This window comes from Prosopis cineraria, unplaced genomic scaffold, assembly GCF_029017545.1.
Source record: "Prosopis cineraria cultivar Desert tree isolate PC_DT_omini unplaced genomic scaffold, ASM2901754v1 PC15, whole genome shotgun sequence".
Taxonomy (NCBI): domain Eukaryota; kingdom Viridiplantae; phylum Streptophyta; class Magnoliopsida; order Fabales; family Fabaceae; genus Prosopis; species Prosopis cineraria.
In genome coordinates, this window is record NW_026555346.1 from 1,596,610 (window position 1) to 1,668,171 (window position 71,562).

Consider the following 71,562-nt stretch of genomic DNA (forward strand, 5'->3'; position numbering starts at 1 on the left):
AAGTTGAGAATTTATTTTATATTACCTGATAGGATAAGTTACCTAGTACTTTTAAAAAAAATAGTTAGTAGCCAAACTTGCCACTTTACCCATTTATTAGTAAAATTATTATTAATGAAAATGTGTTTTTTATGCCTTTTTCTCTAATTTTGCAGAATAAAAAATTAACAAAACATCTAAAAGATATTATATTTTTAGTTTCCCAGAATAATTTTTATTTTTTTTTGTTTTTCACTTTTTATAATAAATAATAGAAAACACATTTTGAAATGAGATTTTCATTTGTGTGTTTTCAAAATTAAAAAATATTTTGAAACCCAAAAGGCCGCTAAAACACGAAGGCTGTTGCTTGTTTGATTCAGATTCAGTAACCTTCTTGTAAAACATACGAGTTAATGGTATATTACAAGCACGTGCATTGCACGGGGATGCTAAAACGCAAGCACATAACTGTTGAGAGGGCAATTAAAAGAATGGTAATAGTAAATATTGAACGCATGGGAAGGTTTGCCGTCGTTTAATTTTCAGAGTTGAATCACTGTGGAGAATCAATTTTGGAACGGGGGAGTGAATAGAGTTGAAAATATGAGTGAATTTAGTTTTTATGAGCTTGACTCTTAAGGACTTAAATCCTAAAACTCGATTTCCAATTTTAAATATTATTTTTTAAGCCCGACTCTTATATGAAGGGCTTAGGGTCGGGCCTGCAAGTCTTTTTTTAAAAAAAATAAAAAAATAAAAATAAAATTAAACATTATAAATTAATTAAAATATTTTAAATTTTTTAAAAAATAAAATCTTTATAATTTTTTAAAAATTAAATAACACACATTTAGAAGTTTAATAATAAAATTTAAATCTTAATTAAAAATAATTTATTTTTTATAAATACACAAACATAATAATTATAGAAAAATAAAAAATATCAAGAATTTTATACCATACACTGATATTTATTAAATTAATTTTAAAATAAATTAAAATTAATAATAATATAATGCGTGTAGGATCAGGTGAGCAGGTCATTGGCTTCAAATATGTATTCCACCAAAGAAAATAATAATAATAATAATAATATAACAGGGCTTGAAGGGCTGCCCGAACCCGAACTTTTTTTTACAGGATTTATCAGGATCAAGCCCTCAAGCTCGATTACTTTAAAAAAATTTATTTTTAAAACCCGAACTTTTATTTAAACAGGACCTTCAAACTCAATTCTTCAAACTCCACTCTTATTTTTGGCTCCAGAAATGAAAGGCATTTTGACTTTTCCAATGAGTTCAATTTACACCCGCTGTCTCGGTATTTTATATGCCGGGACTTATTTCAATTATAAATGTGAACGTGTAGTATATCCCTCAGGCTAGACCCCTCTAACAATCCACCCCCCGCCCCACTCCTCACGCCCTTTCATCTTTTTATTTCTATTTTGTGTTCTTTTCTTCTTTACAACAACTTTGTCTTCTTTCCACGCAGCCCCGTCTCTTTTTATATATTTATTCTTTTATTGGAATATCTAATGTGCCAATGTTCAATCGAATCCGATCCATTTGAGATCAGAATATGATGTCATAATTTTTTTTATTTTTTTTAAAAAGGCCGGACATTGGAGGGGTGGGTGTGCAGGACGGATAAGACCAAAAAAAGGCGGACCCTCCCCCATTGTCCACATCAAAGCAAAGAAGCGGTTGGATGTTGACTCCTCAATCCCTATTTTCCTTAAGAGCACTATTTATAAATTTACGTTTCTTTCTTTTTTTTTTGATGAAATATAAATTTATGTTTTCTGACTCGACAACAAATTTATAATAGCCCCCGCAATCCCTAATCCATATAGATCTGGGCTTTTCATCCAGAAGAACAAAACAGTCCCTTGAGCACGCACTCTTCGGCGGCTTCGTATAATCACTGTCTTATTATGTCCAATTGGTTTCCACTGGTGTTACATTAAATGGGATCAGATCATATGTTCACGAGTGATCAATTTGAAAAATAAAGTCGATGTCACAAAATTTTTTGATCCAATCGAGCAATTTTGGAGGAGACAAGTAATCAGGGAGTCAACAAAGTGGAGCAATTATAGTGGGCAATGAAAAGGGGCATGCGGTGGATTGAGAAGATCTTTGTCTGCTCTCTTTTCAAAGGGAGACAAGGACATCCGATAAGTAGGGCCCACTGCAGCCTACAAGCACTTAAAACCGGACAAAGCGTTTCCTTACATTATTATTCAGGGAAATCACAATGAAAAACCCCTAGAGCATGTTATTTACAGAAAAGGATCAAATAATTTTAAATTTATTCTGCTGGATCAAGAGACTAAAATATAATTAAATTTTAACATAAAAGAATAAAATTATTTCTCATTTTTTTATAAAAAAATTCTCCTCACTATCACTAAATTAATTTTTTTAAGGTGATGAAGGAGAAGTTTGAACTCACATCTTTTTAGTAACCAAAAAAATAATTAGCCATCGGGCTAGCAATTTTTTTAATTATATAAAGTAAATCTTTATATATATATATTACTTTATTTTCACTCTCCATACACATCTTTGTTAGAAACTTAATGGTTACTTGTAATTTTATAAGTGGTTACTTATTAAATTAGTAATGAGACTTGTTACAAAATTTAATATGTACTGATTTTTATAAATATTTACTTGCTTTTATTGCCAAAAAGCTTACATGTTAAAAGTTTATGTAAACTTATTATTTTGTTAAAATTTACTTGTCAGGTTATCAAAAGAATTTTTTAAAGCTAATAATGAGATTTGTTATTTCACAAATGATTACTTATTAAATTATCAATGAGAATTTGTTAAATAAATTTAATATGAAATAATTTTTATAAATGTTTACTTATTTTTATTACTAAAATTCTACATGTCAAAATCTTATGTGAATTTGTTATTTTGTTAAAATTTACTTATCAAATTATCGAGAGAACTTTTCAAAGGTAGTAACTATATTTGTCATTTCACAAATAGTTATTTGTTAAATTATCAATAGAAAATTATTAAAAAAATTTAATATGGAGTAATTTTTATAAATGTTTAATTATTTTTATTACCAAAAGCTTACATGTTAAAAATTTATATGAACTTGTTATATTACTAAAATTTACTTATCAAATTATTAGGAGAAATTTTCAAAGCCAGCAATGGGACTTATTATTTCATAAATAATTATTTGTTAAATTATCAATAGTAACTTGTTTGTTAAATTATCAAGAGAAATTTTTAAAGTTTATAACGAGACTTATCATTTCACAAATGATTACCTATTAAATTACTAATGAGGATTTATCATTCTTGATAATTAAAACAAGTAAACATTTATAAAAATTAATGCATATTAAATTTTTTAACAAGTTCTATTAGTAATTTAATAAGTAGCCATTTATATAATAATAAGTAATCGTTAAGTTTTTGATAAGTATTAACATGAAAAAGTGAAAATAGAGTTAAATAAATATATATATATATATATATATTTGTATTATATAATTGAGAGAAATTATTAGTCTAATAATTAATTATCTTTTTGGTGAATGGAGGATGTGAGATCAAAATTCGCTCACCACCTTAAAAAAAAAAAATTAATTTGTTTGACCCACGTCGAAGCTGTGGTAGCTAATATAGCAAGATGGTTTGGTTGCTGAGAGTGAGGAGTTTTTTTTTTTTTTTTCAAAAATGAAAGATAATTTTATTTTTTTACACTAAAATTTAATTATATTTTGATCTATTTATCGTGCAATCATTTACTCCTTTTTGCAAATAACATGATCTAGAGATCCTTCTTTATGATTTTTCCTATCATTTATAGCTCGTGCATAATTACTTGATATATATTTAAAGATCTTATATTGACATGCTGCCCAGGACACTGACCCCTGGGCAAGATCAGCGTTCGATATGGATGAATTCCTACCCAAATAACGCAACCCCCACAAAAAAAATTGCAGCATTAGTGTACGGCCTTTGCCCCAAGTCACGTGTCCACTTTATCATATGACTTATTTTAGGGGCGCTTTGTTCTAGTTTTTGTTTGTGTGTCAGTAAGACATGTTCCACGTTGCTCACACAAGAAGAGTTCCAGGAAGATAAATATCAAAAACTGGAAGTTAGAATTAAGGACGATGTCCTTGAACATGACTCGAGAGATATTTTCTATATGATTTTCCAATACGCTTGACCATTCTATGAGATACTTCAAGGGACAATGGCACTAAACAATGTTACAGGTGGGAGGACGTTTTCATTGTAGTTTGGCCGTAGTTGTTGAACCCCACTACTATATTCAGTCTCAAACCCCAGTGACGTTTAAATAAGGGGACTCCTTGCAAAATTTTGATTTTGCTTCCCTCACTTTTCGCTGCCCTGTTCAATCACGCTCCCTTTATTTTTTATGCTATCAATGATAATTATATTCTCTCCCATAAACTATCCTAAACCGTAACACTACGCACTTTGTACTTGACACGAACAGCCAAAAATAGCAGTTAGCAGCTCCACGAGTTTAACTTTTTAGCCCCAAACAAAAGAATAATGGAAGTTAATAATCAGTGGCACCGTCTAATCTTTCTTCACTTCTGCTTATACATTCCCCGTACCGGCCAAGTCTTGCAAGCTAACGCCACATTATCCTTTGACGTCACCGAACCCATAACGGTGATGCAATCTGAGAGGGGAAAGCAAGGGCACGAAAATGCGAGGGTGCTTCTTGATGTAATAGTGTGCAGCTGCCAAGCGCACCATTGCATGCCATTTGTGCCATTAATATCTAGGGCACATTATACGAGAGTATAAAGATTATATTTTCAGTAGAGTTTAAAATGTAGTATGTAACATGATGAAGAGAAAAAGAGAGCGACTGCACAAAGGGGCTTAAAAGAGGAATGCAATTGCACCACGTTCCACTAACCGACCACCGTGCAGTGTGCTTGTTACCAAACCTTTCATTTTCCATTCACAACACAAAAATCTATCATTCATGATCATGGCTCACCCCGGCTCAGCTTTTTGGTCCACTCGACACGAAACAACCCCATCCGCCGTCCCCACACCGAATTAACATACAGGGACACACCTCTTGGTCACTGTATGTTATATATATATCTCGTTTCCATACCTCTTGACGCAATTCCCTCCGCTCTCTCTTCTCACCCTGTTTCTCTGCGTCCTCTGTAGCCATCTCCCAACTCATCTTCTCCATCTCCTTCAGTTGCTTCACTTCAAATCAAAATGGGTAATTGCCTTGCCCTTTGCGACCCCTGCTCTGGCTCTGCTTTGGCCCAGCAGGGTACAATCGTCAGGGTAACCAAACCCGACGGAAAGATACTTGAATTCAGAACTCCCGTTGTTGTGAGGCAGATCCTGGAAGATTTTCCTGCTCTGATCCTTTGTGTGTCGAAGGAAGCCTCGGATCCTCTCTCCCCGGATCACGAATTGAAGGCTGGAAGGTTGTATTACTTGCTTCCAAATCTTTCTTCTCCTGGAAACACGAACGCAGGTAGTGGGATGAAAAGGGTCAAAATCGTTATCACGAAGCAGCAGCTCGAGCAGTTGGTCGCAAAACAGATTTCCTTAGAGGACGTACTGTCCGACGTCCAAAGCAGGACTCTTGATTTACCATGCAGTTGGAGACCACAACTGGATTCCATACCTGAAGGAAATGAGTAACATAAATATATCAAAACAAATCAAATACTTTTTTGTTCTTGGTTTCCTTTTTTGGCTGTTCGGTATTGAACCTTTTCTTCTGCTCCTTCCTTTCTTTGTTTCTGTTTGTGACGGTTAATGTAATACTTTGGGTTGTTTAGTGGCATTGACGAAGAAGGGAGGAAGGGAAAGGAAAACATGGAACCTTGTGTATGTATGTGTGAATCAAACATGGAGCCATGCTTTCGACCGCCCTGCAGCTGTTAGGTTTGTGATTCATAACTAACAGATGTATAAATGAAGGGCACAAGATTACAAATTCACAACTCTTCAACCTATGGAATTAATCTTTTTTTTTTTTCTTATCATAATAATCGTACAAGTCCCTCCTATCATCAGTAATGATCCAACACCTAGAATTTGTCCATTCACGAGCCTGAATGAATCACTTGGATTATTTTCTCAAGGAAAGCATTTTTCCCCCTGACTCGGGTAAGCTTTTGGGGGAGGGTTTGGGCTGACTTGTCCCGGATTATTATTTCCATTTCTGTTTCTGGGCGTTTTGATTGAAAACTCGAGTTTTGGAGGGAGGCAGTTATTCAATTTAACTAACAGCAGAACAAAAATTCATGCAGCCACAGGACTACAGGAGTCAGGAGATGATAATAACAAGTAATTACAAACATAAAACCGAGCAGTATGCATCCAAAGGGAATAACTTGTGACGGAAGAAAACAATAAAAACCTACTGTTTTTCGTTACTATTTACCTGAATTAATGCCAAACTTGGTTGCGAATGCGAAGTAAGTCTATCGTCTTGTTCCTCAGAAACAATTAGGAATAAAAAGTGCAGATTGTTGGTGGGGCGACGGTGGAATGGGTGACAATGACAACTACTACACTGTTATTTTATTGCTGTCTCAGGGAGAGCCATTATTGCAGTATTTTTTGAAGGAGTATGACAAAAGATCCGTGCGTCACTTTAATTATGTGAAAAAATTACAAATTTCAATTGCTGGCAAAGTATAAGTTTTCGAACACTCACCATGAAACTTGGAGAACAGTCCAAGCTGCTCTGCTGACCTTTTTTTCTAGCGTGAATAGTGGAAATGGAGAAATTGTGAAATAATGGCATGGGTACAAGAGTTTAACATAGATGTTATTTCCTGACTTTGTCAGTGCATAGAATGAATATTTGACATGGAAAGTTGTCGACGCTTTGGACAATTAATCATCCCTGCGACTGTGACATACCAAAGATCATTTGGGCTTCAAGCTTGGCAATGCCCTGCCTTCGGAGATAAACTTGCGTGGTTGCACGATACAAGTATTTTCGCGTGGAGCGGAAATATGAGAATGAGGTAGCGGTTTCGGGGCGCTATTAAATTTGATTGGGATAAAAATGATTTCGCGTAATCAATTAAGGTATTCGTTTAATAATCATATCGAAGGAGGTTGTAATTGACTCTTGACTCACCATGCATGCAAATGTGTGAGCGAGTGGCATAATGGCATTAACAACGCCATTCTTAATGCTTTTGGCGGTTATGCGCTCTCTATCAGCCATGATCATGTCACGCATTATATATCATCATTAAATGTTTAACACTCGACGCATATGCAAATGCAAACTGGTCCGTGGTCCCAACAAACTACCCTTTTTTTTTAATTAAAAAAAAAAAACACCTACTTGACGGTCCAGCTTTTATCTTTACGGCCCAGCTCCCATGCTCGGGGAAGGGAACAGGTTATAATCTCCCACGGATTATGATGATATAAAAGTAAGTTTAGAATTTAACATAAATCGCCTAAAAATCCCAGGTAACCAGCGGACTTCTAGCTAGTTATTAGTATTACATTATAATAAGTAGGGATCAATCATGCACGGATCGTTACCCTTATGATCTGTCTATTCCTTCATCTCTTTGATTGGTGGAAGTCGGCATTTGGCACTTCGTGCAAGATTAACGTTCTCTAATGGCGTGATTGGCTTGTCAGGCGAATCATGATTATCACTTCAATTAACTGATTAATTTTGGCGCTGGTTCAGCAGTACGCACATGTGTGGAATTTTCTATACTGTATAACTAGAGTCACCACAATTTATTCTTATGCCGAAAGTGACGTTTAGTCCTCCCCCCCCCCCCTTCAAAAGGAAGTGTCCTGATGAGAAGAAGGGTGTTACTGGGCGTATCCTTGCCTAGAGTTTAACGTCAATTATTTTTCTCAAGTAGTTATCTGGTTAAGTTGATTTTTTAAAACACTTTAATGGCCGCATATAATTATTCTCGACTAAACACTACTTTCTAGAATTGTTTTAAAAATTAATCAAAACCACGTGTTTGAATTTTATTATTGTACCTGGTTGAACGTCTAGTTCGATAACAAGAGCCTCAGGAATTTGATTTTTCATGCATAATGGACGAATAGCTATTACTGGTTAGTATTAGTATATATAAAAATTCGAATATTTTCCAATAAGTTGATCATAAATCATCTTTCAAGCAATACAATACAAACAGTAAAATGATTGCATCAGCAACCAGTGGACTTAGTTGGATTAGTGCCCCGTCACCTATAAAAGCGTTAATTTGTAGAAGCTGAAGGCACTTGCAATCCACACACACAGTTCTGCTGTCTTTCCAATTCCCATCAAAGCAGTGACGACCAAAGTGGATAAAAGAGAAGGACACTTCATTCAAACTTGAACGACATAAACATGCTGGCGTCTTTGAGAAGCATATATATCGTCAGCCATTGTTTTCCATGGTCATTTTCTTTAAGGTTGCATGTTCAGTAATTTAGATTAATTTCATTCAGTTTATATATCGGTGTATTATGTTATACTTAAGAAAAATATAAAGATTCGACCATGCGGGGCAGCCATATCGTTGCAAAGCTCACGAGTGCAGTTAAAGTGAGGGCGCATACAGTTGAAAATCTGTGAAGAGACAGTAGGATGATATATATGTCAGATTAATAATGTAGCAACCATTTTAGGCTATGGCGGGTTGTAATATTCATACTTGTCTTTCTAGTTGTCATCTTTGCCTCTGAGATTGTCACACTAATGCGCAGCATGAATACTGAAGCCACGACAGAATTTTCCTTAAAGCAAGTCAGAATCATTAAAAATTTCGGTCCTGGCAGCCAAGCATGTAGTCATCTAAAAAGGACGAGAGATATAGCTAAAGACAAACAGACGACAGAATCCAACGAAGTTTGACTGGTTCACTTTCCCACATTCCCTTGTAAGTTGTAAGAGAGTTTGCTTCCCCCATATGAATCCTATTTCAAGTGATTTGCTCAAATAAATTAAATTCTTTGACAATAATCTCATGCCCAGTAGCGCACCAGCACCGGCATTGCAGTTAGATCGATCCTCTCATTTGTGAACTCTTGGCTCAAAATCCCCTCTAGCTTTATATTTGGACTTGGGAGAGCTGAGAAAGCAAGCAGCAGATACTAATTAAAGAAGCCAAAGCTCTAAAATCCTCTTGGTGTTTTCTTTATTGTGGGGGTTGCAGCTTTTGGCAGTATCGAGGGTATTCCCTCTTTATGCTGCCCTCCAAGTGCCTGACCTGACGCCCAACTACATTACCATGCCCCACAAACCACCAAAACAGGAACCATTATTTTTCTGCACACCCCTTAACCTTTTGTGCCTACGTAATTCAGAGCTGTTCCCAAAATGCATGGACTAGCTATGTATCTTTATCCCTCGCTTCCGGAATTCAGACCAGCATGATTTTATTTACAATGACAACACGGCCATGAATGTTACCCCCTCCCCATTTATTTCTCCGTGCATGTTGCATTTACAGATACCACCTACTCACATACAATACTTCCATTCCCAAGATAACTTGACATGCTGCAACATAATTTTTTTTCACTGCTATTGATAGATAGACGCTTTGGTGTGGTGCATATTTTCTTTTTCATGGGGAAGGCAGCAGGAGGCTCATGGCTGGCTACTGTGACAAGGGCATTCAGGTCTCCTACCAAAGAAAAGGACAAGAGAAGCAGGAGGGCAAGAGAAGAGCATGAACAAGAGGACGACAAAAAGGTACCCTCTCAAACACATACTTCATTTAATTTTGAACTTAATTTCTACTTTACAATATGAGTTCACTGTTTTTATTGAACTGAAGGGATAAAAGAAACTATTGAGATGTGCAAACAAAGCATTAATTTTTTTTTTTTGATACTGTGCAGAAGAGGGGAAAACGAAGATGGATCTTCAGAAACCCCTTCGGCCAAGAGACAACAGCCCAACATTGCGAAGAAAGAACCATAACGAGTATAGCTGATGTGATCGCAGCAAGTTGTAATGCAGAGCATATGCATGCAATTGCAGTGGCCATGGCAACCACAGCAGCTGCTGAGGCAGCATTAGCAGCTGCTCAAGCAGCTGTGGAGGTCGTTCGCCTTTCTAAGCCTTCCTTCTTTGTCAGAGAACACCACGCAGCCATTGTAATCCAAACAGTTTTCAGAGGCTACCTGGTAATTAGACAAGAAAATCGCTTGCTACTATCTGAATGAACGCGCATTATATTTGACTAACATCCATGTAATTGCGGTCATGAATAATTAGGCCAGGAGAGCTCTTGGGGCACTTAAAGGATTAGTGAAGCTGCAAGCATTAGTAAGAGGTCATAATGTACGAAAGCGAGCTAAACTAACCCTGAAGTGCATGCAAGCTCTCGTTCGAGTTCAAACTCGTGCATGCCAACAGCGAGCCAAGCGGCTCTCACAACTTGAAAGAGACGCAGATTCCACAGACGAGAGCGGGACAGAGGAAGTGCGGATGCGCTGGGATGACCACCCACGAACAGTGGATAATATTCGAGCTGTGTTACAGCGAGCAAAGGAAGTTTCCTTGAGACGTGAAATGTCCCTGGCTGATGCCTTCTCTCATCAGGTTCGATTCTAGTTCTAGTTTTCATTTCTTGATTTCTATTTTCAGAATTCTCATATGCTCCACGCTAACCACATTTCTGCCATGAATTTTACTTGCAGATATGGACAACTAGTAAAGAAGCATGGGCCAGCGAGGGAGAGGTGGAAGACAGCGACGGGTCCAGGTGGAGGAGAAGGTATAGAGAGAACAGAGGCAGAGCTTCGTGTGATCAAAGAGACCCCATCAAAATAGTTGAAATGGATACATACAGTCCTCACTCTAACACTGTTCCCACTGATAAAGAGAGATCATATTGTGGGTATAAACCACCGAAACTTTCAATGTCTTCGCCTGGGTATAATAAAGCCCACCACGAGATCTCAATGGCCATGACACCACCACCAGTGAAGATGAAGGATGTTGATCAGGTGCATTCAGCTAGTACTTCTCCTCGTGCAAAGTCCAATCTTTTGATGCCAAACTATATGACAGCCACTGCATCTGCTAAGGCTCGGTCTCGCTCACAAAGCGCCCTCAGACACTGGAATTCAACCCCCGAGAAGGAGAAAATGGGATCCATCAAGAAATGCCTTTCATTCCCAGTTCCTTATTCCTGCGATGGTGCTCACACTTGACAATGGAGGCACTTCTTATGCAGGAGTGTCCCATTCCAAATTCCCCAGAATGTACATGCTTATAAAGGTATCCTAGTTTGTTCACAAATCTGAAGAAATGTTGTGTTATTGAGTTCCATTGAACACTAGGCCTACATTTCCTGGGCATATCTTGGTATTAGAATCAAAGCATCTCTAAATCCAAAGCCTAGCAAATTTCAATATTTTTCACGAATATGTACGCATCTGTCTCCTGTTTTGCAAGCTTTCTCTTCAAGCCATGTGTAAGCGCAATCACCAAAGAAAAACTTGATTTACTCAAACGATATCTATCTAGTTTCCTGTGTCCACCGTCCCAGAGCTCAGATCTGTAGAGACATAATGAAATATCATTTTTTTCTACTGCGTGCTCCCACTTATCTCATTTATAACTTATATTTTAAAAAATTTATTTGATCTCATTTATAAGTTATGATATAATTTTTTAAATAATAATTAAAAATTATTTTTAAATTACTCTTATAAAAAAATAATATAACATTACTTTTGAATTTATTATGTACAGACATATTTAAAATTTTATACATTTTTATTCTTTATATTTTTTTTATATTAATATTGATGAGATTAGTAAAAATAACTTATAAAGAATATCAAAAGAGTATTTAACTAGAAACCCCACCCAAAAAAAAAAAAAAAACAAAACAAAAGAACACACATGCTCACAGTTCCTATATAAACATGCCATGCATCCATCGAAACACTTCAAAGCAAGGAACAAGAATCGAATTGGCTATTGCTATTTAAAATCAATCCAGGTGAGATTAAGTGGTACGAATAGGATTATGATTTATGGGGTTCATTTTTTTAAATCCTGCAAAGCACATGACTCAGATTTAATTTTAGATACAATCACATTTATAAATATGAAAATTATATTAAATCTTTAAAAGTACCAAGATATTTGTTTTTTAACGGGACAGAATGAGATTACACTAATAAAGAAATACTCCCTTCAATTTTATTTATAATTTATTTCTATCAATTTTATCAATTGCAAAACAATAAAAGTATAAGAAATAAAAGTAAGTAAAATTTTTAATATAATCCTTATATAAAAAGCAAAAAGTAAATAAATAATATATTATTTTTTTTGTTTTTTACTTTTCAAGAGTAATTTAAAAAATTTAATTTAAAACAAAACAATCTCATTAATTTATAACTTTTAAAATGAATTAAATTATATTTATAAAAAATAATTAATGTATAAGATCGGAGGAGTATGTGCCAATTAAAGATGGATGAAATTTAAAATTTCGTGAGGGGCTACCTTTCATGTTCCCGTTCACATTCTTCTCTTGCAGCCTTTTAGCATATTGCATGGCTAACCTTATATTTGGATTGGTGATCCTGAACAAGTTGTTCATACAATTTTCTACTTGTCTTGAGAAAGATGCTATGAAAAATTTGACATTCACTCTGCCTTTTCCACCTTTTTCCCATTGAAAATGAGCATTCAGTAGATATTAAATGGACGCGACAGTTTGGTAATAATAATATCCAGTCACAGATCAAAAGCAACGTACTAATACCCAATCTTGTTTGATAAAAAAGTTAAGGAGGCGGAAATAAATAGCATTCCGGAAAACGTAAACGCCAGTGGATATAAACAGACGGGCACCCAGAAGCTGCTGAGAATTCATAAAATTACGCTTTAGCAAGCTGATTGCTCTTTTTGATCAAAAAATAAAAAAGAAATTGGGGGCCGGGGAGCGAACGGATAGTCGGCATTGGCTAAGGTCAGGATATAGTATGTCAACGACACGGGACGGCCTTACTCCAACAAGAGAGAGAAAATGTTGCAGAAAATATTCTATTCGCCCAGAAACACAGTCCAAAACCCAAATCCTTTGTGGGGAATATGATATAATGAACAAGGCAATTCGGTGTGACTAAATTTAAAACAAGCAAGGCCACTTCTGATGGAGATGACGCCATCGTTCCCACAGGGCTCTCAAACCTTGCTGGGCCTCAACACTTCCGCAAGTGGGCCCCCAGGTGTTGAGCCTGCCGCCCAGGTTGCAGGGGAATCCATATGGCCCAAGCCCACACGAACAGAACCCGTGCCTTCCTCCACACCCACACTACCCACCGGCAGATCAAGCGAAGAGAGCGATAGCCTATCGTTTGATGCAACAGAGCTCCCTTTGCTGCCATTGATTTGCGCGCTCGACCAAGCATCAATGAAAGCCCTTGGTTTTACCCGCCGAGGATTCTCCAGAGGCACTCCAACAGGGCTGAGGTACAGAGGGGAGCGCTTCTTGTGTTGCTCTACTTCACAGCTGAAAACACCGTTAGGATTCATGTACAGAGGGCCCTTGGAATGAGTACTTGAAATTGAGGCGTCCTTGTTGCAGCAACTTCCCCTATTCGATCCCCGTTTGTTCTGCATCGGCGGATGCCATTGTGGATCCATGGGATTAGGGTCTCCTTTCAGCATCCAGTCCAATCCTCTTCGTCATGCACATTTTCAGGGACACCAGATTAGAAATACAAGGGTCAAATCAATTGGAACTGAACAGAAATCAAACGCAGCTTTTGACGTGACCGTCTTCATACCCCAAAAACAAAAAAGAAAAACCAAAGGAGCATAGACACCAGAACATCAACATGTGCAGTGGCAAAAGAAAACTGCCTCTTAACCAAAAAGATGGATTCAAAACATTGCGTTTATCGCAGATTCGCAGTCATCATAAAAACCTGAGGCTTCTGATTTAAGTTATTTTTGGGTCCGACCAATCAAACAGAAGTATTGTTGCGAAACCTTCTGGGGAGAGAAGTATTAAGAAGCCAACAATAAAGACAGACACTACTTTTAAGTCCAAAATTCTAGTCACCTCGGAACAGAAGCAAGGGAATCAAAATTTGCAGCTTTGACGCCAAGCTTATCTAGAGAAAGGGAAGATCCATAGTGTGGCTGACTGGTGGTGGCAGACGCAAGAAACGGAGGTGAACACCCACCTTTACGGATTGTGGAGTGAGAGATGGCCATGGTAGGAGGAGATAAAGAAGAATAATCATGGCTAGTTCCGTTGATTTGCTGATTATTGTCGGCGGTGGCTTGAATTTCCACAAGCTTTCTTGAACGGGGGCGACCCCTGTGCATATGTCGCTCGCAATACTTGTGGTTAGGGGCCACGTCTTTTGAGCATCTCCATTTTTTCCCATCTGTTCTTCTGCATCTCCCTGGTTCTGCATCACTACTGCTTGAAAACCTTAGATTGAAGCCAGCATCCACTGCTAGCAAGAACAAGCCACAGATATTACATTACGAATTTCAAGAAAAGGGTGAACAGAGAAACCCACATCATCTGCTTCAAGAAAGAAAGCAACATATCATGAAAAACAGTTCAGAGTGTTCCAGACACTGATAGTCTGATACGTGACTATGGGAGACACCGTATATGCAAAAAGAGTGGGATTTTGGCATGGGAAATGGCACAGATTGAAATTTAAAAAAAGGCATGAAAGGCAATGGGTTGATATGTTCCATCTGGCTCTGTGTGAGATTGAAGTGGATAACCATAAGATCAGCTACGAGAGACGAAAGAGGGAGACATACAGGGAGAGCGAGAAGCAGGCACGGGGATGAGCAGATGAGGAGGAACAGGAATAGAAGCCATCATGTACTTGTATATCATAGCTTGTCTTTCAAGCTCCTTCCATTGTGCTTTTGTGAAAGGAAATCCCAGCGAGGCCGCCATCATCCCTCCTGCTATGAACACAACCATTTATCACCCAAATATTTTATTCAGTGTCTTTTTTCTATCTCTCTCTCTCTCTTCTGACCCTCTCTTCTTTTATTATTCTACAATTAACGGCGCAATATCCAGTATATGTTCGCAAGAAACCCCAAATCATAAGCTTTGCAGAGCATTGACTCGAAAGAAAAAACAAAAAACACAAACCTGAGGATTTGAAGGCGGTTGCGGCAGAAACGTGAAAAGGCTGCAAGGGTCTAGCAAGTGCAGCACCAGAAGCAGAAGCGGCATTAAGATAATGGTTTGCATAATTAGTCAGGGACTCACAAGTTTTAGGACCATCACCGTCTCCACCAGAAACAAAGGAGGGACCATATAGTGGAGGATCGTCAACCCTCATTATCATGGTCTTACTAGGGAACGCTTCGAGGTTCTGCTTCTGCGCCGTCACACCCGGCCCAACAACACCATAGCTGCTATTCTTTGCAGCTTCCTTGTCCGAAACGCCAAATTCACCCATATCTCATAGAAGGCACAAAAAAAAAAAAAAAGGAAGAAGAAGAAGGAAATACAGAAAAGACTAATGAAACCACTTTGCCATCCGAAAGAATCTCTTACTTCCACGCCCACTCAGCTCTTAGCTAAACCCAGCTTTTCAGGTGAGCAAGACGCACCTTGCCTTCGGAATTGGATGTCTATCTAACAGTACGTTGCTATGGGAGTATTACCACCCCCCCCCCTGTGTGTGTGTGTGTGTCTATATCCTAGCAGCACTTGTTACTGCATAATGGAGAGAGGCGGGGTGAGGATGCTGCGGGATTTTATGATTGAGTAATGGGTTGCCGCCATTCTCGGCCTTTGATTTGCTTCCATACTTCCAACATTCGCACCACACGCTAGCAGACAAATTAGTAAAAAGTTGCCCCCTTCTCTCTCATCATCATTGTGGTATCTATCATTTTCTGCATGTAAGGCTCCAGATCCTCAATCCTCTATCTTCTTTGTATTTTTCATATGGAAGATAGCAGCGATGTGAGATCAGAGAGGGGACTTGGATTTGGTCACTCTCACCTTACCTATGCCCCGAGGGCCAGCGTTTTCGATGTGTAACGTTACGGCACCTGGGAGGATGGTACTCGTACAAACGCAAAAAGGCTTTACTAACTGCCATCATTAATTATGGATGAATTATTTTACGCGCCTGTATAAATGTTCAAGCCATTCATTGAATTTGCTTTTTTTTTTTCTTTAAATTAATCACAAGAAATTCAACCTTATCACTATGAGAGAAGACCGGGCCTTTCTTTCCATTGATTTCTTTTAATTCCTGCAAAGGATATCCTTTGCAGCTTGCAGTTACACCAAAGTGAAGTACCAACACGCAGTGTCTCCGTTTCTGGGAATCGCTAAAAAATATGATGCACAAAGGTAATATTGCTGCAGCCTTTAATGCTGTGACAAGCTTCAAAAGCTGTGAGCAAACTTCTCAGGAAAGTGCAGCCCACATCCACCTTTATTGCTGTCAAAAATGCGTCCGCTTTAAAGTTTTAGTATGCTATTAGTACGAATTAAAATCTCAAAATCAACCGTTGTGAGTGTGGGAACAAGACATTAATTGCGATCTTTTTCTTTTTCTTGGGGAGGGGACAATTGCTTGTGACATGAAATACAAGAATTGAAATTGGCTCCTGCATTGGGTATCATTGTCAACACGTTCCAATATTATTGCTGTAATATCAGTAAACCACCTCCCCCCCCCCCAAAAAAAAAAAAAAAATAGGGAGCTCCGTAGTACTTACTGGCTTCGGCTTTACACTTCCCAATCATGCGTCTTGAGATATCTACTCTCACAATCAGGTGTGAAAAAAAAATGCATTTTCTTTGTCCCCCGTCCCACGGGGCTGGATACGTCCCAAGCCGAAGTAGACGGCCAAGCACAGGTTAAATTGGCATGTAGAAGCAAGAAATTTGATTAAATATAGGGCCCATTTGATACACAATATTAAAGATAAGAATTGGGATTGAACTAGGGCAATTTCACCTTTTACATATTTGACAAGTCATCAATACTTAGAATTGCTTGGTGCCACTTAGGTGAAAATAATGAAACCCACCACATCTTAGCATTATTTAGTCTTATCAAAATTAATCTTAGGATTGAAACCTTCGTGACTAAAATACCCTCTTCAAGAATGCCTAGATTCGACACGTCGTCTTCTCTATCACCTCATTTGCTCATACTCCAGTGACGGCTTCATCCCTTGCCGGCGACGACTTGACCCCTTGCCAGCAAGCAAGCAACAAATTACTGGGCAGGTTGAAATCTTGTGGAGAATTGATGCAGAAGAGAACCCAAAATGGAAGGTTCAAAACAAAATGAGATACTAAAGCTGGAGCAGAAGCTGCAACCTTCGCCAGTGAAGCAGAATCCCACCACTTCAACCCTACAGAGACTGCCACTCTCTTGCTCCTACATAAATTGAAGGCTTGTTTGTTCTTCCGCTAGATACTTAGAGAAACGGAGGAAAGATTGAAATTGCAAGGCAAAATACAATATTATATTCGTTTTTCATCAGGAAACAGCTTGAATGTGAACAACATTGTGATTGGTGATGGTGGTGGCGACAAGAAGGGGAAGAACTGAAGAAGATTGAGCAAATGAGAGTTAGGGTTACATTTTTTTTGATAATTTGAAGGAAATATTATGATCTTTTCATAATTTATAATTAATTTTAAAATAAAATAAAGATAAATGTTGCCTTCAATTATTATTTCATATCAAACATAATTTTAAAATTTTATTTTACTTTTAATTCTAGTTCCAATCTTAATTTCAATTCTAATGCATTTTAATTTAAGCTTGTGCATCAAATAAGACTATAAGTTATAGAACGAGATTATAGGTATTTTAGTAAAAGGAGATAAAATTATAGGTAGTCTCGTGTTTTGGTTGATTCAATCTCAATGGCCTTAGCTTAGGCCTACCACCGCCAAGGAAACAAGCACTTGCCAATTCTATTCATTGCATTTCATTTGGTTACTTTATGCTTCGTTGCTTTCCTTCTTCATTTCCGTGTTAGTTCCTGATTCGAGACGTAGGCACACCTTACGCCCAATAGATATAGATCGCCATTTTTATCTTCCAGGGCCACCCTTCGTGCCCACCAACTTTTCGTTCTTTTTCTCGTTCCTGTGTAAATGCATTTAATCCTTCCCATTTCTATCCATACACTGTTCCACATTTTTCCATTGTTCCTGCATTATTGAATTTATTTATGACCTTTTTTTTAAAATTAAAAGACGATTCCCACCAGATAGGTTCGTATTCTATCCAATTATCTTGGACAATAAAAATCCTCTTATCCATCAAGAAACCATCAAACCAAACGATCATGAGACTTCAAGACATATAGAACGACATGCTATTGCCGTTTTTTTAAATAAAGACACATCTTTTTATATAAAACATTTTTATAAACATAGGAAGGGTACATTTCCACCAATCCTCCGGCCCGTTTGGCGTCCATTGAAAAAAAATTGATTATGAAAAAAATTATTAATATGATTAGTTTTAAATACAATTGTTTATGTTATTACCTATAATTGATTTATAACATTGGCTTTAAGTAGAATTGAAAAGTAAAATTAAAAAACAAGTAAATTATGATTTAATAAAAATATATCCAAACACTCTATTACATATCAAAATCAATCATGAGTTTAAAATCATTATTTTTTTAAAATTATTCATACACTCATTATATATGTCAAAATCAATTATAAATAAAAAATAATAATTTTTTTAAAAATATCCAAACACCTCTCACCAAAATCATGATTATCTCATAATTATTATTACTTGCTTTTCAATTCCCTCAATTTTTCAAAAAATCATATAAACTCTATTTTTCAAATTATGATTTTGGCTGGCATATGTAGAAGTTTTGGATATTTTAAAAAACTTATGGTTTTGAATTGATGATTGATTTTAACATGTACAATAGATATTTGAATAATTTTAGGAAAGCAAGGTTTTGACATCATATTTAACATTTAACACGAGAGTTTAAATATAATTTTACAACAGCATGATTTTGGTCCCTAAATTTGATAATATAAGCTATCCAAACAGGCAGCTCAATTCATCCGCCATTGCAAGTCTTAATTCCGCTCCCATACAATTTTTTTTTTAACCAAAAATGTGCATTTAATCATTGTCTCTCTTCCATTAAGCTGGAATTTTTCAGAATCAATTGTAACGTGTAGATAAATGTAATCATAAACTAAGGATGTTTGTCAAAAAATCGATTCAGTACTCGAACACAACCGTTGTTACATACAGAAATTACTACGAATTAACATACGCGTTGAAAACCATCAAGTTCCCTCAGGCCACAAAAAGAGGAGAAGGAAAAGAAAGATACCGAGAGCACGAAACTACACGGTCAAAACACAATCCCGAAAATTGTTCCAAATATCGAGTTACAGAATGAATCCTACTCTTCCCGTGAACGATGATATATCTCAAGTAACATAAGAAAGAGTTACATTGTACTTATTCCGGATGAGATGAAAACAGTAAGAAACCAGTTTGCATAATGAGTCCATCCAGTGTAGCTTCGACAACAATCAACTACAATATACGACTTTAACTTTGTTAACACAGCTATTCTGATGCTCCCATAGGCTCCGAAGCATCAGTGTGTTTCAAATTTTCAAGGGAAGAAATTCGTCGGTCTAGTGAGTCATGGACACCCTTCATCTGGAAATAAAAAGAAGAAAGTTACTAATATCTGACGCTGCAACGCTAGTGGATAGAAGAGGCTAACAAGCATGATGCTAAATCAATACATACGCGACGCCTTCCTTGCAGGAATAAAAGGAAGTAGGGAGGAAAATGAACCGATTTAATAAAATATTTATCAAAATCCAAGAAGTAGTAAGGGATAGACATGAAAAAGGGTATTTGGAGTTTTGGACAGAATACTACTACTACAAGCCTAATTCACATTAAACGCAGAGGAGGTAGAATTAAGTTCCCCATCATCCTGAACACCACCCCTTAAGTTCCATTAGACATGTCAATGTACACAAATGGACCGTGAGGAGTATTTACATCAGAGAATCATACTGTTCTCACACACCTTTTGACTGGAGTAGCAGAACGTATCAGACTCTGACTCAATAATTCTAAGATTTAGGGGTTCTTCTTCACTAAGAGCTTCTTCAAATACAAAGATTCAATCAACTTACTTTTGTTCTCGCTGCTCAATGCATTCTTTATTAAAACCCTGCTATGCGTGCAAGGATAGGTATATGACAGGAATTATTCATATCTCCATAGTTCTGCCATTGTAATGTGATCTAGTACAAATGCAATTTAATAATCTGTATCAGCTACTAGCTCTGAAGCCTGAATATCCCCAAAGAAATTATAAGAAAACGTATGGCTACAGCATGACTTTGGAGAATATATGTTCATCAGATAGGACTTGAGGAGGCATCTAGGTAGTTTTGCTTGATGATATGAAAAGAAAATCCCAAATATTTGAGATCAAATATTGTTTTACTCTCAAAATTATAAACCAACTGCATTTTTATTTTAGAAAATTAAGAAAAAGACAATTAGAGACATCAGGAAGAACATGGCATTATGACAAAATGGAAGATTGCCAAGATTTCAAACATTATCCCCGCTCTTACCCACAAAAATGGATCCCAATCCTAAACAAATTTGAAATCAACTTAGTCAAAGGTGAGAAGCACCCTTCAAGGTGCTAGACTTGTGAAATATTGAAATGCCTTAGACAAAAGGTGCTAGAAAGGCAAGCGTAAATTGAAGCCCCCATGCAAAAAATAAAATTTTAGAAATAAATTTTGATACACTCCGTCAGATCATTTTGTCTTTTCTTCTTTTACAATTACATTACCAATTTTGCTTTTGGGCCAACGGTCCCCCTCCTATATCAACATTTATAATGGTTCGTAACATATATTGCTTTATGTTTTTTTTTTTATAAATGGCAGAAAAACTAATGGCCTTAATAATACTTGATTGAACATTACTGTTTTACCATACTATAAAGGTTGGACAGGAATGTCGAAGTTCTGTTCACAAGAGTAAGTTGCTAAAAGACACATGAGCTTCCATGGAAAGGAGCAAAAGGCAAGAACCTTTTGGAGCTTCAATGAAGTGCTATAGGTGTATGGTGCCTAGCCTCAGTGTTTAAGGCATTGAGGCTAGAATCTTTAACTACAATTGTTGAAATCAAACAAGATGGCATTAGGATTACAATTTTGATTGTCCAGTTGTCTGATAAAGTCTAGCCAATCCTACAATCTTACACCTAAATCCTAATGTGCAGGGATATCATCACTTAATAGACCTAAGTGTTATTTAAATGTATGCTATTTTGTGACTCTTGCAACTTATGATTCGTTAATTTCTTAGGAGTATTTGATAATACTAGGCTTATTTATCATGTTGGTTATACGGGGGTAGGATCTTACAATCCTCAGTCAGTACTACAATCTTATCTTTCTGATCTCTTAGCCGATCCTATGTTAGTAACATCTCAATATTGACAACACTGATAAAAGGACACCATAAGTTATGGCGTCGTCATCTCCTATCACATCCCTAACTATGGCTAAAATTTGCTTGTACCATCACAAGGTTGCTTATCACCATCCTGAGTAAGGCGCTTACCACCCATAACAAGGAACATGGAAATAATATACCAAAATGACTATATTAAATATATCGTCCAATCAAAAGCCATAAGTAGAAATCTAGTTTCTTCTGCTCGTCAAAGGCTATATGATTAAACCATTATCTAAGGCTAGTCAACATTGAAGAAAGCCATAAACCAACAAATGTAAGTATTACAAAGTTACAATGAACAAATATCCACAATATTTACAATCCACGTGAATAGGTCTAACAATTATCAGGAAAACAAGTAATAAGATGCAGAAAAATGTAGTCTGACTTCATGTCATCGTCAATCAAACAGTCAAAAATTCCATCTAATAACCCAATCTGACGTTCTCAATCGTGAAAATCAACATGAACATGCCTAGCGATTATTGTGAAATCAAGCATGAAGATGTAAACAAAAGTATTCGGACTTTGTGCCATATCGATCAAAATGAAAACAAATCAACGTAACATCTCAATTTGAAGAAATAAAAATCCACCCTTCCATTTACTAGGGCTGGAAGAATATTAAGATGGGTCTAAAACGGCAGGCATTCTACCAACAAATGGCTATGATAGCCACATAAATATCCCAGGCCGATCGCAATATCCTTGCATCAGTTCCAAATCAATCTTGATAAATCAACAGATATCATCTTACCAGCTTGATTCTCCGCATACAAACCAAAGCAAAACAAGAAAATCTAATAAACGCCGGCAATAAGGAATGGACATTGCGAACGAAATCACACATCTTAAATGCACCATAGACAACGCATTATTACTAAGAGATACCCAACTCCAGAGGAATACAAGGAAATACCCTAATGCAAAGGACAAATAATTGATGATGTTTTTGATCGGGGGGAGAGAGGAGGAGGGAAGGCACCTGTTGAGTGAAGGATTCCTGCGCAATCTTGTAATCCCTGTGAAGGATGTAAAGACCAGCAAATGACGCCGATGCGGCGCCCGTGAAGAAGGACGCCAATCTCACTCTCAACACATAACCCATTGAGAGCCCCGTCCTTCCCCAATCTTGTTTTCCCCTTCTGTTTCTAGTTTGCAAAGCTATTTCGAACAGTGCCAAACGACACCGTCTTCGGGTAGACATGCGCGCAGGAAAATGAAGCAACTTGGAGGCACACCGCATATCCGATATAATTACGTCATTCATCTGCCTAATTTCATGAAATTGATAATTATAATTAAAAAATTAATGGTTGACTCTCTATAATTAAATTAAACAGTTATACCTTATTTAATTTATTAAAAATTTATAATGAATTAATGTGTAAAAATGTCCTGAAATTTTTTTAAAAAGAATATCGAGTATAATTTGAGTAAGCCTGACCCAAACAAATTAAATTATATAAAAACCTAACATGACTTTTTTTAAGCTTTGAATCACCTGAACACTAAATTACAATACTTTCTTTTATTTTCACATTACAGCAATATAGCATCAAAATGACAATTTTTTTTCAAATCATAAAGTCAACTAACAATATCCATCAAACAAGAACCAAACTCCAAGTGTCTGCAAAAAGAAACAAGGTAATGGGGGATGGGGGACTAGTTGGCAACTAATTGACCAGAGCTATAACAAACGCTCTCAATAGAGCAGAATGTAGCAATTATGCAATTTTCTAATGATGTCGATGAGAGAAGAAGGAGGATGAGGAGGAAAGAAAGAAGAACCACAAAGCTTGAGCACTCAATGGTCAATATAATAGTTGCAAACTTCTTGTTGCTCTCGGTCTAAAAAGAACAAAGCCTAAGCAAAGCACCAAGCAACTAAGCTCTATTCAATTATTTAAATAATGAAGCCTTTTTTTTTTTGTGAACCAATGTAACATCGTAAACTTTAACTCTTGGATTACTAAAGAATTAAGCAAGTTTAAATCATGATAATTGAGTGAATAGATGTGGTATGTAGTTAGAGAGGTCAAATAGGTATAATTGGTTGTGATTTCATCCCTAATTATGAGTTCAAAGTAAAGTCGAGCCATCGAGGCATCAAAAGAAGGAAAAAACATGAAGGAAGTGTCTCTTTTCCTCATGTTGTGTGTAATATCCTAAATTTTAATCCTTATTTTTCACAAATTAATGGTTTGATAAACTATTTTAATAATTTTAAACTCTTATAGTAGTAAAAAAATAATTATAAAAATATTTCACAAATAGTCTACCATAATAAAAAGGGTCTATCATGGTAAAAAGATTCAAACATAATAAATTTACTTTATCATAATAATTAAGAAAAGCAATTATTAAATACTTCAAGTGTACACCCCTATTATAATTTGAAAGCCATTGTCAATTGAGTAACATTTCACAAACCATGTTTTTACGATGGATACCCGACTCAGGCCCTAAATTATATTTTTTCAAATATTGGTTACCACAAAAAACTATCACATAGGAGCATACTTGACCAAAAGTTTACTTTACAAATAGGCCATGAGAAACAAACAAAATTCTTTTGACATATAAAGTACAATAATAAATAAAGTCTAGATGCTCAATATATATATATATATATCTATTTTAGGTTAGCATGATATATATCATTAATGAAAATAAAGAGGATGAATTAAAAAATGGTGTTTCATACACCGAATTATGCCTCAAGTACTTCTCCGGCCAAACTCGCTCCTGAAAAATTAATAATTACAGGGAATGAGACTTAGAAGTCTCAATAACCAAATATCAATATGTAATGAGGTGAGCGTTCTCTCATCTAGGGCAGAGGAGAAGTTTGACTCAAAACTTGCGGCAAGTTTTAAGGAAAAGTAACTTGTATAAAGGAGAATAAGATTTAGAACTCACAGCAAGTCTCGAGGAAATGCGATTTGGATAGAGGAGAGGACTTGAAAAAATTAAAGAAGATGCATTGAATCTAGGCTATAAAGATCGCCGAACTAAGTAGGTAAGTAGCCATTCTTTAGAATTTTAGAATTTATAGATATGCTCGTTCTGTTTTGTTGTCTTCTTCTCCTAAATTTGTGTCTTCAACTTGATTATGTCCTCTTCATTCTATTCAATCTAATTCCAAGCAAATGGCATCAAGCAATAGGATATCCTCAATGCACAAAATGGTTAGACAGCTGGGTGAAAGATATAGATGTGGTGATGAAGTGATAATTCTTATTGCTTGGGCAAAAGAAAATTTTGATTGAAAGTTTATTGGATGCCCTAATGTGGATTTTTTTTATGGTGTGGGGATGCCCTAATTGGTGTTGGAAGTGATAATGCTTATGCATTATGATTGTTTTGTTTTTTCAGGATGGTTGTGGATGCAATTTTTTTAAGTGGGTAGAAGGTCTTGTAAGCAATCCAATTTCAGAGGAGATCAAGAAGCTTAAGGATGCTAATGTTGATTTGAGAATGAAGATAAAGTTTCTTGAATGGTTTATATACATGGTGCAATTATAGTTGCTTTTATAGTATGGAAAGTCTATTAATGGTGTGGCAATTATAATGTTATGTATGGCCAGATCTTTGTCACACAATTTTTCTTGGGCAAAGATCAATGGCATAGTTAATGTTCTATGTTTGGCATAATTTCACTACAAGAAGCTCTGTTTACTTTTAATATTTCCATTGATGACTGGCACGATTGCATACCTAGCTAGATCAAGTATATCCTGGGTTTGAAAAGAAGAGGTAAAGTAAAAATAATTTATATCAATTTCAATCTCTATTATTGGTTACATACTATTCAAATGCTACCAGTCTTTTACTTTCATATCACTAAATCTCTCTTCACGTAAGTTCTATAATGGTTTTCATTTGATTCTATTATATACTATTACTCAAGCACTTTATATAAGATATGATAGTAACAAATTCTGCAAAAGTAAAAGATACAGAACTAAGTCTTAGCATGTATGTAGTTTAAAAACTTGTCTATTGGCCTAACCGTAAAGAAATACAAAAGAAACTACAAGTCACAAATGAAAGTATAGCAATAGATACATACCACACTTATTGCAGTGGAAAAAATTATCACGACCACCAATTCTATTTCTAATTTCACAGATTACATCTTAAATTAGTTAAAATTAACATAAGTAAGAAAGTAATGGAAAATAGAAAACTAACTTAAACATAGCAAAGTAAACACTTGCAGATTCCACAATTGTCATAATGAAACTATAGTTTCTTCGTCTACATGTATCAGCATCATTGTCAAGAAGTTAAGACTAACAATGTACAATCTAAGTTTTAGTATCATTGTCAACCCTCAACCAAAGAGTTGAGACTCTAAGAACCTAATTATTATAACAATAGTATTATCAAAGTCAAACTACAATTTTGCCATTCAATAATGTTGGCATCTAAGTCAAATTCCATGTACAAAACACACACTAAAATACCATATAAGTCAAATCCCATGTACAAAATATATACCCAAAAAATCTCATATTTTCAGAACTACAACAAATTCACATCTCAATCAAGGTTGACTACTATCAAGAGGAGTTGCATTAATGGACTCGTGTGTAAGATGTTTGCCTCTTTGTACTTTTGATAGGTAGCTTAGTAGGCCTCTTTCTTTTTGCAAGTCTTACAATTATGTCCATACTTCCTACAACTTGAACACTTAAGGCTTGTATTTTCTCTCCTCATCTTTGTTAAAGTTGCATCCTCATCTGCCTTTCTTTTTCATTTCTTTTTTGGCTAGCTAAGACGGTTGTGGTGTATAGAGGGATCAAGAAGGTCTCTGTTAGCTTTTTGCCATATCTTGTCTCTATTGACAGGCTTTATGACAAGAGAGTAACAAGCCACAAAAGCTTACAAACTTAAGTAATAATCCACATACAAATGTGGATCCTCTCTTTTGTTATATATATAAGCAACTGCATATCCGCATCACAAGTATTAATGAAAGTTAAAATAAATTTCACAAAATAGCTTGAATGCAAAGTTTGTTGAAATTACTTGCAAGGAATGCCATTCAATTGCCACCAATTACAACTACACCTTTTATCAGTTAAATTAACCTTAAACTTTTGTGGAAGATATGAAACCTCATATCAATTATTTCCTGCATTTCTAACCATCCACTTTCTTGATTCTTGCACTTCTTTATCCAACCTTTTATGGGGTCTTGGACACACAATGCACTTATCTCGATACTTCTCAACCTTCACATAATTTTCAGCAAATCATCTCATGAGGTATGTTCAGATCCAATCAGGCAAACTTACAATTGGAAGTTCTCTTGCCTCAAACAAATTCCCATTAAATGGCTTTAAAATATTATTGGTAATTGCATAACACTTGCAATATTCTCCAAAACGGGACTTGGTCTAATAAGCAGGAAGAAATCCTATCAAATGATTATGGGCTTCCTTCGAAACTAATATCAACTTATCTATACATTGTTTCCATTCTGCCTCATATGTGGCTTTTATAGCACAAAGGACTAAGCCATAAACTACAGTACCTCCTCCATATTTTGCCTTAATATTTGCATACAAATGTTGTACATGATCGGTGCCTTCAAATAGCATATCAAAAGTAGGAACTAGGCCCTGCACATAATTGATAAATTAGTAGTAACAAGATAGAATTAAAAAAAACAAACAAAGGAATAAACAAATAAATAAATACATGCAGAATATAATACCTTCTATTAGTCAGATATAAATACCCATCTTTTTTCTTAGATACTTTCAATGTCATCAAAGAGACTTTTTTAAAAACCAAGTCCAAGAGTCTCTATTCTCTCTCTCAATCACTGGCCAAGCTAAGGGAAAGTACTGGTCATTAGGATCACGTGCAACAGCCACAAGTAAAATTCCTCCATATGGACCCGTAAAAAAACAACTATCCAATAATAGGTTTGCAACTAACCATGAAACCGAACTTCATAGCACCTATGCACTCATATATTCTCTTAAACATAGGCAACTTATCTATTTGTGGTCTTTCAATCACTAGACAAAAAGTTGTCTCTAAGTTGCACTTCTTAACTTCATTATAATAATCTCTTAGCTTATGATATTGCTCCTTATAATTACCATCACTTATTGATTTTTCCTGTTCCTTACCTTGAATGCCTTCTATAAAGACACATCAATCATATAATGGTACCTTATTGCAGCAATGATGTTGGACAGTTTAATATTTTTATTTGTCCTCATCATGCCAACTATCTTTTCTGAAATTCACTTCTAAGAAGCCATCTTTCCATTAATAGATAGCCTACATGTGTGTTTAGACTAAAATGTCTTCACATATGTCAATTCACTATCAACTTTCTTATAAAAATTAACCATTTGCATTCCGCCTGTTCACACTTAACTCAACACCTTACACTATCATTCTTCATAAATTCCAGCTCATATCCATTAAGTAAAGCACATTCTCTTAGTGCTTCCTTAAATTGAGTAAGTGAAGTGAATTCCATGCTTGATTTGAATTGAAACTCTTTACACATCTATAAAGGATTGTGTTTTTCATACTTAAAGGAAACTTTAGGCATACTCTCATCTTCATCATCACTAGATAGTTGCTCTTCATGAAGTTCATCAGATTCATAATCAGATAACAACCCCAATGTCTCCTCATCTATAACCTATATGTTCCTATCCTCAACTGATTGAGCAGATGGGTCTCTCATAAGTTGTGAGCTACCCATAACTTCATCTAATATATCCACAACACCAACATCAACATGTTGATTAAAGATCACTACCTTCCCCTTCACTACTGTCACCATAATTAGTCTCTAAGTCCATATTATACCTTACAGCAAACTATAAAACTTCAATAATCATTCTAAATAGAAAAATTCATTCAAGCATAGAGCAATTAAAAAGTAAAGCAAGCTAGAAATTAGAAGAAAAGGCATGTAAAAATTGTAGACTAGAGATAAAATTAATGAAACACTAAGGATGATTTTCACAAGGATATTAGATATAGTACTAGGGTCGAGTAAATGAGAGGACATGATCAAGGAATAGAACTCTCAAAATGTAGGGATGATAATGAGTAAATGAATGAGGAAATAAGTAATAATAGGGTCGAATGAGTAAATGAAAGGCATACCGTCAATCGAGTAAATAAGTAGAACTTACTAACATTCACTATTTCGGTGCCAGTGACAAACCTTTTCCAGCATCCTCCAACACTCTTTTCTACCATCCTTGTGGATCTCGGACTCTCACTTCCTCTTTTTCGTGCCCTAGGAATAAGGGCTATAGTTCACCAATAGTTCTTGGCCCTACTTGTTTCTTGTTTTTGTCTGTGCAATATACACATGGATGGGGTCTAATTATTAAATAAATACACATCAACTTTTTCCCTTTTTCCCTACAAAAAATACACATAAATATAATTAACATCGTTAGTGCCACGTCAGTACCCTTCAAAAAGTGTAGGGACTTAAAGTGTAGATAGAATAAACTATAGGGACTTAGATCTATGAAAATAAAATGTAAAAACTAATAGCAAAATGTGCATAAAATGTAGGGATTGAAGTTATGTTTTTCTTATATGAAATTATTATATACTATACGTGACTAAAGAATTTAATTCATACAAATTATTTATAAATGTTATTATATTATATACACTTATTGGAGCAATCATTCACTATTTTAACTTTCTAACATAAATTGTTCAAATTTATTTGCACAAATTACTTGTTATTTGTATAACATAATTGTGAATTAATTTTGTCTTGATGATTTATTCGTGATCTGAATTAACATAAAGAATGCTTATTCAATAATGAAATGATATAGAGTTGAAATCAAGAACTGTAATAAAAAAATGAAAAATTAGTGAAAATGACCTAGTTGAAATCAAAATTGTGCCTAAGGACCAAAATACATTGAAGGACCAAACCTATTATTTTATTCATAAAACAATTTTCTTAAATGATCAAAATTCCCCTCCATGTTAACTAAAAAAGAATCTAGAAAAATTCAGTTGTTAGAGCTCTAGCGACCTTCGGCCAAAGCTCTAATAGTTGATGGCACGCTTGCCAGAGCTTTAGTTGGTAGGTGAAGGGTTGTTAGAAAATGTTGCTAAAAAAATTCAATACCCCTTGATTACATGTAATCATCAAAGATTACATGTAAATTCAATAACTAAAGGGTGTATGGCTTCTAACTTAGGTGCAAGGCTTCTAGATTGTAATATCTAGAGGATTACATGTAAATCATTCTTTAGTTATGCTCATAAATTTCTTCACATATTGGTTTACATGTAATCCATAGCAGATTGCATGTAAATCAAACACACACAGAACACACCCCTATTAATGCCCCTGAATTACATGAAAATGACTACGGATTACATGTAAATCTATATATGAAAAAATTCACGAGCGTGCCTAAGGAATAATTTACATATAATATCTAGCGAATTACATGTAAACCATTGTCAGTGCCCATGAAGTACATGAAATGACTATGAATTATATGGAAATGACTAGGTCAGAAGTTTTACACCCTAAACCAAATCCTTTGCATCCAAGCAATAGCTTTGCACTTAAGCCATACCCAAGAAAATTGTTTTATGAATAAAATAATAGGTTTGGTCCTTCAATGTATTTTGGTCCTTAGGCACAATTTTGATTTCAACTAGGTTATTTTCATGAATTTTTCATTTTTTTATTACAGTTCTTGATGTCTTTATTAACATAAGAAATGTTTATTCAATAATGTTCATTTTCAGCAATGGGAATGAACTTTTGAAGACAAGCATATCATTGCATTTATTTATATTTACAAATTTGCCATTTCCCAGATGTTAACCTCCTTTGCCCGTGTCATTCATCACTTTCTTTCTTTCTTTCTTTTTTTTAATAGGAAGCAGGAAAATTCATTCACCCCAAAAAAGGCACGGTGCAAAGCGAAAAAACAAAGCAAGCAGGGAAACAAGATCAGCTAACCTTAAGACATACAAAAAGCACCCCAAAACTAGCTAAAAAGGGAATGTTGAAAAGACTAAAGTCATTTGGCAAGTTATGAGCCAACTTGAACATATAATCAGCTATCCTATTTTCTTCTCTATACACAAAATTAAATTGAACAAACTAATATCTACATACAAGTTGTCTCATAGGATCAATAATATCATGAAAGGGGTAATAATTATAATTGTTCCTTACGATTAACGAAATATCGCTCACACAATTAAAAAAAAATCCTCCACAGTCAATAAAACCCTTTTGCCAGCAAACACCGAGGCCTTTGAGAATGCCATAGATTTCAAAAATGGTAGCTCGCATGTTACCAATCTTTTGGCTAAAACTTTGAAAGTCCATTCACATTCTTCAAAACTCAGCCACAAATACTTAGGCCATTTTGAAGAGTCGATCCATCAAATTTCAATCTAATTGCATCATTGCTCGTCCTATGTTTTATTCTCACAAATCCCTAGATAATTTGAGTATAAAATTGTTTCATTAAGATTTGATCTGCAGCCACCTTAAAGGCAACATTGTGAGGATCTTCAAGTAAACCTTCCTCGTCCTCCTGAAAAAGAGTGGAGCATCCATGTTTTCAAATATTTCAATAAATATGAGCAAATAACACATTCTAAGATACATTCCTATTGATAGGGTTACCGACATTTGCTTTGATATTCTACACAATCCATTCACGCCTATCAAGGGTGAAGAATTTATCAACCAAATCTACACGCACATACTCTCGCCACTATCATTGGGCATGCTAACAATCCTTGAAGAGGTGTATGGTATCCTCCACATCATTGGAACCGAATGGACATGAACCATTGATATTCAAACGTATGCATTCCAAGTGCAATTGTATGAACTCTATCTTGCACAACAAGCCAAAAAAGCCTTTTCATTTTCTCTGAGATATTCCATCCCCAAATGTTACGCCATATTAGGCTCGTTTGGCATGATGAAAGAATTTTTAATGGAATTAGAATCGAAATTGAAATTAGAATTGGAATCAGAATCGGAATATAATTGAGTTTTAAAAGTGTATTTGGTATGAAGATAGAATTTAATATAATATTAATTTATATAGGTACTTAAAATAGGAAAAGACTAAATTGCCCTTTTTTTTAATTAAAAAGACCTATCTTATTATAAATGGACAAAAAAGATGAGGATAAGGAGTCCACAAATTAAAAAAAATTGAAGTAATTTCATAATCAATATGACGAATTGAATTCTAACATTTTTGTGGAATTAGAATTTGGCCTCAGTTCTTTACTTTCCTTCGTATCTGCAAAAAAAAAAAAAAGAATAAACATTCACAGAATAATTATGGACTCTTTTGTTCTCTATTCATCACTGTCAACATCCCTTGCTTCACTCACTTCATCACCTTCCTCGGCGTCGTCGGCGACCTCCTCTCCGACCACATCACCCCCTCCACATTCTCATTCACTCACTTCGTCACCTTCTTAGCGAGAGAACACAACCATGGATAGCGATGGGGAAAACAACAACCAGATCTGGTTAGAGTTCCATGGCACCGTGGTAAGGCACGAACTAGATCTGGTTCGAGTTCGCGATTTGGATTATGAATCATCATTTGCTTCACTCACTTCGTCACCTTCCTCGGCGCCGTTGGCGACTCCTTATTCCTCGGCACCGTCGGCATGAGCATTTAGTTTGGGTTCGGCGCCGTCGTGATTTGGATTTTGGAGTGTGCCTGAAATCCTTAAGATGCGGCTTGCGTGACTTCGATATTTACAAACCCAAATGGAATCGATGCAGGAATCATGGGATAGCTGGTTCCAGGATCTGGTAATCCTTCAAGTTCAAAATCTGTCAATGCCCAACATCTCACGGCTTCGAACGCCTCTCTTTACGCTCAATGGCTCAAGTCGATTCTATCTTCATGCAAGGAGACAAAGCTTCTTTTGATGATTTGAATTTTGATTACGGAAATTGTTGTAATTTTTAGTTCTTCATATTTGGATTCCAGAAATTGTCGTTATGATTTTTGGTTCTCCAAATCTCATCGTGCTGTTGGTTTTTATAAAATTTCCTCCGGTGAGGAAGAGGCATGGGGAGAGGAGGAAGAAGAGGGCATTTTGGTATTTTAGTACTATAATTACATATATAAATATAAAATAAAAATTATATCATCATTCCACCCTACCAAACATACTGTTTAATCTTATTCCCATTCACATTTACCTTTTCCTATTCTCAACTTATTTTTATTCCATCAAAATAACACGGTAATGATACATTATTATTGGGTCCGTTTGGATTTCAGTTGGGTATAATAGATTATAAAAATAATTGATTAAATATAAATTTTAATTATAATTGATTATATTAGAACGCAATTTGTTTAAATGTTATTTTTCTAAAATTGATTTTAACAGAATTGAAGATGTTTAGATAATTTTTTTAGAATCAATTTTAGATGTTTAAATTACCATAAAGGACATTGTTTTTAAAATTTAAATTATTGATAAATTTGTATCTAATAGTATTAAAGTTGTTACATTTTATTTAAGAAGCAAAATATATTATTTAAACTACATATATAATTAATTAAAAAATTAAATTATATTAATATTAACATTTAAATTTATGTAAATAAATAACTAAATATATCTTACTTAAAATAAATTCAATAAAAGACAAGAAAATTAAATTCTTAAATATAAAACAGTAATTTTACAATAATTAATGAAGATGATCATATACAAGTTGATCCCTAATAATATCACAAATACTAATCATAGATGATGAAAAAGATGTCATGAATGAATATTCATCAACGCCATGGTCTTCTTGATCCTCATAGTCTTGCTGATCTTCCCTCTCATGACGCATAAAATCAGCATCAGAGTTAGAGCGTCTTTTAATGAAATTATGTATCGCCATTGATGCAACAACAATTTGAACTTGTATATCGTAGTCATAGCTAGGCATGTTGCGTAAAATTGCAAACCTTTTCTTCCAAACTCCAAATGTTCTTTCTATTGTGCACCGTAAACTTGAATAAAAATAATTAAAGATTTCGTTATTATTTGCAAATCCAGTTGATCTTCTAAAATCAGGAAGATGGTAGCGTTCCCGTCTATACGGACCAAGATATCCATTTGGTGTTGGATAGCCAGCATCCACCAAATAATATTTACCTTATAAAAAAAAGATTACCATTAGTGCCTGTAAGCTGGAAAGTCTAACACAAATAAATTGAACAAACAAATATACCTGAAGGCGGGTGTGGAAAGTTCATGGATCGAGTTGTCAGGGTATGTTGAAAAATGCGAGCATCATGTGCAGTGCCCTCCCATCCAGCTAAGACAAAAGTAAAGCACATGTCCCAATCACACACAGCCATTACATTTTGTGTAGAGATTCCTTTTCTTCCAATATATTTTGATTTCTCACTAGCAGGGACTACACATGGAATATGTGTGCCATCAATTGCTCCAATGGCATTTTTAAAGAATGGCCAATATCGCTTATCATTTTCTATTTTGTTTGATACATGATGAAAGGACCTGTCTTGTGGTTTGATATATTCCATTGCAAGTTTCGAGCAAGCCATTAAAACTTCATGAAAATGTCTGTGAATAGTCTCTCCTGAATGTTGAAATCTTTCTTGTGCCATCCTATTTCCCAACCCATGTCCAATTGTATTTAAAAAAATTGCAACCATCTCCTGTACTCTCATTCGCCTAGTATCCTTCAATCCATACCATGTCAATTCATTGCATAATTGATGGAACATATGTGGTTCCATTCTAAACATTTCATAGCAACGAACTGGGTGTCCTTCTAAAATTTCATTCACCCACAAATAACCTGTATATTCACTATTTCTTTGTGGCTCTTTGCACAAATGTTTTGTTGCATACAACCTAATGAGAGCACTAACTTTTTGGGCTCTATTGAGCCTTTTTTTAGATGACTCTTCCATATATCTTTTATCTGTAGCCAAACACATAAATAATACGTGCACTTAATTTCAATTATAGATACATCTAAATAAGTCATCTATAGAAATACCAATGACTTTTCCACAACATTGTAATACTTGATTACCACATATAAAAAGTACATAAATAGTTCAAGAGGCTACATAAGTCAAATTCTACAACATAATACAAACATGTTAGACTACTCTTTAAGTAAGATTATATACTCATAATAAGTTTTAAAACTCCAATAATCAACCATTTTTGTAACATTCATATCTCAACTACTCCAAAACACTTTCTTTATCATCCTTTATCGTTAAAAACATCACCCTAGCCTCTCGGGACATAAAGAGTGACATGCATTGTGAAACCCAATGTTTTTCAGTTGCAACTTCTTCCCATTGTTTGACTATAGACATGACTTGGGGAATTGATGTTTCCTTGGCCTGTTGAGATTCTTCCTTTGTTGTCTAAGCTATCACACTCATTGCATTTGCTATTTGACTTGTACTAGGTAACTTGTTCTTCTTTCTACCGTTACTGCTTTCGCCCCTCTTCCTATTACCACTGCCTCCACTTAAGGTTCCTTAAGAAGCATTTAGAACTACTCTATTAAATTCACCGCTTACTCCAATAGTTCCTAAGATCTCATCACTATCTCTTGAACCTTCCTTTAAATTAATACCCTCATTTGCCATATCTGGCTGATACACCTCTTCATCCTCACCTTCATTCTCATTGTAAATGTTAGGCAAAACTCCACTTGAAGGTGCCCATGCTCTCAGTCCATTGGCGATAGTACCTTGGAACAACTCGGTTAATTCATTGGCAAATGGTAATCCTTTATATCTGAATTTCTCGTATAATGGATTTTCTTGCACATAAATTATCAATAATATTACAAATACACAAATAAATAAAATAAATATAAAGCCTCATATAATAACATCTTCTTCTTCCACCAATCATCTAAAGCATCCACAGTATTGTTTACATAACCCCAACCCAATCCTGTCTCACTTGAAACCAACTTATCCCATAGTACCCACTCTTTTTCATATTATCCCACTTATTCTTGAATCGTTGTCTCTCATATTTCTGTCCAGTCTTCTCATTGAAGGTAGAAATTATGTTGAGCCATCTTGCTTTGGTAAAACTATTGCCATTTCTTTGCGATTTTGAGCTTGGTCTAAACAAATGTCAATAAAGAGTCTAGTATTTCTTCGATCCCATGAAGCTTTTGACTTATTGTTACTCATTATACTATATAAAAAACTAACATATTAATTATAGGAATTATAATTAAAATATTACATGACAAAAACTTGGCAATTTTTAGAGGAGCCAAATTCAACAGAGACTCACATAGCAAAAAATTTGACTAAATGACCCCTTATATGCAAAACATATTGTTTGAGAATAAAGCTCCAGTAATCAGTGATCACAAACCAAAACCAACAAAGAGTTCGACTTGGCACAAAATTAACTTTCAACAGCTTTCCCACAATTTGCAAATGTATAACATTTTGACTAAAATTAGGTTTCAATAGCTAAAAAATTAACTTTTAACAGGTCTCCCATTTTCAACACAGAGTTCAACTAGGCACAAAACTAACACAGAAATAGCATGAAAAATCAACTTTCACCCATATTATTATTTGCAAATGTTCAAGAGTTGTAAATGGTTCAAATCACACAAAACTAAGCCAGCAATCGCGAGAACAAATCCATCCGTGTATAGGTCAGAGTGGAGAGGAAAACAAATTTGAGCGACCTTTCTTAAACGTGAGGCTCTATTTCTACACTGTATTGCTAGAAAAACGTGTGCTGTTGCAATGCATCATTTTACTCTGCTGATTAGTACAGTGATAAGGTTTGGATCCGTGCTTTGAAGTCTCTATCTGTGTATATTTCATTTCTTATTTCAAACCTGACTAAGATCGTCCAAAAGAAGGTTAGAGAAGATCATTTACCTCTGAGTCAGACCGACTGAAGAGGACCATGAGCATATCAGCGACGGACGGAGGACCACGAGCATATCAGCGACGGACGGAGGACCACGAGCAGATCAACAACGGACGGCCGACGATGAGCAGATCTCAAAAACAGAGTATAGATAAGGCTTACTACATCCTCGACTATGGCAGGAGATCACCACCACTGGAAGCAACTCGGAGACGACGGATGGAGGAGGAGACGCCACGAGGACCACAGATCTGCACAGAGTTGGCAGACGGCCGAAAGATCCTTGCCTCTGTGAGAACCGACTGTGAGATGGCATACCTATTGGAGGCGGGTAGACGACGGCAGAGCCAGCACGACGGTGAGACGGTGGACGGTGACTAAGTTGGGGATGGCTGGACGACGGTAAAGAGGCGGCACCACCGTAAGGACCGACAGGTGAGACTGAACGAGAGAGGAGATCAGAAATGTGGAATGAGAAAGAAGAGAGAAATGAGAAATGAAGCCACGATTGATGAGAAATGAATGAAGATTAGAAAGAAGAGAGAGAAATCATGTTATGGGTAATATGAATTTTTCAGCTTTACAGAGAAAGAGCACGTGAATAATGATAAAAAGCTAAAACCTGAAACTGGTTTTGATAGATTATGAATTAACGCGTGTTTAAGCTCTTTAATCGATTATTGCATTTTTCTAGTGTTTGGATAATTTCAATTAAAAAATCCATTATGGGCTGCAAAATCAATTTTTGTGTCCATCCAAACAGACACATTGTCAGCAAAAATTCTTCCACATTTTCTTCTTATCATTTTCCCTTTTATTTTCTAATCACAATTAATATTTGAACGGTTACACTTAATTTTTTATAAAATGTTTTATTTTTACTTCAAGTTTATAAATTCTTGATCTCATGTTTAAAAGAGAAAATAGAAAATATGAAAATCTCTGCCCCAAAACGAGTCCAACTACTTACATATAATGCGGATAGCCAATATATGAATTACAATAAATTTTATTTTTATAAGACTTCTTTAATTTTCGTGTCAGTCAAAATATTATCACAATTTCTGGTCAACTACAAAAACGGGCATTCAGTGGATGCTTTAAGTCTTATTGTAATACTATATTTACTATATGCTTCTAAAACCAGCAAAAACATTATTACCACCACCATAAAATCTAGAAATCAACCAAGATTCAACTTGTAAATCCAACTCAACAATTCAGCTTTCAGAATTAGAGAGACTATATAAATGAAGTAATAACGAGTACTAGCACGAAAACGAGTTACTTGGTAGACATGCGATTATTTAGGAAATTCGTTTTCAGAAATAGTTACCTCATGAATTTGAAGAAATAATAGCATATCTATTAAGCAACAAGCATAGGAGAGTAAAGAGCTTGCAAACTGAAAACATTGACTATGCTTTGATACTTTTAAGCAGTCACAAACCAAAAGGCCGCGAACTATCAGACGCAAATGCACAGAAAGGGATTGCGAATGAGACCAGCATATTGATGTAAGTTTAACAATTCGAAACAGCAGGGAGTGAAAAATTAACCCCAGAAAAAAATGAGCAAAGCAATGACAATTAATTTAAATCACAATTGCTCAGGACGCAGAAGATTGCATGTAAATTCTTTAGAAACAATCTCCCGCGAACCCCACAATCATCACTCTTTCTATATGCAAACTCCCTTGGTATATCAAAAGGATAACTTGCCACTCTGTTTCCTGTCAACATAAACAACAATCAAAATAATGAATTCAATGCGATCTAAATACAGCAGAAATAATCAACAGGGAAAAAGAAATCAGTTTATTGCATAAATAAGCAACATAAAATATCCATGATTATGGCTGAAAAGAGGGCATCTTGATGGCTGCGTACATTATAGAAAGGTCTAGTAAATCTAAAGGGAAAAGTGAATATGAGCCTATCTAATTTTGTCTTACTGAAGCACTCAATGACACAGAATTAACATGTCTAGCAAAATAAACTTACAATCTAGCATTAAAGTAAGACAACTCGCTATCTTAGAGAAGCTTGCCCAGCAACAGACCTTTAAAAAAAACAAAGGTTAGCAAACTTCCCTTTCCAAACAGTTATATATCGTTGGACAATAAGGCACAAAAGCATAATGACAAATGCCATAACAAAAACTGTAGAAGTATTACCTGGTCTGCTGTTTCACAGCCGAGAACATTGTTGTCCTCCCGTTTGGAGGGCCTGAATTTTGGGCACTGCTCACACTTGATCTGTCAAGGCTTCCCCTATTGCCACCAGTTGAAAGTACAGAAGACAGCACAGACCAATTTTCAGGGCCATCCACGTTCTGAGAATCCTTAGATTTACTCAAAATTTTTGCATTTGCAAGCCCACGAGTAACACTGACACTCACACCATTTGTTTGTTGGTGCTTTAGGGCTTCATCAGTTGGATTTGAAGAAATGACAGCAAAGTCCTTCACAGATATGTCGGTTTTAACATTCTTGGGATCAATTGAAGGACCTTTCTTCAGGCGATGAGACTGAGCCATTGGCGTAACTGCTACAGTGGGCAAATATGAAGAATAAGAAGATGATGATGATGCAGCCGCTGCGGCAACTTTGGCAACAGCTGCAGTTGCCACTACCATTTTCTGTGCTCCTTCACGAAGCTGAATATAATCACCCTCAATCATAAATAACTGGGGTAGAAAAAAAAACATTATCAGGTTATAAAGCAATTGCATTACTTGAATGCAGATACTTCTATAAATACAAACTCTAACTTAACACTCACCTCAGGATGGCTGGCCACAAAATCATCAAGCTTTCCATACTTTCTCTTGTAATCATGCCAGTGTAGAGGTGCAAGCATCTTGCCCAATCTGTTAGGAAGCTGCGTTTCAAAGGCATAACATATCAACTATATTAGCTTCAAAATCCAAACCAGCCGCACCATAAAGGAGTCTAAGAATATTGTTAGGACTTAACTAACCGTTGAACTAATTCGAATTCGTCCACCAGCAGGAATAGTACGTACAATACAAGCTAATAGCGTCCTTTCATCAAGAAGAGTAACCTCAGAAGTCCTTATAATTTCTGTCAAATTTGTCTGCCCAGTTGGGACATATGCTTCAGGCAAGACTGAATCAGCAGAAACATTTGTTGCCATTTCACTTTGTTTAACTAAATGGACTGTGTGGGATGATGCAGTTGCAGCAGAGTTCGTTTGCTCTGCCATTAAAAATTGGTCCCCTGGTCCACAATTTGTGGAAGCCACTGCATTCTCATCCTGCGCATAGAAAACAGTTAGTTTCCATATTCTAAGCTGCAAAAGTAGATGGATAGGATCTGATAGCAGCATTTTTTCTTTTTCAAGTTACTTCTACTTATGTGTTCTGTGCATAATAAAAAAAATATTTTAAGCATCTGGCAATTTTTAAAGATACCAAAAATATGCTGCAAACTTTAGGGCCATTTTAGAAGACGCATTTAGTATCTGTGCACTTTTAATTTTGCATGCAACATACAGTAATAATACCCAGATGATTCCTCAAATAGTCAAAATTGCAAAAATATAATGTTAAAATATTTACTATCCTGTAAATCCAACAAAAGCTTCTGAAAAGGACGAGCAATATAAAAGTCAGCCTATAAAAATAATGTTTTGACCATCCAAATAAGTGTTTGTAAAGGAAGCAGTAACAAACCTTGATTTCTCTATTCTGTTCAAAAGAATTCAATCTTAAGGCGCTATGGAAATGGGAAGAAATTTGATTTAGGCTCTGGTCTGGTTGCGAAGCTACAGGTTGATCTTTGTCAACTGACTGAAGAACCAAAGAAAAATTAAACTATCTTCAGTATCACACACATTAATCAAGAACAGTAAAATATTCAATAAGAATCATACAAAGTTTCTAAACCTGTGTTTCCCCAGTAGATGATGTAATCATAGTTTGTGGTTCCTCCCCTTGGCGGATGTGAACATCCAGATAGTTTCCAAGAACTTGTCCATCAATAGAATTCTCATAATTATACTTCGCATCCAATCTCATGGAATTCTGATCAGCTTGAGATGAGGCAGGATCATCCTGTATGGATGCTTGTGAACCCTCTGATACATCCTGAAGAAACAAGTGGTGTTCTCACACCAAATAACGTATCACCAATACATGGTAAATATTTAATTATTTCAATACCTGTTGGTTCTGCCACTGTTGCATAGGTGATATTGCCTGTACTGAGTGAAAATGTCCAACCTGTGGAGCAACTGAGTGGGACACTCCTTGCTGATGCATGACAAATGGATGCAATGCAGCTACTTGACCAGGTGGGAGGTAGGAAGGCATCCCGAGGAGAGATGATGGGGCAATAGGGACACCAGGAACATGATCGATCTAAAAATCACAAAAAATGTTGTCAAATTTTCATTATCTTTACATGTTCAATCTGTAGAGAAAAATAGGCCTCCTATCAGAATATAATAGGCATACAACCGAGTCATTGAGTATAACAACCTGATCATCGCAAAAAATCTACAATAAATACATAAGTGGACATTTTTATAACTTAACATCTGGTTGTAGCTCAGGAACAATATGAAGGAAAAGGAATAATCTATTAAATTATATAGAGCAAGCATCTCACTCTAATAAACTTCATAGCCAAATAGGAGAATCTTCAAGGGAAAACAAGGTTTATTACTCAGTGATATCCTGCCATTATAGAAGCGAGGATAACCAGAAATTACAACGAAACAAATCAAATAATCAGAAAATAACTAAAGATAAGGTCCTATTATTCAGCTACTAACAGCAAAACGAAACAATAATAATTAAAAATAACAGCAACTAATTAATTTAAATCAGCTAAATCCCTCATAATCTGCATAACAGCATCAGACTCTTATCTTCCTCCTCTTTCTGCGTTGATACGTGATTATGGGTCTGTTATGCTGACTTGGACCCTTATCAGCATCACATTATTGACTCCTTAACATAAGTTTCTCAACGTGCTACCATTATATTGTAGATTTTGATAGAAAATACCTAAACTGCACCCAAGTTTTCTACCTATCATAGAACATGCTTCCACATCAATGATAGACATCCTATATCAGCATCTTAAAAACGTCATCTATGCACTAAGCATCTGCAGTGCTGCATTACTATTACTACTTCCTTAATAACAAGATATCAGGCAACCCAAACAAAAAATATCTATGCTTGACACGGCAATATATACAAATGGCTGTATATTGTTAACCATATTCCATAAGTGGAAAGTAAATGCATAATAGAATCAGAACAGTACATAAAGTAATTACGTTCACAAACATGTAGATTAAATGAATAGAATTCAACCATATAATGCCTCTTCTCAGGCATTCAATGCTTAACAACAATCTGCCACAGACGCTATACAGCAGTCACTAAAAAGCCACAACAATCTCTTACAGCTTCACCCAGGTCCCTCCAATACATGGTAAAAATTATATAATCCCTTGAACAGAATATTAAAAATTGATTTTCAGGAGAGAAAAAACATGTTGACAGATAGTTAACTATGAAACTATTAATCAAAGCACCTACCTGAATTGCTGCATTTCCATTAGATGCAAAAGGTTGAACACTATCCGAATTCTCATTTGCAAGAAGGCCATTATTTCCATTAGAGGTGCTGCTTCCATTTACACCAAATTGGCTTCCATTATCTTGTCCAAACTGAGATGAATTCTTCTCATTGTAAGTTCCACTCCTCTCTCTTGCCTCGACCAGCTCAAGTTGAAGTTGCTGTATGGCATGTAAATGAAGTCTCTCCATATCGGCAAACTAACATCATCAAGCCACTTAAAAAGTAAGCAAAATCACACAAAAGCCAATGTTAATTAGACATAAAATAAAATTACAAAAGTAACAATACTAAGAAGGGCCCGTAAACGATTTATAAAGATGAAATTAAAAAGTATAATGTCATGACACCAAAACTTTAAATTAGGGTTATGATAATATAGATCAAGCAACAAATCTTCAAAACTGAAGCACAGAGATTATAAATAAACATGCGACATAAAACTATAGCCACAAACCAGTGCGAAACAATATACATTTCTGTTTACAAGACAAACAAAAATAGATTCCATGAGTAAGAGAAAGGATGGCAAATTGACCTGTCTTTGATAACCCATCCAGAGTTGGTTATATTGCTCTGTCCGTTCTCGCAATTCAGCCTGTAATGTCTGGTTTGTTGTTGCTTGATAAGCATCAACCTCACGAACACGAGCAATCCACGCATGAGCCTCTCTCAATTGCTCATCTTTGTACATAATGGTCTCCTGAGCAACCCTGTGCTGAAAGATAGAACCATTATTAGAACATGTAACCCCTAAAAGCCATTGTATTTTCAAATAAAGTTATAAAAAACTAAAATCACATATAGCCACTATTGAAAGGAATACAGCTAACAATACCAGAAAGGGGAATGCTTTACAGTATTCAAAATTAGGGCAATACCAGACAAAATTTAATTTGATACGCATACATCAGTAGCATGTCTGCAATGCAAGACTATTAACTTAGAGGCATCACAGAAAGATTAGCACACAAAATTCCAGGCCAAGAAAGAAAGCACACAAAATTCAAATATACATACCTGTTCCTTCAATTCCATCAGCTGCCTCTCTTTTTCTTGAATAAGTTCTTGAAGATCATGTATTTGTTGTAAATGCTGTGCTCGTTCAGCTTCTGAGTGATCACGCTCCATTCTGTAAAAGCATTTACTTATAGAATCATGTTGAAAACAAAAAATTTTGCGGCCTATCAAGCATCCCATTGGTACAATTTGAGGAAGAGAAAAATATCCAGGCAACAATGTAATACAGCAGGGATTACTTGATTTGCTTCAAGGATGAAGTAAATCCATACATATATGTAATACGCCCTCATCAAACTTGCCCATATTATATATGCTTATACAGTAGTTAAAGAAAAACCTGAAAGTTGCAAGTTCTTTGTTTTGCTCCCGGAGAAGGTCCTGTTTCGCCCAGGCCTAAAAGAATAACAAGAATACCAAGTAAATCGATTAGTAGTATTAACGTCAGCATTTAAAAAGCATCTTTTTATAATAAAGAGCCATCCAACAAACCGCTTCATTGTCTAATTTAATAGCATGCAGTTCTCTGTCTTTCTCTTCAATTTTCCTTTCCAGCTCATGTACTGTATGATCCCTTTCACGGAGTTGCTCCTGCAAAGCCAAATTTACAAGCTTTTAAAACAAAGTCGCCTACCATAAATAGATTATCAGCACAAAATTCTTTATTTTCTCACAATGACAAACAAAAATCTGCATCTGCACTGCAGTATCAATAAATGGTCAACAGACATGACAAACTCGATACTACTAAAAAAGGCTACAAATGGACAATGAAAAAAATATTTTAACCATAAAACTTGAAGAATAATAGATTTTTCGTGTTAAATTAAATAGAGCAAACTAAACTACAGAGACCACATATTATATTTAATTTACACCTGAAGCTTGCAGGCAGCATTAGAATGTTCCTTGAGTTGAGCATCAAAGCTATTTTGCATTTCAATTATCTCAGTTCTTGCAATCATTTGAGCTCTAATCTCAACCTCGATGCGTTCTAACTCCTCCCTTTGTCTAGCAACATCCTGAATTCGTTGCTGCAATATATCATTGTCTAATGTCCCATCCACTGTCACCGAACAGAAATCAACATCAAGGGGCTGTCTTCCTTGCTGCACCTTGAAAAGGAAAAAATCATCTTCAGTTCCTAAATCCAAAACACTGAAAAGAAGCTTCTGTTACCATAAACATAACCTTACCTCATATATGGTTCTTTCATCTGATTGCCCCAACTTTCTTTGTTCTAACTCCTGCAGAATAATAGATGTCCAGTTAGCAATCAAATAAAATGAAAAATAAGGAAAACAAAATAGCTCCTTCCACCATAACCGGAATGCCAGCACAGCACCCTTTAAAAAAATATGACTGAACAGCGTAGCTTTGATATTAAACTTGAACGGCCTCAAACAATTTGCTTTCACTTCACTGCTCTCATTTATAAAAGTCAATAGCTCAGTTCCTAATATATGCACGGTTAATGGGTAGGGGATAGCCTGCAATAAAAGCAAATAAGTCTCTAAAACTTGAGTGGTGGACACTGACGGACCATATGAGGTTTCTCTAAACCAAATATTGAAAATATAGAGAACCACGCACTATCCAAAAGATAGAACATAGAAATAAAATTTAGAAACCGAATCAAATTACGTATTTCACCTCAGTCTTGATGTGTGAAAAGAAAATACAGTTCAAACTTATATAGACTTGAGTCATCTAAGACAAGATACTTGCTTCACAAAGACAAGCACGGGAACTACATATCCACCGAGTGTGCGCAAGCTAAGGACCACATTATCCACCTACACACTACTCATGACTTCTATTAGCCACAGGGTTTGTGCCCAGAAAAACCAATAGCCCCTGAACTTTAAAAAAAAGATACAAAGATGAACATAGACTAGCGCGAGCCGACAAAGCTAAACCCTAACCCCAATTTGGACAGTGAGAAATATGTTAATCCTCAGAAGGCATGCATTGAGAAGGAGATCCAATGTTTTCATTCTCTCGATCTCTAGCAATGGGTAAGCTTCAATTCCACATCTTTGTGTTTTCATCATTTCCCACGTTACCCCGCTACCAAATAAGACCCGGTAAAAATATTGCCGCTGACGAATCAATACCTTGTCGTCTGGGTTTCCAGCTAGATGATGCTCCGCAACAGCGCGCCACTCCTGCCGGGACAATGGCATCTGGAAAGAAGAGCCCCGAGTGGCGGTGGCAGTGGCTACACTGGCCGTGCCCTCCATTGAGTGAAAAATCGAAGACACTGATGTTCACTCAATATGTATCGCCCAAAAATAATATCCCTTAATTTTCAAGGGAAAAACATTAGCAAAGCCCTAAAACTGGGGGCTTGCGAAAGCAGGGCACTGGCACCGCAGAATAATGTTGGGAGGGGGATAAGAAGGAAAGGAAAGGAAGGGGGGGTCCGGAGGATAAAAGGGTTTTGGAGGGATTCCTGTTTAACCAACTCTCATGTCGGGTAATTTTTATTTTTTTTTTCAACCCTCATGGGTGTGTCTGGATTTTGGCATAAGTGATCATAAAAAAATTTGATCAGCATAATAAGTTTTAATTATAATAGATTGATTATGTTATGATATGATGTTGTTTGAATACTAATTTTTTAAATTGATTTTAACCAAAATTAATTTTTGATATATAAATTACAATAAAGGATATAAGTTTTGTGATGGATATTGGTAAAATTGCATATAATATTATTAAATTTATTTTGATTTGTTTAACAATAAGATGTGGTAATGATACATTTAACATTTGTAAAATTATTTAACATACGTATATTTATTAACAATATAAATTTAAATTTAAATTATATTATAATATTAATGTTTTAATTTGAAATGAAAAAGATCCTTGCTTCCACAATGCCACTCTCTGCTATCCCTCCAAACCCTTCCACCGCATCATGTCCCTTCGTCTCTCTGACGCCTCCTCCTACATTGCCCTCAAATCCCTCTTTCACCCTTCAGTCTCTCTAGCTCCTCAATTGCCCTGCCACTCCCATTCGTTTCCCTCCCAAACTTGTTGCCTCTCCTCGCTCCTTCACATGTATCAACAGCCTCCGTTAGGTCTTCGGTGTTTAGCTCCCTTGCCTCGAGAACCTCACCAATCCCACTGTCTCCAATGTCCAAGTCAAGGCTTTAGGCCCTTATGTTTATAGGACTTAGCCGATCACAAGCCACACATTGGTAGGGGTATATTTAAGATGTTTGAAATTCTAACAAATAATAGAAGTTCTAAAAGATATAATTGATATTGAGAAGCAAGTGAGGGGAGCTTCATTCAGAGCACATTTTGAAATTAAATAATCAATCATATAGAAAATAGAGTGTTTGGGTATTTTGTACCAAAACGTGGTTCCCGTACAAATAAATGATTTTGAACGCAAATGCAAATAGGCACTACATATACAAACGCCACGTTTAGTTAGAATGATTGATTTTGTTTAATAAAGCATTATGAATGGCACATTGTGTCTCGTTTGGTTTCCCTCTAAGGAATAGAAGCTATAATGCTTTGTTTGGTATGGTATGGTAGAAGAGTTTTTTTAAGAAAGTAGAAGTGAAGTTGGAAGTGAAACTGAGTTTAAAACTATGTTTTGTATGTTGATGGGAGTGAGATGTCAATTTTAATTAAAATATCCATTTATAACATGAAAATGCTTGAATGCCTCTACTTGAAAAAATCTTAAACCCCTTCACCCCTCCAACTGCAACCACCATAAGTTGATCCAATATATGAAAGTGAATTATATCAAGGACAAAACCAACCAACAATGATCAAAAGCGTGTATGGAGATTTATATCAAAAACAAAAAAACGAATCAAAGGGTATTCAAATAAAAGAGAAAATAGAGATTCAATTATGGCAAAAATCATCAACCATTACACAGGTCTAGAGATGCAATGATGGCAGAAATCAAAGAGAAAATGGAGATGCGGTGGTGGCGACCATCACCCACCTTCTCACTTGCTTTGCCATCAATGTCAACCTCTAAAGATGTAATGGTGGCAATCATCCCCTACGTCTCTCTCTCATCTTGCAGATCTTATGCAACTATAATAATCATCACCCACGTCCTCACTCTCTTCATTACCAACTTTAACCTCTATCGTAGCTTCATTACTATTGCCAATAGGAGCCATCAAGGAAGTAGGTTGCACCGTCAAGGAAAAGGGGAGAATGTTGGAAGGGTCATTATTGATGAAGAGAAGATAAGGTTGGAGAGAGTAGAGATGGGAGTAGGGTTCGTGACATCCCAAGATTTAAATAAGGGCTAATTAAGTCAATTAAAGAGTTGGATTAATTAATCTAGATCCTAATCGGATTAATTGGAGTGATTGGATGGTCATTGGGTTCATTGGACCCTATATGCAAGTGTAATTTAGATCTGTTTATGAGGTGGCCCAATTTAGTGGGCTCAAGTGAGGGTTTCCAAAATGCACCATTTGTTGTGGCTCACAATTCCATTGGTTGTGACGGATGCAATGAACTTTTAAATTTACATAAACACAAATAGTTTAAAATGGGAGGAATTTTAAAGGAGAGTTTGAGAGGGAAGTCTAAAGGCTCTGATAGAGCTTAAGTTGTTAAAGGCTATCTATGCCCATTAAGACTTTGGGTTAGCTTTCTCTTTTCTTCTTCTCTCCTTATCTTGAGTTTTTTGCACTTCTTTTTAAGCTGTTGAGTTAAGGTCTGAATCTAGAGCCAAGTTGTAGCAACTTTAATGGCCTTAATAGAGTTTAACGAGAGTAATTTAAGTTTCTAATCCCTGGGTCTTGTTTAATGGTAGTGATTTGTGTAATATTCTAATTTTATTTAAGAATTTAATTAAGAAAATTATGATATTCAATTGAGAATTAAATTGTATTTTGAAAAAAATTGAGGCTAAGGAGTTTGGGCTCTCTTTCTATATGGAGAAAAGGCCGATATCAAAACTCATTGTAAGTATCATTGAGTAAAGTGGAAAGGGGTCAAGTTAGGTCATGTGAGAGAGGTTATATTTGAGATTATGCTACAACCATTTAAGAGAGAAGAAAAGAGAAAGCTAATTTCACAAGGCAGTCTTAGAAAATCAACGTCTGCAAGTCCGTTGATTGTTTGATTAAGCTAAAATTTGGTCAACAGGTTTGTAGCACCCGACTAGTCATTTTCAATGGCTGCATTATTGATTAGTTTTATGCTGTGAGAGTTATTCACTTCATCATCCATAACCATGCTCACGTCTTCACGGAGCAATCTTGGTAAATCGGCGCTTAGGAATTTGTTAACCATTAAAATAGGTTGAAATTTAGTTAGCAAGTTTGTAACATTCAACTCATCATTTTCAACAGTTGGATCGCTAACTCATTTCCTGATGCTAAAGTTATTCACTTCATCATTGGTGTGGAATTTTGCCTAAGTTAATGAGATTAACTAATCCAACTTCAGGATTAGTATGATATTAGTGTCATGCACTATAATTAATTTAATTAATATGTGATGGTAAGCCTTGGGATGAGTAGCCTCCTAGTTAATGGTAAGCCTTGAGAGGGAAGATTGGAATATTCACAACTCATAAATGCAAGTTAATTGTTATGCATGTTTACTTATGAATGTATTTTATATGTGATGAAGCTCGTGTTAATAATGGCTTAAGAAGGGAGACAGTTGATTTTGGTGTTTTTAGCATGAATGCTTATTCTGGCACCAAGTGTTATAAGATTGTTATATGACTATAGATTAGAGTATGGCATGAGCCATTAGTTAGTTTATTTAATAATAACGTATCTTAGATGTGTGCACCAAGTGGATGTGTGGACCACCTTAATTGAAGGTCCAAGCTATAAATTAGGTATCCTAGAAGTTAACAATTAAAACCATTTAATCTGTGTTGTAATTGTGCATGTACCATGGCGGACGTGCTTGTTTTGCTAAAATATCTGTTTGGCCCCTGTTTGAACTAGTCTTGAATGTCAACCTATTTTCATGTTTCCATGAACTTTTTATGCTATGATTTTAAGTATTTTTCAAATATTTACACATCATCAATCTTTTTCAAATAATTTTAGAATTCAATTGTTTTTAATAATTTCAACAGTAGTTGAGAAATTAATCTTAACAAATGTTAATCATTAGCTTTAATATATAGCTAATGACAAAAGTCATTATAAAGTCTAATGGAACCTAATTCCATAAGACGTGTGGTGGAACCAAATTTATCAATTTTGCTGGAACTAAGTTCTTTCAGGAACTTAGATATTGCATACCAAATATATAAAAGAATGGGTTTCACTTCCCTCACCCCAATTTCATGATACCAAATGAGTCGTAAAATAAATAAAAAATAATTTTAAAGTGATGTTTGCATGGACATATTTTGATTTTAGATTTAAAATCTCATGTTCAATATCTTATATTTCAAATTTATGTATTTTAAATCTTTTATTTGAAATCTGAATAGTATAAAAAATTTCAAAAAGAAAAAAGAGAGATGATATGAAACTTAAAACAAAAATAAAACTATAAAAATTAAGTTATATTAAATTAAAATTTAATAATTGAGTTTTGAATGAATCATAACTATGATATATGAATTATTTAAATTTAAAATTTGGGAATTAAGGTACAGCTGATATAACTATCACAAAAAGATAGTAGCCTAAATAGATAAAAATTAATATCCAAAGTGAAAATAAATAGGGAGTCAGTATACTTTGGTGGTGTTTTGTTTTTGATCCTTTCAGTGTTATTTTTCTGTTATCAATCCTTTTAGTTTGATTTATTTGCATAATTTTTTGAAATATTAGCGAATGCTATTCACAACTCGTCATCTCTTATCAACGTGAAGCCTCTCCTTAAAACAATAACCCATAATATTATATTATATTATAATATTAATTATTATAATTATAAAAATTATTTCATTTCTAATATGATTTTTAGATATGATCTTCACAATTAATCATTTATGGTAAATATTATATAAATATTAAATGAATTGCAGTTATATGCATATTTATTAAATATAAATAAACAAATTTAATAATATCATATATTAATATTTACATCTTAAAAGATAATGTCCTTTGCTGTAATTGGTACATTTAAAATTTATTTTAATTTTAATTGAAATCATCCGAATATCTCAAAATCAATATGTTAATTTTTTTATAGTTAATTTTATACAACTGAAATCCAAACACACTAGAGTATGTTTTTCATCCTTTTTGACCTGTATGTGTGGATTATGAGGCTAAATATTTATTCGAATTCATGATTAATCAGTCCCGTGACATGGATGTTCAAATTATATGTGAAAAATGGTAAAAAATGGCAGGACTTTTTTTCCCCCCCGTGGACAGAGTCAGGACCCAGAAAACACTGACAACTTTTTTTTTTTTTTTTACTCCCAAAGCCACATTGAAAAATGTATAATTGAAACAGTGGGCTTTGACTTTGGAGGATGAAGTGAGAAACTAGAAAAGGTTGCAAAGAAGGCGAAGGTGGATGCATAGCAGCGGCAGAATGCAGAAGCAGTGGAGGCGAGGATTGAGGAAGGAGAAGGAGACAATTATGCTGTAATGGTGCTGCCGGCATGTCACTCCAAATAAGACAGCAAATCATCACTCAAGCGTCCAAGGGATCGATCAACACGAAGCATGTGATGGGAACATGTTTGATTGGTAAAATTTAAAAAATAATATTTCTTCCGTCTTAAATTATGAATCACTTGAATTTTTTAATTATAAAATATAAAACATTTTAAATAAGCTAATCATTAAATATATTAATTTTAATATTATATTTTCTCTTTTTATGATTAATTTTCATCCATTCTCTTTTCAATGTATTAAATGATGAATATTTTTAAAATTTTATATTTTTATTTTAAAAAGATAAAATTGTTAAGTGTATTTAATAAAATTAATTAATATGTTAAAATTTATTTAAAAATATCTTATAATTTAAGAAAAATTTATATATCACTATCTTATGTCATCAGGAGTGAGAAAAAAAAAAGGCCAAGCAAAAAAGGCAAAATGGGAATGGGGGGGCAGCATTGTTGTGTTTTCCATCAACCAGGCGTGGTTATGTAGCAAATGGTGCAGGTTGCCAACAAAACTTGAACTTGTGAAAATGATAATGTGATGAATTAATATTTATTTTTTTAAAAAAATACCCCCAATTTATTAGGGTAAAGTTTGAAAGATACATGCAAGAATTACAATTAATTTAAAAATTATAATAAATAATGAGCATTTTATTTGTAGTAATAATTTTTAACGGATAGATAGTAAAATGTATAGTTAAATTATGGACATAGAAAAAGAGCATAGCTCAGCTCATCGTCAATTAAGATTTATTTTTCCTCGCTTGTCATCTTTAAGACTACAAAAACATTGTTCCTCTACCTTCGAAGACTTCGGCGACACCTTATTCCTTGTATCGTCTGTGCCCTCACATCGCACTTGACAACAAGCAATCTTCCATAAATATTATATTATCAGTACATGATAAAAGGGTAGATGCCTGAAAGATACCTGAGTTTAAATTGGGTAGGAGTGGTTAGTTTTTTATAATATGAGGAATCAAATTCAAATTTTTATTAAAATAAAGTCAATACATACTCATATTTACACACACACACACACATATATAGGAAGCAGAAGGTTTCAATCATTAGGGGCTAGGTAAACATAAACCACGTTTACATTGCAGTTGACTCGGAAACAAAGTGTTGCTATCAACTGTTATATTTCCTGCAATCTTATTAAATTAGATGATAAAAGTCCGCTTAATTAGCATAAAATTATAATTATAGTTTATTTAAAAATCATATATATGGATGCAAGAATTGGTTTTGTTGTGGGAAAAATAGAGAGATTGTAGTATAATGTGTAAATTAAAGAAGAAAAATAAGGCATAAAAAGTCAAGAGCGAGGAAAAGAAGAAAAATACCAGCCCAGGAGCAGAGGAGGAGAAGAAAAGTAGTGCACCCGGCCGTAGCTAATAATCCAAGAAATAGAGAGAGCAGAAGGCTTTTGAATGCATAGGAGCTACATTTCCAGGTGGAGCTAGCTCCATTTGCTGACATTAAAAATTACAACTTAGACTCTGTCTTCTTCACCGCCTTCTTAATTTCCCCGACCATGCTTTCTCTCCTCTACCTCATAACACGCTCTCTCCAATAGGTCATTGCTGCAGCAAGAACCTCTCCGCCATCGACAATGAAACCTCCCACCGAGACCTTTACCACAAACCTCCTCATGTCACTGCATCGCCCCCTTCTTCTGTCCATTTGGTCTCCGTCGCCTCCGATGCTACCCCTTTCCGCTATAGTTATGCCACCAGTCCCTTCAACAGCCCCCTCCCACTCGAAGTTCCGCCGTATCTAGGTGGGACTATCAATAAGAAATTTCGATGGCCCTTGCCGCCTCCGTCACCCGTGAAGCCGATCATAGTGGCAATACTGAAACGGCAAGGGAAGGCTTAGCCTAAGAAGGGGTCCACACCGGAGGAGTGAGGGGAAAGTAGATCAGGCGAGAGGCTGCTAGATAAGAGCTTTGGGTTTGCCAAGAATATCGGCGCCAAGTATGAGTTGGGGAGAGAAATAGGTTGAGGACACTTTAGCCATACTCACTTGGCGAACGCAAAGAAGGGGGTGCTTAAGGGACAGTCTGTAGCTGTGAAAATAATATCCAAAGCTAAGGTGAGATTGTATTGGATCATAAACTCGGAACTTAGAAGTATTAGCTATAAAGATCAAACCAAACATTTTTACTAAGAGCTGGTATTTTAGTTGACTCTAGTTCAATTTTTTTCCCATGATTTTTCTTGTACTATTTTCATGTATAGTTGGCCAACTGTAGCGGTGAACGGTGAATGTATCTTTTACTTACTTATTGTTATACATGGAAGTTCTCGATGATTCATTTATAAACATTAAAAACGCAGCTCGAAAAAGTCACAGTAGCACTTTTGTACTTGGTTCATCCTTTTGGTCATGTATTCTGTATGGATAGGTATTTAGATATCATTATGGAACCTGCTAAAGTATACTAGATGTGCTCAAATGTCGTCCCAAATATATCAGTGACATCCAAGGTTGCTTTCTAGGTTAAAGCGTTAGATTTGTGGTTCTATGGTCAATGTCATTTTCAACCTAATAATAGTGAGAGAACAGAGAATGGGGATCATTTCCAAGCCAACAACTCTAACCTGATTATTTTTTCTTGTTAAACTTGATTGTGATTATTGACTGTCGGACTCCTATATGGCAAATGACAATAGACATTGCAATTGAAGATGTATGGAGGGAGGTCAAAATGTTGAAGGCCTTGTCTAGTCATAAAAATGTAGCCAAGTTTCATGATGCATTTGAGGATGCCAATAATGTCTACATAGTAATGGAGTATGTTCAGATACAAAATTTCTGAAAGTTGCTTTTGATAGTGATGAGATTTTAGTCGTATGTTTATTTTCTTGCTAGTTTGCATAAGTAATTACTAAAGCAATATGGATAATGGATGGAATTCATCAGAATTATGATCTCAATAGTAGTCTAGACACTACATTTATACATTTGTTAAATCAGATGTTTATTCTGAGGTGACAATGTGCTTCATCTCTCACCAGATTTTATGATAGAGGAGAACTACTTGATAGAATTCTCTCAAGGTAATATTGAGGTTCATGCTTCATCTGTATTAACTGGACCATTCTTTCTCTTTGATAATTTCCTGATAGAGGTTTGCTTTTGAATATCATGATTCTAATTGGACTCTTTTGATTTTTATGCATTTTTTCAAGAAGGGGAAGATACATAGAAGAAGATGCTAAAGCTATTCTTATGCAAGCTCTAAACGTAATGGCCTATTATCATCTTCAAGGAGTTGTTCATCGTGATCTAAAACTAGAGGTTTGACATTCTGAACAAAATGGAATCGGTCAGTCACGCCTTTGGACAGATAAACAATACTTTCCTTTTTGTATAATTTCTCTACTGCCTTTCCTATCTGTATTGTAAGTTGTCAGCCTATATACTTTGCCCGTTCCGCAGAATTTTCTCTTTGTCTCAAAAGATGATGATGCTGTAATGAAGGTTATTGACTTTGGCCTATCTGATTTCATGAGACCAGGTAACAACTTATTGACTTATGATAGCATGGAATACTATAACCTTGCATATGCAAGTTGTGTACAGTAATCAAATTCCGCATAGTGGTTGAAGAATGATGTGATAATATATAAGCTTTAAGCTTGATTGCTTTTATTTAGTATAGATTTTTAAAGAGGCAATGACTTGGAGCTCAAGGATTGGTTAACTAGATGCATAGGCTATGCTTTGTAGACATAAAAAAGAAGGTAATAAACAGCAAAATGTAGATAAAGGATCCAATTATTATCCAAATTCCTTGTTAATATTTTCTCCTCATTTTCTATTAGAGCTGTCAATTAGGGTTGGCCCTTTTAAACTTAAAAAAATTGAGGGCCGGGGTGCTACTTTGGCCTTCAAAAAGGTAAATCAAATTTAAAAGGGCTGGTCCTTTTAAGCCTGAAAATAAAGGGCTGACCCCCTTTCAAGCCCTAATATATTTTTTTAGAAAAAAACAACATAAAAAAAAAAACAAAAAGAAGACATCATGTCACTTAAGTTCAGCACTCACTCTCTAATCTAGATAGTAAACACGCACATTATTATTTGCTTACTTTGAATATTTTTTCATTTTTTAAATACCTTAAAATTATAATTTTGGTTTATTATTTATTGCAAATAATGAGGATGAAGAAGGAAGATATAAAAAGTTTAATATATTTTTCATAGATAAGGATCTACAAGGAGAAGGATCAAATCATATTGATGTTGATGATGATAAAAATCATCAAAATTTAGCTGATGATGCTACCAACGTGTAATTGATATCGGAGTTGATTTTGGAATGTTGTTTTTTTATCAGACTTAAAATTTTTGTTGTTTGAATTGATTTTATTTTATTTTTCTAGACTTAATGTGATGTGTAATAACTCTGTTAAGATTTTAAATATATTTTTTAAAATTTTTAAATTAAAAAATTAAAAAAATAATTAGGGTCGAGGCCCTGAGGGCCAGGGCTGGGCTGCTAAAAATAAAGCCTTAAGGTATAATCGGGCTTAAAAGGGCCAACCCGTTTAGGCCTTGGCCTTAATTGACACCTCTATTTTCTACCTTCTTATTATTACTCCTAGAAAGCACATCCTAAGCCTTTCTGTATGATTTTTTTTAAATCTTCCAATTCAAGCAGATTAGCTTTTCATTTTTATATTCTGGCAGTTTATATTGATAGATAGTCTATAACAGAGGTTAAGGAATATTCACATAAGATCTTGGCTTCTATGTCACTTAAAATTCTCAGTAGTTTATTAGATTTCCCTGTTACCAACTCTGCTACTGATTATATATGTCTACATTTAGAACCCTTTAATAATTTAATTAAAGAGATGTATCTAATAGTACGTTGCTTATTATTTATTGTTTTAGCATTGTCTCCATTTTTCAAAAGATTGAAACAAAAAATGCAATTTCTGTTTTCTCCCTTACAGTCTTGACGATTTACTTTTCATAACCATCTAAATCAACGCCTGAGTGATGTTGTTGGCAGTGCCTACTATGTTGCACCTGGGTGCTCCATAGATCTTACAGTACAGAAGCAGATTTGTGGAGTATTAGGGTTATAACATACATATTATTATGTGGAAGTAGACCATTCTGAGCACGCTCTGAATCAGGAATCTTTCAATCTGTGCTAAAAGCTAACCCTAACTTTTATGATTTGCCTTAGCCTTCTATGTCATTAGAGGCTAAAGACTTTGTAAAGAGACTTTTGAACAAGGATCTCAAGAAAAGGATGAGTGCTGCCTAAGCATTAAGTATGTTATGTTCCGTGAGAATGTCCTACCCAGGCCTTTATTAATTTAAGAAATGTTTTGCTAAAATTGAGAATCTCCCACACCCAAAAAAAAACCTCTTTTTTTAATGATGAAAAATTGCCTCCCTATTTGCAGCTCACCTGTGGTTGAGAAATGAAAATCAAGCCATTCCATTAGACATTTTAATCTACAAGCAAGTCAAGTCATATTTACATGCCACACCTTTGAGACGTGCGGCACTCAAGGTTAGTCCTTAGTGATGCTGCCTTTCAATGCTAATGCATCGAAATAACAAGAGAAAATGAAATAACAAAAGTAATGATTTCTTTCTCTCTCTCTTTGCCTTCGCGGTTTATTTATTCAGGCTCTCTCTAGAGTATTGACAGAAGATGAGCTTATCTACCTTAGAGCACAGTTTAGCCTCTTGGGACCAAAAAATAGTTGTGTTTCCCTTGACAATTTTAGAGCGGTTAGTGCATGCTCATTGCAGTTTTGTTCATTTTCATGGTTTTTGTCCAGGTGTTTCATGTTGTCCAAACTTTTTAAATGTTTTGATCTTCTATTGTTCCTGCGATCTATTATTTGAAATGAAAGAACATTGCAGGCTCTCATGAAAAATGCAACTGATATTATGAAGGAAGCAAAGGTCCTAGACATTTTAAACTAGGTGAGACATCTTTGTTCTATATTTTCTAGCCTTGTCCATCTGGATATTTTTGGCTTCCTTTCTGCTTTCAGCATAGCATATTGCATGTCTTTCTTCTGATTAGGATTTGGTATTAGTAGAATACATTAAACCATATATCTTTTGAATTAAGATGGATTCACCTGCCTGCATAAAAATGGACTTCAAGGAGTTTTGTGCCGCAACAATCAGTGTATACCAGCTTGAGGTTCATGAAGAATGGGACAAAATCGTGAGAACATCATTCGAGTATTTCAAACGAGCAGGAAACTAAGTCATTTCGGTTGAGGAGTTGGTGAAGGTATACACATCCACTTGAAAGGGACCGGTCGCCCATGGTTTTGTTTTTTATTTTAACCCTCTGACCTGACCTTTTGAGTAACGTTACAGGAGTTGAATCTGGGTGCTTCATCTTACTCTTCACTGGGCAATTGGATCCAAGAATCTAACGGAAAGCTCAACTTCACTGGATATGCCAATTTTTTACATGGCGTCACAATTCGTAGTTCAAACACAAGGCAGCGACAGAATGCTACATGATTTGTACAAAATAATGTATTCCATTTTTCCCATTTGATTTTGAAAAGGAAATATTGCTCAAGTTGTGAACAATTCTGGGGGGTTGAATCTTTGCAAAAATAATTTTGTACTGTACTACTAGCACGTGATTTGCATGGCCAAGTGAAATTGTCCTCAAACTTGTACATGTGAGAACAGATCCTACACGCATGTTGTCAAATTTTGTGCGAAGATCAAGACGTGTCTACAGGGGTCAAACCACCTTATGGTAGCCGTCCGAAAGGGGTGAGAAATACCCTGTCACAGAACTGGCCGAAGACTAAGAAGGGAAAAAACATGCCTTGCAAGTGTGTGCATTGTACTCACCCGAATAAATGGCCACGAATTTACCTATGCACTCAAACAGTGACGTCGAATCAAAGAACCTTTCTTCAACTTTGTCCATCCCTCCTATATTTTTTATCCAATCCAAACGGTTGCAACGCTGTTTAAATTTTTCTTTTTGGAGGGGTTGGGACCCTTGGATTTTATTTGTGATAATGTCTATTTGCAGATTCCTAAATCATCAGAATTAATGAAATTGTCTTTTCATATTCTGTTTGATTTATTCTAAATCAATGTTTTTTTAATTGGTCCCAAAGAATTCAAACATTAACTCTAGCTAATTTGTATAGCATTAACAAACAGCTAAATTTTCATGTAGTTATTAAAAGAAATTGAATGAGATGGATTTAAAAAATCAAAACAAAAATGAATTAAATCATCATCCTTCATGGTAAGCATGATGAAATTCACTAGTGTTTCATGTTGTCCAAACTTTTTAAATGTTTGATCTTCTATTGTTCTGCGATCTATTATTTGAAATGAAAAGAACATTGCAGGCTCTCATGAAAAATGCAACTGATATTATAAGGAAGCAAAGGTCCTAGACATTTTAAACTAGGGTGAGACATCTTTGTTCTATATTTTCTAGCCTTGTCCATCTGGATATTTTTGGCTTCCTTTCTGCTTTCAGCATAGCATATTGCATGTCTTTCTTCTGATTAGGAGTTGGTATTAGTAGAATACCTAAACCATATATCTTTTGAATTAAGATGGATTCACCTGCCTGCATAAAAATGGACTTCAAGGAGTTTTGTGCCGCAACAATCAGTGTATACCAGCTTGAGGTTCATGAAGAATGGGACCAAAATCGTGAGAACATCATTCGAGTATTTCAACGAGCAGGAAACTAAGTCATTTCGGTTGAGGAGTGGTGAAGGTATACACATCCACTTGAAAGGGACCGGTCGCCCATGGTTTTGTTTTTTATTTTAACCCCTCTGACCTGACCTTTTGGAGTAACGTTACAGGAGTTGAATCTGGGTGCTTCATCTTACTCTTCACTGGGCAATTGGATCCGAGAATCTAACGGAAAGCTCAACTTCACTGGATATGCCAGTTTTTTTACATGGCGTCACAATTCGTAGTTCAAACACAGGCAGCGACAGAATGCTACATGATTTGTACAAATAATGTATTCCATTTTTCCCATTTGATTTTGAAAAGGAAATATTGCTCAAGTTGTGAACAATTCTGGGGGGTTGAATCTTTGCAAAAATAATTTTGTACTGTACTACTCGCACGTGATTTGCATGGCCAAGTGAAATTGTCCTCAAACTTGTACATGTGAGAACAAATCCTACACGCATGTTGTCAAATTTTGTGCGAAGATCAAAGACGTGTCTACAGGGGTCAAAACCAGCTTATGGTAGCCGTCCGAAAGGGGGGTAGAGAAATACCCTGTCACAAAACTGGCGACGAAGACTAGAAGGGAAGAAAAACATGCCCTTGCAAGTGTGTGCATTGTACTCACCGAATAAATGGCCACGAATTTACCTATGCAGTCAAACAGTGACGTCGAATCAAAGAAACATTGAGCCAGAACCTTTCTTCAACTTTGTCCATCCCTCCTATATTTTTTATCCAATCCAAACGGTTGCAACGCTGTTTAAATTTTTCTTTTTGGAGGGGTTGGGACCCTTGGATTTTATTTGTGATAATTGTCTATTTGCAGATTCCTAAATCATCAGAATTAATGAAATTGTCTTTTCATATTCGTTTGATTTATTCTAAATCAATGTTTTTTTAATTGTCCCAAAGAATTCAAACATTAACTCTAGCTAATTTGTATAGCATTAACAAACAGCTAAATTTTCATGTAGTTATTAAAAGAAATTGAATGAGATGGATTTAAAAAATCAAAACAAAAATGAATTAAATCATCATCCTTCATGGTAAGCATGATGAAATTCACTAACATACTATAAATGTAGGAATCATTATACCCTTTTAAAATCTCAAAATTATACTTCTTAACTTTATAAACTAATTTACCCTTCTGTTTTATAAATGTGTTCACCTATTTTTTTAATTATTTTATTTATTTTTATTTTTATTTTTTGTAATTCATTCATTCTATTTTTTAGTAAGTAAATGAGTGTGTATATTGGTTTTTTGTCCAGTGGGTTGTTGATGGAATGATGTTCAGATACGTTTACGCGAAGTACTTGGTTTGGAGAAAGAAAATAAAAAGGATCCCTCTTTAAAAATTATTTAATAAAATAATATAAGGGCGGAGGGATAGGGGAAGAGGAGAAAAAGAAGAAAGAAAAGGAGAGTCTCTCTCCCACCCAAACGTGGCTGGACAATATGGTGTTCATTGGGCTCAAGCGGCCAGTCATTTATGCAAAGATATCCAATTCATGCAATGTACTATATGAAGCATCCTTACAAGAGTCTTCTTGGTCGAGTTATGGAATTGCTTTGCTGCAACACCCTCACTAATTGTGATTATTTGGTAAATTTTATTTTATTTTTATATTCATGTCTCAGCTTGCTAGTCTAACAAGTTGAAGGAAATCCTTCTTGTTTTTGTTTTTGCTTTTTTTTTACATGAAGTGTATCATTTTTTAAATAGTACTTCTTGCATGTATAATTACTGGTCACACTAGAAAACATATAGGGATTTTTTCACAGGTGTGGGGGGATGATTTGGAGCGGAGTTTGGCTTGGCTTGTTATGTAGGACTGCCTGCCTCCTCATCACGTGTTGCTTCTAGGCATAGTCCTCAGAATGGTCCTCCTGAGCAAGTTAATCATGCGAACCTGAATTTTGAATGTTTATGCGCATTCTCAAATCAAATACACCTGTGATTTTACACGCTACTTCGGTCTCTTTAATTTAACTTCCCTTAATTGGCAAGCCATGTTCTTTTAGAATATTATTATCATTGATTACGTTCGCAAGCCCTATTCTTTCCATATGCAGCGGGCCTTTTGATGCAGGGTTTGAATGCAGGTTAGACTTAACTAATGTCATTCGAATTCATAATGTGATTTTATAGAAGCACAATTCACAGAAATTGGAATAATTAAGGGGTTTCAACAAATTAATTCCAAGTCACAATGGTGATTAACTCAGAGGCAATAAATAGCTAATAAATTAAGGGGCAGACGAGAACGAGTGCTGACTAAATTTAAGCAAGAGACCGAGTCTATTGATCCAAAACGTGAGTTACAGTCTTATTAATGCCACGTTTTCAATATCTGCCAAGACATTTCATTTCTGTTTGACTATATCTTAAATCAATAATCCATGCGAGTTTTAAATTCAAACTATTCATTCCATTTTCATTGTAAGGAATTATTAAATGGCTTGAAAATGTCAATGTCAATTTGTATCCTGTCATCATGAAAAATTAAATATAATAATAGAAGTCGTTGGTAAAAATATAAAGAATACGGGTCCTCTCTCACCTCAAATGAATCAAATTCAAATGTTATAGGTAAAAAAGAAATATGATGAAAAGTTTATTCCATAATACTGTGCATACCGCATCACATTATTCTTAAAAAAATGAAGAAATTCTTCACAAAAGAGATAATATTTGCATTAATTAGTAAGTAGAAATATTAATTGGTTAATTTGAATAATTTTTTTAGAGAGGATATAAATAATATAAGCAAATATATATTTCTTTGGAATAAAGCTCACATGAAATTGATTCCAATCCAGCCGTTGCACTGCAGCCATATTTATTGCATAATTGTTTGTCAAGTGAATGATCTCTGTGTATACTGGCTGACTTCTGCCTCAATGATTCATTGCTTGACTTCGACCCAGGTTTAAATGTTGGTAGACAAAAAAAAATACACTTATCTCGATAATTTATGATTTTAGAAATTGGAATGTTGGTTTGATGGTGGGCCTGACTTGATAGTTTGCTGTGAGCCCATTTATTGGATAAGCCCATCACCCAAATGGGGAAAGGGACTTTTCTTCTTTTCTTCTCTCTCCTTTTTTTTCACTTTCCCCATCTCCATCATTCATTAATTTTATCTTTTAAAAAATTATTTAATAAAATAATATAAGGGCGGAGATAGGGGAAGAGGAGAAAAGAGAAAGAAAAGGAGAGTCCCTCTCCCACCCAAACGTGGGCTGGACAATATGGTGTTCATTGGGCTCAAGCGGCCAGTCATTTATGCAAAGATATCCAATTCATGCAATGTACTATATGAAGCATCCTTACAAGAGTCTTCTTGGTCGAGTTATGGAATTGCTTTGCTGCAACACCCTCACTAATTGTGATTATTTGGTAAATTTTATTTTATTTTTATATTCATGTCTCAGCTTGCTAGTCTAACAAGTTGAAGGAAATCCTTCTTGTTTTTGTTTTTTGCTTTTTTTTTTTACATGAAGTGTATCATTTTTTAAATAGTACTTCTTGCATGTATAATTACTGGTCACACTAGAAAACAAAAGGAGTAGCATGAAAATTATAACTTGACAAGAGCAACCACTCTGATTCCTTTCTCTAAAAATTGACGTTCAAAACCAATTTAGTTTACAAAAAATAACCCCTCCTTCTATTGATGAAATTAGCAAATTACCTCCCTCTAGTGTTTTTTTCTTCCTACACAGATGTCTTTCCTGCCCTCACTGTCGACCTTGTTGACTAGTTGCCATCATAGGAAATCCAGCAACATTTCCCTCCAGCATCCAACATGTTGAAAATTAGCTTGATTACCAAAATGCCCTCCCTTACTGTTGCTAAGCAAAGCATGGCCAAGAACACCACTAGTATTGCCACGAAGTATAAATCCTCATTGAGATTCCACAGCACTGTGAGTCCTAGAAACACAATTTTTAGTGCCAGAGACCCTAGAACGGCGAATGCAAGCTCATAAATTTGAATCCTGAGGCCCTTATTGATTACTAGTGATAACACCTTTAAGGTGGAGCACAAGAACCATAAGCCATAGGAAACCCTGAAAGTGGCGAAAACAATGCTGTTGAGGAAGAGGTAGGTGCAGAGCACAGTTTGGGTGCTAGAATCGTCGATTGTTCGAAGGATAAAAGTTTGGTAGAAAGAGAGGAGGAGGAAGAGCTAGTAGGGCTTCAAAATGATGAAGAGGAGGTGAAAGAGGGCAACGGGGAGGTAGGTAAGAAGGACCAAGCAGAGGGTGCAGAAGTGGTGGGAGGTTTTATTCCTGAGGGAGGTATTGAGGAGGAAGAGGAGGGAGACGAGGAAGGCGAGCTGAAAGAGGCTGAGAGAGAGGATAATGTAGAGGCGATAGAGTTAGGCCTACTGGGGAGCAGGGAAGGGGAGAAGGAGGAGAAGAGGCATAGGTGGCTGAGGAAAGGGAAAGGGAGGAGCTAGGAGAAGGCCTAAAGAAAGATGAAGAGGATGAGAAGGAATCGAACGGTCCAAAGGGAGTTGAAATCTTGGAGGTAAAGGAGGGATTTGGATTTAAAGTGAAGGTAGAAGTTAAAGTAGAAGGAGAGGATAGAGAGGAAGATGAGGGCAGAGACAAAGGCAAGGATAGAGAGGTCAAGGAATATTAAGATCATAGATCAAACTAGCCTTCACTTTACCGGAGCAAGGTTGTAAATTAGAGGATTCTTAAGACGCCCTAATTGCAGAAGCACTAGAAAGCCTAACATCACACCCTTTCCTCGCTCTCGATCCTTCTTTCTCGCCCTACCCTTATCCACCTCCCTCCCTTTTTTATTTATCATTCATTAGTTTTAATTTTAGATTACTCACCACATTGTTCAAATCTAATTCTAGCACTTCCATTATTCTTTGGCTTCTTATTATTAAACATTATATTATTCCATGGACTGGATTATATTAGCACATTCACATTAAACATGAAAGGTGGAGAGGCTATATGTTATTGCCTTTAATTTCTAATTTCCTATCCCACAACTAGATTTGCATCATTTACAATGCCTGGCCAGCCGGTAAAAGAATCACAACATACATTTATTCTCAATGTGCTTGCCATTACACGTAACTTACAACCATGCTGCACCTAAATGGCTCTCTCTTCATACTTTGTTTTAAATTACATTTGTAACTTCATTTTATATAGTAAGGTTTTGTACATGATTTAATATAGTATACAATCCAGCTGGTTTACTCACAAGGCTCATTTAATCTCGCTTAAAGTAGGAGACAAAAGTGTTCATCATTAACTTTCGTTCAAGCTTTCCTTCATCATAGTTTATTTTGCCTCGCCAATCAATTTGATAGCTTTTTCATTCTTATCATCTGGGGTAAAATCCTTGTGACATGAAATATGAGATTTGAACAGTTAAACTATTGGTAAAAATGTGTGCTTTGATTTCTATCTGTTATAACTTGGGCTTGTAGCAGATTGTGTGTGTGTATATATATATTGCTTGAAAATTAAGTTTAAAATAATTGTGCTATTACATGCATTTTCCCATATATAGTTGATCTCTCGGGGAAGGAACTTGATCTGTTGTCACTCTTTTTTTAGGTGACCAAGTTTTTTTTTCAATATTTCACCAACACTTAGCCACACTGGCATCTGAAGAAGAATTATTGGAAAATACTTGTTTTTAGAAAGCTTGCACGCTTGTAGTTATTGACTTTTAGATGTGAAATTCTATTATATATACATTTCTCAATCCTTTATTAGCTTGTATGTGTGACAATATAATTATTTAGATTAATACTTTTATAAATAAGTTAAGCAAACAAAAATATCTATCTTCATTTGACTAGTCCAATAACATTTACTAGTTTTATCATTGGCCTTCTGGTGATTACTTGTTGAGTAAATCAAGTTATTGTTATGGGACTGACATTTAACTTGGATGATATGAATATGTGAAGTTATGAATTAATAAAGAAATTAGCAGCAATACTTGCATTGATCAATCACTCTCCAAATCTAATACTTTTATGTATATATGTACAATATAGGATACTCAATTTAGATTATTGCACTCGTGGTTGGGACGGTAAGTTTGCTTATGATTTTTCCAATTTGCATTTCATAAGTAATATATGTATCATGATTGTACAACAAAACCTGCATTTTCAATGATTACTTTCTGATCCCCCCATATTATGATTACAGAGCATATTATGATGGTCGTTTCCTTTTGTCCGCATGTTGTGCATTTACAACCTACTATAAGTATATATAATAGATTAACACATTCTAATTCTAATATATATCTAGAATTGTATGTGGTCTAGCTTCCAACGAAGCAGAGAAGCTAGAGTTGGTCTCTTACTTATTATAACTCTCTTACATGCAAGAGGCATGGTGATATACTTGTATCTAAATAACTCCACTTGTTCTAAATATGTTGTATGTTAGTTAGAAAAGAAGGATGACATTTATTGTAAGCAAATCAAAAGGGGCAATATAATATGAGAAAGAAAGAGAGAGAGAGAGAGAGAGTTGGGATTTATTTATCGCTGAAGAAGAAATTAAGGAAGAGCTGTGAGCATTGAGCTCCCTTAATTTATTATATGTATGCGTGTCCATAAGTATAGAGCTGTGCGTTATTTATATAAATATTATTGTTGCACTAATATTGATAAAATGTTGGAGTGATAGAGAGAGATGAAATATTAATATGCGTAATATATAGCTAGCAAATTAAAAGGCAGTGGATTTAGATCATGATGCATGAATAGGGAGATGTTTCCTTTATTTTCATTCAATTATCAAAATCATTCGAGCAACATGGCAACCTTTTCTTTTCATATTACTGCCCCCTATTACTACAGTCTTGTCCATCACTATTTCATAGAGTATATTGTACACTATACATACTGTCAATGCACGTATATATAAAGCAATAGAAAATAATCTAAAGAAAAATCACAAAGAACAATAATTAAAAAATACTGAAACCACAACAAATAACCAAGATTGGTTTAGATTATCAATGGCAAACTAAATAAAAATAATACATGCATTTATGGTGTTTATTATTTCTAGCACTATTAGCTCTTCGTCCTCATAAATGAATGATAAAAGTTCAATGTAAAAGTATAAGCTAGTATAATATTTAAGCTGATCCATTAATTTGTAACCATTTCCCATCATTTTTGCATTAACGGTGATAACTACTGTATTATGATCTTAATTTCATTGATTACTCTTTAATATCTCACACGATATCTCACAATATGGTTAATTAATATATAGGTTGAAGTTAAATAAGAAAAATTCTATTCTTCTAAATTTATTAGCCTAATGAGCAAAGATCAAGTACTAGTCTTTTGAATCCCCCAGCCTCCTATTTTGTGCAGCAAAATGCATAGGTATCACTGTCAATAATTATCTAACATTGATTTGAGACTTGGAATATATGTAGTAGTGTTGCTAAAAGCTTGAGCTATGCATTCACACTATATTAAAGTATAAGTTCGTTCTCTCTATGTAACTTTTATTTTTGACAGGGGAAGATATATTGGTATTATAGATTATAGAAGACAAAACAAGCATATAAAGAAGGATGGCTTGGAATCAAAGGAAAGGTTTTCAATTGTCAATAAAGAGAAGAGAGATATGGCAATAAAAATATAATCTAATTCTACAAAGCTCATTTTGTCACCTTTCGTCCAATTAATGCTTCAACGACCTATGCCCTCCTTCTATCAATCCATTCCATTAAAAAGGCTTACTTAGAGAGGATAATTAAAAAACCACACATACATTGGTAAAGCTGAGAGCCTAAGACTACCACTTGACCCAGTCCTAGTTAGAGAGTATAGATTAATTAATTTCATATATAAATCTTTAATTTAATGAGTGCTTTGGGAAATTCAGAAGATAATTAACTAGTTTTTAGTAAAGACGGACAAGAGATAGGAGAAGAATTAGAATGTTTATGCTTTATATGTAGCCACGTTGTAGTACTCAAAAAAGGTTATCTCATGAAAACCCTAATTGAAAAACTTGATTTTTTTTCATAGAAAGAAAATAGATCCCATAGCTAGCTCAATACTCGAGTAGAGAAGACAGCCTTAAAACCACGAGGAGAAAAAAATTTTAAGGGATGGTTAGTGAGTATAGGACAGATATATATATATATATATATTGTGTGTGTGTGAGAGAGAGACATAAAATCATCATAAATAGATTGATCATAGCCATAAAAGAAAGAATGATTATCAAAAGTGATGAAGAATGTGAAGTACTAGGTAGAAAGAAAAAACAAATAATGATGGCGATGGTTTTCCCTACTATCAAAAACAGTAAAAGAAATTTTCATCATTGTGGAGATATAAATTTTAAGGAAAAGGAAGTAGATTGATGAGAAAATGGTAAAAAGAAGGAAGGGATATAGCGGAGAAATAAACGGAGAAAATGAAGAAAGGATGATAAATATTGGGAACTCACCTACAGTTAGGAGCGTCTGAAAGTAGTAATTGAGGAAAATGAAGCCTGGTCCAAGGAAATGCTAACAGGGATAGAATTGCTTGGACCAAACAACATTTCCCCTAAAACTTGAAGCTTCCCCGAGGAGGAGTCACGTAATGATAAAGATAATCATTTGGTTTTACCATAAAGTGAGAGAGACGCCACGCTAGAGAGAGACCATGGGGATTTTTAGATACCAATTAAAGTAGGTTAGGTTAGGTGAGAGGGTTAAAGCTACCTCTTATTGCACGTCTTTCTCTTTTAATTAGGAGACATGAATGTACATGTCAGCTAATAAATGTGGTCAACCTTTATTGTTAGATTCTAGAATCTAGATAGTCATCACTTGTTATCTTTCATTGATCACTGTCTTTTAGTGTGCTCCTAGATAATTCATGCCTACAAGGACAACCTTGATGATCCCATTACCCAACACAAAAGGCAAGTTATTCCATTTTCTATTTTACAATTCTATAAAACCAAAGCAAGTAGAAAATATTTCTTTATTTGGTATATCCCTAATAGATAGTGAAATTTAAATATGATATATATAAGAGTTTTGATTGATTATTGTATCACTATAATTTATAGAACAAGAATTTTCTTAATCCTTAGATCCTGGAAAAAATATTTATTTAAAATATAATTATATAACTTAATAACTTTTTTCCCAAAAGGCTATAAATTTGTACAAGTTAATATGAGTATATTACATGAAATCTAAAGCATGTTAATATTTTCTATGAAGTATCAGAAGTGTAACTCATTCACTAGTTAATATAATGAGCAGAGAAATGTGTATTGTTAAAAGCCTATCACCTATTTATGAGTAAAGCATGGTATAACTTAGATGTGCATGCAATAGTATAAAACAAGCTAGTGAACAAACCCCAACCCGATATCTAGTAGACATATATATGACTGGCGAAGCCTATAGATGAGCCTATTCATATATTATACAATAGCCATGGAAAATCTATAAGTTGTAAACTAATGGTGGAAAATAAGGAGAGGAGAGGAGAGGAGCAATTGGATGAGTGAGTTGTTGATGGCAATGATTTTGTTTAATAAAAAAAAAAAAAGAAAAAGGGAGAAAAAGAAAGGAAATTAAAAAAAATGTGGGAGTAAATTGCGAAGAGAGTAATGAGAGAAGGACAAGGTTAATGATTGAAAGGATCAAATTAAAGGGCCTCAAAATGATTGATTGGAAAGGGGAATCAAATTAAAGTCATTATAGTACCCTAAACTCCCTTCCCTTTTGATTGGCATTGTGGCTTGTAAGACTACCCTTCCTAAATCCGTATGCCCTTTTTTACATTCATAAGCCCTTAGATTTGTGGGTCTATCTTTTGATGAGCACTGTAAACTAAACTTTCGGGTCCATCTTATGATGAGTACCTTGTAATCATCAAGGTGATGTGATTTTGACCATTTAGATTTTAACGGTTCTCATTAGGGTGATATGATTTGGATTATTCAAATTTTAATCTGGATGATCCAAATTTAATGTATTATTTTATATTTTTATATTTTATTCATTAAAATAAAAAATTTATAAAAATTTGTAATAAATTCACATTAAACTTATGAAAAGCACTGTACTAGATTATGAGTATGAAGTTAAAGTTTAATACGGCCTATCACCCTTAGACCGATGGTCAAACTAAAAGAACTGTCTGAACTCTAAAAGACATGTTGCAAGCTTGTGCTATTGACAACTGAGTAGAGTAGCAGTTGAGATATTTGCCTTTAGCAAAATTCTTATATAATAACAGTTGTCACGCAAGCATTCAAATGACTCCATACAAGGCTTTGTATGGTATAAGGTGCATTTCGCCTTTTTATTGGATCGAGTTAAATGAGAGGAGTATAATGGGTCTGAATTTGGTGGATCAAACCTATAAGAAGATTGAGATAATCCACCCAGATATTGTTGACTACTTAGAGTAAACAGAAGAGCTATAAGGATAAGAGGAGGAGACTACTCAAATTTATGGTGGGTGACTATGTGTTTCTAAAGGTCATACCTATAACTAGAATTAGGAGGTCTATTTGTGCAAAGAAATTGACTCTCAAGTTTATTTAGCCATTTGAGATTTTGAAAAGATTGGGCTTTTTGCAAACCAGATTGTCTTACCTCCTCACTTGTAGGGTGTAAATAACGTCTTTCATATCTCACAACTGAAAAATACTAACCCGACACATCATATGTAATTAAGCTAAAGATGCAAAGTTATATAGGAATTTGACCTATTGGATTGAGCCAAAGAGAATTGTTGATGTTAAAGAGAAATAGCTGAGAAATATGACAATTTGGCTTGAGAAGCTTATATAGAAAGGTATAACTCTTAGTAATACTACGTAGGAGACTGACAAGAAGATGAAGAAAAATACCCTTACTTATTTCAATGAGGCATGTTTTTATGAGCTTTATTAAATTATTTGAATTTTGGAGACAAAATTCTTAAAAAGAGAGGAGAATTATAACATCTAGAAAACATTTAACCCTAAATTAGCTGAGTGAATAAAGTAATTAAGTAAATTTATGTGGTATATAGCTACAGAGAGTTTAACTAATGTTTTTAGTTGTGATTTCAGCTTTAGAATTGAGTTCGGAGTGAAGTAGGGCTACCCGAGCATAAAAAATGAGAAAAATAAGGAGCAATGGTCTATACCATGGTGCACAAGCCACCAAAACATGAAATTCCCCTTTTTGTACCGCATGCTGTAGCGTGTGGGGACAGATACTACTACACACGGTAAACTTTTTTGTAAAAATAAGTCATAAACAAACTAAAAAAAAGAGAAAGAAGAAAAAAACAAGAAAACTTATCTTTGCTTTGTTAGGGCTTTATTCTAAAGAGGATTAAAAGTGTTTTGAAGCTACTAAAACCCTAAGATAAGCCTCCTAACTTATTCTTCTCCCTTTCTAACCCATTTTCTTAAGCTTTTAGTTATGGTTTGGTAATGAGAGTTAATTTTTAGTCCATATAGATTATGGATCTGAATCCATTGACTCAAATGGAGTTAATAGGTGTTGTTTATATTATTTAAACCCAATATTGATGATTTTGTAAACTTTTAGTTGATAAGATTCATTAATATTCAAAATTAGGGCATTAATTATGGATGTTTGGGGTTGTTGTTGACATTAATGACTCAAGAAAAGTTTAATGGTTAGTTGAGGATGATAGAAGTTAATACACCCAATGTGTGAGCATAAATGTGAGAATGAGGGTTTTGGGTATTTTAGAAGTGAAAAATGAGAGTTGAAAGTATGTTTTTGGTAATATTGATGAATTTGGACTTGATTAATTATAGTTTAATTGTATGAGTACCATAGATGGCTTAGAAAACAAGCTTGGAAGCAAGTTGTTAAGGGGTAAATCTTTGACCTTTCAAAAGTTTGAGTTAACTGAGAGAGATCTATCCTGGGTAGTTGTTTGTTAATTGTGTTAAAATGTGAAATGGGTTTATTTGCATGTATACTTGAATTTGTAAATGTGAAAGCATGCTATAAACCCTATGATAGTGTATTACCTATGATTTGACTAAAATATGAAGTTGAACTCAAAATGAATTTCAAATTATGACATATAATTGAAATGAGAAACGTGTGATATGTGATATGAGGACAGCATGGTTGTATTGACATATGAATACTATATGTATGGCTAAATGAGAATATGAAGTGTGTTATGAAATTAAGAATTGAAGTGGAGAATGTTTGTAAAAATAATATTAATGCTCACTTAGATAGCGTAATGTTGTGAACCCAATGTGTTGTTATTAAGTAAATGAAATTGTGAAATGAGTGAGTTTCATACATTACATAATCATTTGGTGGGGCTTCACTTAGGGAAAGGAGTGAAAAAATCCATATGGTATTTATAACTACCTATGATTACCTTAGTTTGTGTAATTAATTGTGTTTAGTAAAGGAGATATCACATCTTTTGCACATATTACATCTTTTGCACATAACATTTGGCAGCAATTCAGTATTATGTACCATGGCAATCGAGAAGAACAACTTCAAAGCATCAAGCCTTGATTATGAGTTTTCACCCCATAGTAAGGACGTTATGTCTAATGATGAGGAGGATCTTCATTAGTGTAACTCAATTGTTGGATCTAATGATGATGTGAGTTTGATTATGCATAATTTAAAGCAAGGCTAGATGACTTTGATTTGCTAGAATTGGGTGAAAATGGAGCACGGTTTTGCCAAATTGGCAACTAAACCTACAACATTTCATTGGAATTATATGATCTTCTTGAAGGAGAGTTTATTGTGTTGGTCATTTTTTCTACCACAAACTAATGTAATCAATGAACTTGCCTTCATTTTTGTGATGCTATGTTGTCCATTCTCTGGCCTTTGATTTTTATTACTAATATATTACCATCTAAGGTTTTGGTAGTATGGGAGTTTGTAAGTTATTCATTCACATATGTGATTTTTAATGTGCATGTTGGCCTATTAGCCAAAAGGTAATTAGTAGCACTCTAAATATAAGCAAGCGAAGCGAGGTGCATAAGTAACTCATGTAAGGAACATAAATAATACCTATA

General features: G+C 34.9%; 6 protein-coding genes and 1 pseudogene across 11 annotated transcripts; 3 read left to right on the forward strand and 4 right to left on the reverse strand.

Annotated features, from left to right (window-relative positions):
- The first annotated feature begins 4,863 nt into the window (after positions 1-4,863).
- Positions 4,864-5,998, forward strand: LOC129294778 (uncharacterized). The gene has a single exon (XM_054933264.1). The coding sequence runs from the start codon at positions 5,244-5,246 to the stop codon at positions 5,679-5,681; it is 438 nt and encodes a 145-aa protein (XP_054789239.1). The 5' UTR covers positions 4,864-5,243; the 3' UTR covers positions 5,682-5,998.
- Positions 5,999-9,439: 3,441 nt separating this feature from the next.
- LOC129294123 (protein IQ-DOMAIN 17-like) lies at positions 9,440-11,480 on the forward strand. Its single transcript, XM_054932260.1, has 4 exons — positions 9,440-9,729; positions 9,879-10,166; positions 10,258-10,584; positions 10,683-11,480. Exons 1-4 carry the CDS (start codon positions 9,532-9,534, stop codon positions 11,196-11,198), a joined length of 1,329 nt encoding a protein of 442 aa, XP_054788235.1. The 5' UTR covers positions 9,440-9,531; the 3' UTR covers positions 11,199-11,480.
- Positions 11,481-12,837: 1,357 nt separating this feature from the next.
- LOC129294126 (growth-regulating factor 7-like) lies at positions 12,838-15,970 on the reverse strand. 2 transcript variants are annotated; one of them, XM_054932265.1, is made up of 4 exons: positions 15,146-15,970; positions 14,800-14,952; positions 14,075-14,474; positions 12,838-13,690 (listed from the first exon to the last, which is right to left on the reverse strand). In XM_054932265.1, exons 1-4 carry the CDS (start codon positions 15,456-15,458, stop codon positions 13,192-13,194), a joined length of 1,365 nt encoding a protein of 454 aa, XP_054788240.1. In that variant the 5' UTR covers positions 15,459-15,970; the 3' UTR covers positions 12,838-13,191. The 2 variants fall into 2 exon arrangements, with proteins under 2 accessions (XP_054788240.1, XP_054788242.1); XM_054932267.1 differs by having other exon boundaries at positions 14,800-14,949; positions 15,146-15,967.
- Positions 15,971-19,230: 3,260 nt separating this feature from the next.
- LOC129294197 (uncharacterized) lies at positions 19,231-22,710 on the reverse strand. The gene is made up of 2 exons (XM_054932383.1): positions 22,528-22,710; positions 19,231-19,700 (listed from the first exon to the last, which is right to left on the reverse strand). The coding sequence occupies exons 1-2, from the start codon at positions 22,648-22,650 to the stop codon at positions 19,605-19,607; spliced, it is 219 nt and encodes a 72-aa protein (XP_054788358.1). The 5' UTR covers positions 22,651-22,710; the 3' UTR covers positions 19,231-19,604.
- A 10,575-nt stretch (positions 22,711-33,285) lies between these two features.
- On the reverse strand, positions 33,286-34,790 carry LOC129294533 (uncharacterized). Its single transcript, XM_054932957.1, has 2 exons — positions 33,820-34,790; positions 33,286-33,743 (listed from the first exon to the last, which is right to left on the reverse strand). The coding sequence occupies exons 1-2, from the start codon at positions 34,556-34,558 to the stop codon at positions 33,286-33,288; spliced, it is 1,197 nt and encodes a 398-aa protein (XP_054788932.1). The 5' UTR covers positions 34,559-34,790.
- A 3,105-nt stretch (positions 34,791-37,895) lies between these two features.
- Positions 37,896-45,551, reverse strand: LOC129294428 (uncharacterized). 5 transcript variants are annotated; one of them, XM_054932803.1, is made up of 16 exons: positions 45,252-45,551; positions 44,331-44,381; positions 44,013-44,249; positions 43,627-43,725; positions 43,475-43,530; positions 43,135-43,246; positions 42,653-42,832; positions 42,075-42,314; positions 40,743-40,880; positions 40,407-40,607; positions 40,194-40,310; positions 39,479-39,775; positions 39,281-39,379; positions 38,674-39,185; positions 38,501-38,558; positions 37,896-38,229 (listed from the first exon to the last, which is right to left on the reverse strand). In XM_054932803.1, exons 1-15 carry the CDS (start codon positions 45,375-45,377, stop codon positions 38,528-38,530), a joined length of 2,496 nt encoding a protein of 831 aa, XP_054788778.1. In that variant the 5' UTR covers positions 45,378-45,551; the 3' UTR covers positions 37,896-38,229; positions 38,501-38,527. The 5 variants fall into 5 exon arrangements, with proteins under 5 accessions (XP_054788778.1, XP_054788777.1, XP_054788776.1 ...); XM_054932802.1 differs by having other exon boundaries at positions 40,407-40,574; positions 40,683-40,880; XM_054932801.1 differs by having other exon boundaries at positions 40,683-40,880; positions 44,013-44,243; positions 45,252-45,550.
- A 1,512-nt stretch (positions 45,552-47,063) lies between these two features.
- On the forward strand, positions 47,064-57,382 carry LOC129294534 (CDPK-related kinase 4-like; annotated as a pseudogene).
- The last annotated feature ends 14,180 nt before the right edge of the window (positions 57,383-71,562 follow it).

What these genes read in the sequence shown, in the direction of transcription:
- LOC129294778 (XM_054933264.1), top strand. Translation starts at nt 5,244, where the DNA reads ATGGGTAATTGCCTTGCCCTTTGCGACCCCTGCTCTGGCTCTGCTTTG.
- LOC129294123 (XM_054932260.1), top strand. Translation starts at nt 9,532, where the DNA reads ATGCTGCAACATAATTTTTTTTCACTGCTATTGATAGATAGACGCTTT. An exon ending in AACAAGAGGACGACAAAAAG is followed by an intron (nt 9,730 to 9,878) that starts GTACCCTCTCAA and finishes GATACTGTGCAG; the next exon opens with AAGAGGGGAAAACGAAGATG. An exon ending in CTGATGCCTTCTCTCATCAG is followed by an intron (nt 10,585 to 10,682) that starts GTTCGATTCTAG and finishes TTTTACTTGCAG; the next exon opens with ATATGGACAACTAGTAAAGA.
- LOC129294126 (XM_054932265.1), bottom strand. Translation starts at nt 15,458, where the DNA reads ATGGGTGAATTTGGCGTTTCGGACAAGGAAGCTGCAAAGAATAGCAGC. An exon ending in GCCTGCTTCTCGCTCTCCCT is followed by an intron (nt 14,475 to 14,799) that starts GTATGTCTCCCT and finishes TCTTGCTAGCAG; the next exon opens with TGGATGCTGGCTTCAATCTA. An exon ending in TCCCTTGCTTCTGTTCCGAG is followed by an intron (nt 13,691 to 14,074) that starts GTGACTAGAATT and finishes TGCATGACGAAG; the next exon opens with AGGATTGGACTGGATGCTGA.
- LOC129294197 (XM_054932383.1), bottom strand. Translation starts at nt 22,650, where the DNA reads ATGGGTTATGTGTTGAGAGTGAGATTGGCGTCCTTCTTCACGGGCGCC. An exon ending in AGGAATCCTTCACTCAACAG is followed by an intron (nt 19,701 to 22,527) that starts GTGCCTTCCCTC and finishes TTTTATTTCCAG; the next exon opens with ATGAAGGGTGTCCATGACTC.
- LOC129294533 (XM_054932957.1), bottom strand. Translation starts at nt 34,558, where the DNA reads ATGTGTTTGGCTACAGATAAAAGATATATGGAAGAGTCATCTAAAAAA. An exon ending in CTTTCCACACCCGCCTTCAG is followed by an intron (nt 33,744 to 33,819) that starts GTATATTTGTTT and finishes TTTTTTTATAAG; the next exon opens with GTAAATATTATTTGGTGGAT.
- LOC129294428 (XM_054932799.1), bottom strand. Translation starts at nt 45,377, where the DNA reads ATGGAGGGCACGGCCAGTGTAGCCACTGCCACCGCCACTCGGGGCTCT. An exon ending in AAAGAACTTGCAACTTTCAG is followed by an intron (nt 43,247 to 43,474) that starts GTTTTTCTTTAA and finishes ATGCTTTTACAG; the next exon opens with AATGGAGCGTGATCACTCAG. An exon ending in CATCTACTGGGGAAACACAG is followed by an intron (nt 40,311 to 40,406) that starts GTTTAGAAACTT and finishes TTGGTTCTTCAG; the next exon opens with TCAGTTGACAAAGATCAACC.